General features: G+C 32.5%; 2 protein-coding genes across 3 annotated transcripts; one reads left to right on the top strand and one right to left on the bottom strand.

Annotated features, from left to right (window-relative positions):
* Nucleotides 1–35,888: 35,888 nt before the first annotated feature.
* LOC127724529 (proteasome assembly chaperone 1-like) lies at nt 35,889–48,284 on the bottom strand. The gene is made up of 6 exons (XM_052231505.1): nt 48,125–48,284; nt 42,236–42,342; nt 40,052–40,263; nt 38,438–38,636; nt 36,903–37,039; nt 35,889–35,966 (listed from the first exon to the last, which is right to left on the bottom strand). Exons 1-6 carry the CDS (start codon nt 48,265–48,267, stop codon nt 35,892–35,894), a joined length of 873 nt encoding a protein of 290 aa, XP_052087465.1. The 5' UTR covers nt 48,268–48,284; the 3' UTR covers nt 35,889–35,891.
* Nucleotides 48,285–48,572: 288 nt separating this feature from the next.
* Nucleotides 48,573–63,524, top strand: LOC127724528 (synapse-associated protein 1-like). 2 transcript variants are annotated; one of them, XR_007992548.1, is made up of 9 exons: nt 48,573–48,908; nt 53,449–53,531; nt 55,393–55,539; nt 56,377–56,516; nt 57,125–57,216; nt 59,115–59,183; nt 59,664–59,834; nt 60,361–61,571; nt 61,615–63,524. XR_007992548.1 is itself a non-coding variant. In XM_052231504.1 (8 exons), the coding sequence occupies exons 1-8, from the start codon at nt 48,647–48,649 to the stop codon at nt 60,495–60,497; spliced, it is 1,101 nt and encodes a 366-aa protein (XP_052087464.1). In that variant the 5' UTR covers nt 48,573–48,646; the 3' UTR covers nt 60,498–63,524. The 2 variants fall into 2 exon arrangements, 1 of the variants encoding a protein (XP_052087464.1); XM_052231504.1 differs by having other exon boundaries at nt 60,361–63,524.
* The last annotated feature ends 8,565 nt before the right edge of the window (nt 63,525–72,089 follow it).

The raw sequence follows: 72,089 nt of genomic DNA, 5'->3' as shown, positions 1-72,089 counted from the left end.
TAGGTCAATGTTTGGTGTATGGAAATATTTTACGATGACCATGTCAGTCTGACAGGTTTTATTTAACCTTGACCTCATTTTCACGGTTCATTGCTCAATGTTAAGTTTTTTTGTGTTGGTCAGTTTTTCTTAAACTTTAAGCAATAGGTCAACTATATTTTGTGTATGGAATGATTGTGAGGTGTATATGTCAGTCTGGCAGGTATCATCCGACCTTCACCTCATTTTCATGGTTCGTCGGTCAATGTTCAGTGTTCCTTGTTGACTTTGTTTCTTAGATACTATAAGCAATAGGTCAACTATATTTGACGCATGGAATGATTTTAAGGTGTACATGTCTGTCTGGCAGGGTTCATCTGACCTTGACCTCATTTTCATGGTTCATTGGTCAATATAGAATTTCCATGGTTTGGTCTGTTTCTTTTTATACTATAAGCAATAGGTCATCTATATTCTGTGTATGGAATGATTGTATTAAAGATGTACATGTATTTCCGCTTTGGTTTATCTGACCTTGACCTCATTTTCTTGGATCATAATTATAAATGTTAATGTGATATTTGTAGTAAAACTTTATATGTAGGACTATCAACATAAAATCAATGATCAGTACAGTAGGCGAGACATTTCAGCGTGTGCACTCTTGTGGTAAATAATTATCATTACATACATGTTCTCTCTCTGAATATGGAATAAAACAATTACTATCATCTGTTTTGGTATATATGTGGTTTAATTGACTTTTGAAAAACTGACCTCAGTGAATATCAGTTTTCAAAAGTCAATAAAACCACATATTTACCTCATCAAAAGACAGTAATTGTATAATATTGCAACAAACATCAGCATGGTGACTTTTAGGGTAACAGATATTCATATGACATGTATCGCCCTTCAATATTTTCAGTACTTGAAAAAAAAAACAGCTTAAGGATGAGAAAATTGATTGTGAATGAATAAGTAACTGTGGTCAAGCATTGCTAATTATTGGATCGTGAAATATCTGATATGGGATGGTGAAAGCAATTAAATACAATTCAACTGCAAAATCAAATAAAGTATCCATTGAATTACCAACAGTAGGAAAAAAACAGAAAAAAAAATACATGTATGTCTGTCAAAATGGTTCAACTTACTTAATAATACTGTGTGCTAAGGTTAACAAAAATTGCAGTACTTTGAAGAAAACTCAAAAGGAGACACACAACCTAAATGCGAATCATTTAAGAAAAACCAGTTTTTGGATCTACAATGGTCACATTCCACTAAATCATGATAGACTTGAAGGTAAAACTTTGTTTGTCAGATAGTACAGTAAAACGGAAGTCTTTGAAAAAGGCAAAGATTATTTTTTAAAAGAAGTATTTTGTTGATTTTTATAATCTCATTTGATCGTGAAAGATCAGGCAATGCACTATTTTGATCGTGAAAACACTGTGTGCTCATTGGTGAAGGCATTAGGTGACCTATATATGCTTACATCTACGTCATTTGGTCTCTGGTAGATAATTGTTCCATTGGCAATCCTACAAATCATATGCAGCTCTAGCTATAACAACTAATACTGCCAAACTCTAATTCAAAATCATATGTTCGGATGTACATGATGTAGTGATCCTACAACTGTTAACACTTTTTGCAGCTTGATCGTAAATAGTTAAGATGTGTGCATTGTTTTCTATTCGTTTGATGTGTTTGAGCTTTTGATTTTGCCTTTTGATAAGGGACATTCTGTTTTGAATATTCCTTTGAGTTCTGTAATTTTGTTATTTTACTTTCTAATACAATAAAGGTAGGACTTTCTTTTATCGTATTATTCATTGATTCCACTGTCACTATTTGGACATTGCGTGGCACTGAAACTTTTAAATACAACAGATTCAAACGAGGAATTATTTCGGGATATAGATATAAGAAGATGTGGTATGAGTGCCAATGAGACAACTCTTCATTCAAGTCACGATTTGTAAAAGGAAACCATTATAGGTCAAAGTATGGCCTTCAACACGGAGCCTTGGCTCACACCAAACAGCAAGCTATATATGTTCTATTTATATCTTCTATGAAATTGTTCATACATTTTGACAATCATTTCAAAAATAGCAGGCAACAATTAATCTATGACATTGAGAACTAATTCAGAATGGCATACAAATTCTAACACAAACCAAAGTTTCTCAAATTTTGTGATTTATTTTTTTAGAAAAGCTCAGTTTTTACTGCAATTTGGACACAAAATAATCAATTTGAAATGGCAGAATACAATGAATTTTATTTCATTCAATTCCTAGAACACTTTTTCCGACTTTCAAATAATTTTTTTTTTCAAAACTATTTGAAAATTAAACTCTTTGAATCAATCCATGACTCTGGAATTCCATCGTATACCTATACATAAAATGTTGTATTTTCACATGCTGCAAACTTGAAATCCCCCGTCCGTCGTCGTCCGTCGTCGTCGTTAACTTTTTACATTTTGAACTTCTTCTAGAGAACCACTGACTGGAATGAAACCAAACATTGCAGGAATATTCCTTATGAGGTGCTGACCAAGTGTTGCTACTTTGTAGCTGATTCATCATCCAAGATGGCCGCCAGCGGGGGACTTCGTTTAACATAGGACCTTATGGACAATACATACAAATGTCTTCTTTTAGAGAACCACTAAATGGAATAAAACCAAACATGGCATGAATGTTCCTTATGAGGTGTTGACCAAGTGTTGTTACTTTGAAGCCGATTCATCATCCAAGATGGCCGCCAGAGAGCGACTTAGTTTAACATATGACCCTATTGGAAATACATACAAATGTTTTCTTTTAGAGAACCACTAAATGGAATGAAATAAAACACAGCATGAATGTTCCTTATGAGGTGCTCACCAAGTGTTGTAACTTTGTAGGCGATCAATCATCCAAGATGGCCGCCAGCGGGGACTTAGTTTAACATAGGACCCTAATATTGGGAAATACATACAAATGTTTTCTTTTAGAGAACCAATGAATGGAATGAAACCAAACATGGCATGAATGTTTCTAATGAAGTGCTGAACAAGTGTTGTTTCTTGGTAGCGAATCAATCACCCAAGATGGCTGCCAGCGGGGAACTTAGTTTAACAAAGGACGCCTATGTGAAATCGAACAAACATCTTCTTTTGAAGAACCACTGAATGGAATGAAACCAAACATTGCATGAATGTTCCTTATGAGGTGCTGACCAAGTGTTGTTAATTTGTAGCAAATCCATCAACCAAGAAGGGTGCCAACGGGGGACTTAGTTTAACAAAGGACCCTAAGGGAAATATATACAAATGTCTTCTTCTAGAAAACCGCTTAATGGATTGAAACCAAACATGGTATAAATGTTTCTTTTGAGGTGCTGACCAAGTGTTGTTACTTTGTAGCTGATTTTTTTTTATCCAAGATGGCTGCCAGCAGGGGGAGTAAGTTTGATATAGGACCCTATCAGAAATACATACATATTATGTGATTACTTGGCCGTTTTTATAGTGATTATTTGATAACCAGACCAAATATTTCATGATTATTTGATAATCAAGGACTGTATGTTTGATTATTTGATTATCTTGTTTAAAAAAATAATTAATGAATATGTGATAATGTAGTATATTGGAACACCCCCATGAGGGGCCTCATTAAAGGAGTACTCAAAATCAATTGTATCACGTTCATAGTTTTAAGACTATTCTATTTAAATGAGTAATTAATTAATTAAATTTTGAAGCATATACTATTTGGATTATAGTATATTTCCTTGTCCAATTTCAGTGTATTTATTGGACTTTTTTTTTTTGTGGTATTAAGATAAAGCGGAACTCTTCATTGGTAAAGATTACTTTGTCATTTTTGGATTGCTTCCTGAGGTAAGAACATGTGATTTTAACCTGTTAACCCTATTAAATATATATGGGAACATAAACAAAGTGTTTATCTGAGAAATATGTGTGTTCCTGATATAAATATGCAAAAAATAAATGTTATCCTGTATTCAGGTATAATACAGTGACAAATAAAATAACATAAGACTTGTCGGTTCAAAAGCTCTTGTTTGTGTTACTTGTCTTGCCGACTAAATAAAGCTTAGGGGACGACCATTTTATATTCTGGAGGGGGGTGAGATGGGAAGGAGAATTTTGAAAATCAATAAATGTCCCCCCTCCAGAATATCAAATGGTCGTGTAAATTGAGATTCTCGTGAAAGATTGTAAGCCTATAAATGGAGATATCTGTCGATCATATTGAGTTGTAATGTAGCGCAGCCACTTCCTGTTTGCCAATAGTTTGAATAATACTACTCATTGTTAAAGGATTTTTTTCATCAGTGTTTATTCGGCTTCTATGAAAGGGACTGATTTGATATTTATTCCAGAGCTTTATCATGTTGAGTTGTATCGTGTATGCTATTTTTTTCTCGCCTAGCAAGACTTATGAGTAGTGATCTGGCGACGGCATTAGCTCTTGACTTAAAATCTTTATATTTCAGAAGGTAGAAGACTTGGATGCTTCATACTTTGTATATAGATGCCTTATGTTACGAACTTTCCGACTGTCATATGACCATTGTCTTTGACCTCATTTTCATGGTTCAGTGACTTCTTGAAAAAAAAAGTTAATATTTTTTGCAATGTTAATTTTTCACTTATTAAAAGTAATGGGATAACTGTATTTGGTATGTGCATACCTTGCAAGGTCCTCATGCCTGTCAGACAGTTTTCCCTTGACCTCGACCTTGTTTCATGGATCAGTGAACAAGGTTAAAGTCATATAAAACAAGCTGTTGAAAAAAAGTTGAACATGTTTTTCATTTAACTTAAAATGGTTAGTTTATAGTATTAAACTTTTATACATATTCTTGTTATAGTGAAAACTATCATGTTTCAATGTAAAATTTGTGAAATGTAGGGCTTCTGAATTATTATCTTCCATCGTGTATTTGTTCCGAGATTCACCGACCACTTTTCCGTATGCATGATATCCGTCATTAACAATAAGACGGCCGCCATTGCGCAAGTAAAAAGAAAGGAAAAGTAAACAAACGAAGCCTACGTATAGAAAAGAGATATTGATTGATCGTAATAAAAGGAAACTTTTTATACACAAAATCGTTTTCAGACTGTTATAAGGTTTAATTAACAAACAGAAACGCACTGAAAATATTTTAGAAATAGGTTTATAAACACAGACGAAATTTCACACTTACAATATACGTGCTGGACAAGCATGCTTTTGTTGATTGTTTATCAATGAAACGTGTTGAAAAAAATCGGAAGTTCACCTCAGAAAATAATGAGCAGACAAAGTTATTTTTGTGTCATCTGTACTATTATTTGTCTTATTATTATAGATTTATTAAAAAAGGTTAAAACTTGCACAAATGGTCTTAGTTTAGTATATGTGCATATACTAGATGAATAATTTAATGAAAATATAATTTTTACCAGCAACTCGTTTCATATGACTTTAAGTTTACAGGGTAATGTCCATATTGCAGAAACTATAAGTAGTAGATCTTCTATATTTGGTGTATGAAATGATTGTAAGGTGTACATGTCTATCTGCCAGGTGTCATCTGACCTTGAACTCATTTTTATTGTTCAGTGGTCAAAGTTAAGTGTTTGTGTTTTGATCTATTTCTCAGATCATCCAGATACTATAAGAATCCAATCAATTATATTTGGTGTATGGAATGTTTGTTAGGTGTACATGTCTGTCTGGCAAAAATTATCTGACCATGACCTCACTTTCATGTTTCATTGGTCAAAGTTTATTTTTTTGTGTTTTGGTCTATTTCTCAGATACTATAAGCATTTAGTCAACTATATTTGGTGTATTGAATGTTTGTAAGGTGTACATGTCTGTCTTGCAGGTTTCATCTGACCTTGACATTATTTCATGGTTCATTGTTCAAGGTTAATTCAGAGATATTTTTTCCAATAGGTTAATTATATATGTTGTATGGAATGATTGTATGGCCTACATGTCTGTCTGAAAGGGTTTATATCACCTTGACCTCATGTATATTGATCATTTAAATGTTAATTTAATACAATGCTTGTGGTATAAATTTCTTTTTTATACTTTCAACATAAATTATATTATGAACACTAGAACAGGCGAGACATTTCAGTATGTCCACTTTTGTTAGATGTGGTGCAAACACTTCCTGAAGTCTTTGTCCTTCCATTAAGTGCATATTTTTTTACAATATGCCAAATAAATTTTGCTTAATATTTGTGATAATGACTATCATTCATTCTAACTTGAACTATCATATTTTGAAATGCTTCTGAAGTGTTTCAACATATATTTCAGTTTGAAAAGCTATGCCACGTAGGAGATTTGGCGAAGAGGGCTCACAAAGAAGGGGATGAGCAACCATGATAACAAAAGCTCAACGACGGAGAATGACATGGGTACGCCCCCTATAAAAAAGGCACCTGATAACGACATGGGTACGCCCCCTAGCAAAAAGGCACCAGATAATGACATGGGTACGCCCCCCTACATAAAAAGGCACCAGATAATGACATGGGTACGTCCCCTAAAAAAAAGGCACCAGATAAAGACATGGGTACGCCCCCTAGCAAAAAGGCACCAGATGATGACATGGGTACGCCCCCTATAAAAAAGGAACCAGATGAAGACATAGGTACGCCCCCTATAAAAAGGCACAAGATGACAACATGGGTACGCCCCCTACTAAAAAGGCACTAAACTGTTCACAATTAGCAAACGCACATACAAACTCAATAGCAAAGTCAACTAGCAAACCTTTAGCACACTCATCTAGCAAGTCATTAGCAATATTTAGCAATTCATTGGCAAAGTCATTTAGCAACCCACTTTCAGAGCTCTATAGCAAGCTATTACAAACAACTTCTGGCAAAATTAAAAAGCTGACCTACAGAACAACTCATTAGCACATTCTAATCAGTGGTTTTAATGTACAATTTCTTAAATTGGGAACATTTGACCAGTATGACATAAAATTTTCTGACTTAAGCAGAGGAAACCAATGTACTTGTAACTTCTTAGTCTTCTTATCACTGACTTCCTTAAATTTTGATCCCAACACACTGAACTGGATTACATTTTAAATACCGGAGACAAAATTTACAGAAAGCATGTTCAAGAATTAAAATGTCAGGGATTATTTCAAAATATGCTTTTTAATTTTGATGAAATTCCAGTTATGATAGAAATTCCTGAAGGGTATTTTACAATTAGTAAACACGATATTCTTTTGGGTATAGCTTTACAGTGCAAGCAGTTAACTGGATTTCTTACCTTACAAGAAGCAATTCAAAGTTGTATAAAAAAATCAGACAAATTTCTCATTATGATTGGAGCTATTTGTTCTGCAATTAATTATTATGATGGGTATACTATTTCTTTGACACTCATTCCCATTCCAAATCTACACTGAATAATGCATATGAAATCTCAGGCCAAAGTATCTTAATTGGATTTGCAGACTTGCATGACCTTCTTAGTTACTTGTATGCATATTACACAAGTTTACACATTGATATAGACTCACATTTTGAAATTCTACCTGTATTCATCAGTAGTAAAGATACAGAGACAGTTCTAAACAACCAGATCAAGAATTATTTTAAAGATCAGAAACTAAGGAACACAAATCAAAGTAAAATTGCTTACCAGTATATAAAATCTTGTGGCAAGGAACATACTGTTAGAAATGAAAAAGATGATCAAACAGTTCTGTCAAAGAGTCAAGTTGTTGCAAAGGTACCCAAATTTGTATACATGAAAAACTACATGCAAAATAGAAGAAAAAATAAAACATTCAGGGAAAAAGAATTAAAAGCTAAAAGATATTCAAGACAAGATAAAGATTTCAAAAAAAGAGAACTTGCTGCTAAAAGAGAAGTTAGAAAGGATAGAAATTATAGAAAAACTGAAGCAGAAAGTAAGAAGTTTCAAAGAAATAATTCAGATTTAAGACAAATAGAAAGACAAAGAGAACTTTTTTTCTAAAAGAGAGTCTAGAAAGAACAAAGATTTCCAAAAAAAAAAGAACTTGCTGCTAAAAGAGAGGTTAGAAAGCATAGAAATTATAGAAAAACTAAAGCAGTAAGTAAGAAGTTTCAAAGAAATAATTCAGATTTAAGACAAATAGAAAGACAAAGAGAACTTTTTTTCTAAAAGAGAGTCTAGAAAGAACAAAGATTTCCAAAAAAAAAAGAACTTGCTGCTAAAAGAGAGGTTAGAAAGCATAGAAATTATAGAAAAACTAAAGCAGTAAGTAAGAAGTTTCAAAGAAATAATTCTGATTTTAAGACAAATAGAAAGACGAAGAGAACTTTTTTCTAAAAGAGAGGCTAGAAAGAATAAAGATTTCACAAAAAAAGAACTTGCTGCTAAAAGAGAGTTTAGAAAGGATGAAGATTTCAAAAAATGAGAACTTACTGCTAAAAGAGAGGCAAGAAAAAATGATGTTGTCAAAGGAAATGAAGCAGAAAAGAAAAAATAGAAGGACAAGATGAAAATTACAGAAAACAAGAATCCGAACGAGACTTTCAAAGGAAACAAGAACATAGGTCAAATCCAGAAAATTTAGAAACTGAGCGTTTGGCAAAACAGATTTCTAGACAGAAAAACCTAGACAAAGATAGAATTTATAATCAGTCAGTCAAAAGTACTAAAAGAAAAAACATTTATTTTACAGATCATGAAAAAGAACTAAAAAAAAACAGAATTCAAGGTATAACCCTTGATGCTTGCATAAGAGAAATTTTGAAAAAAAAATAATGAAGGTCCTACACATATATGTACTTCATGTCATCAAACTTGGTTCTGTTATTCTGTAGTTAATGCTAAAACTGTTAAAATGAATGTTGTTAATGTGCCTGTTGAAGTTCAACCTACTATAAATTCACTTCCACATAAATAAGAGAAATCGGGCACAATATCAGTTTAACTGAAAAATAAACTAGTATTCAAAAAGTGTGATTTTAGTGAAAATGTCGGACCATTTGCTGTTATTTGTATATTACATTATTTGATGAGAACAAGTGACTTGTACAAGTCTTCTGAAATAGAAATAAATAAGGATTGGATTATAGAAATAGCAAAATTGAATGATGGAGAAACACAAAATCAAAACAATAATACAGAACAAGAGGATATTCAAGATCAAAATGATACAGACGATGACTCAGATCATTTCAGTGAAGAAGATGAAAATGAAACACATGTTGAAAATACAGATACACTGTTAGATTACATTCCAGATGACAATCCACCATGTGATACAGGTTTAATTTTTGCTCCTGGTGAAGGCCAGCGACCAATAAGTCTCTACAGTGATCCGGATGCAGAGTATTTATCTTTTACAACTATATTTTGTGGAAAAAAAGGCCAGATAACAAAGAGAGGTCTGTTTCTGTTCACTCTACTGATATTGTTAAATGGGAACTAAGATCCACGGATAGGAGCGTAGCACAGTCTGTATCAAACATATTTTTCAAGTTAAAGAAAATGCAGTTAAAAAGTATAAGTGATAAGGTAAATTTTGCTCCCAGAAGGTGTAAAACAGATGGAAATACATGGACAGCAAAAGATGTACTGAATTCTTATACTGTAAATGATATTGTAAGATTGGATGAAGGTTATTATATCTTTAGAAGTTTTAGAAACTCTCCAGTATACCTTGAAAAGAGGAAGAAAGATTTGTTTGCAATGATCAGGCAGTTGGGTTTTCCAACATGGTTTGGCTCTCTTTCATCTGCAGACACTAACTGGAAAGATTTGTTACGAATTCTAGGCAAGTTAAATGATGACAAAGAGTATACTGACAGTGAATTGGAAGAAATGAATTGGAATCAGAAATCAAAACTTGTTCAGAAAGACCCTGTGACATGATCTAGATATTTGATTATCGTGTCCAACAGTTTATCAACTTGGTGTTGAAAAGTGACCATAATCCTATTGGGAAATTAACAGAGTTTTTTTATTAAAGGGTTGAATTTCAACAGAGATGTTCACCAAATATTCATATCTTGATCTGGATTGAAAGTGCACCAGTATATGGAAGCGATTCAAATGAATATGTAGTAGCATTTATTGATAAATATGTCTCCTGTTCACTTTTGGAAAATAACACTAATTTAGTCAATTTGCAACTTCATAAACATTCAAAAACATGCAGAAAAAAAGGTCACCTAATTTGTCGTTTTGGTTTTCCCCTTCCACCTATGAAAGAAACAGTAGTTTTAGAGCCTTTGAAAGAAAATGATGACATTGAAAAGTACAAGGCTATATATAAAGAAGTACAAAACGAAATTAATTCACTTCACAATTCTGAAGATATAGACCAGATGACATATGACATGTTTTTGGATAATGTGTTACAACTGAATGATGAAAATTACATAAACGCCATTAGAAGCAACTTGAGTGGTCCAAAAGTTTTTTCCAAACGAAAACCATCTGAAGTCCGTGTTAATGGTTACATAAAAAATGTCTTGGTAGCTTGACAAGCAAATCATGATTTACAGTTTGTTTTAGATGCATTTGCATGTGCAGTGTATATTGTTTCATACATAAGCAAGTCACAAAAAGGTATGAGTGCATTACTAGACCAAGCAGCAAAAGAAGCACGACAGGGAAATTTAGACTTGAAGCATCAAGTAAGGCACATTGGGAAGTACTTTTCAAATTCTGTTGAAACAAGTGCACAAGAAGCAACATACTTAACACTACAGATGCCTTTAACAAAAGCTACAAGACAAGTTGTATTCATTAATACATCTCCTCGAGACAAAAGAACTTTCCTCCTAAAGCAATCATCAGCCCTAGAAAAACTAGGCCCAGACTCTACTGAAATAGAATCAGACAATGATATTAAAAGATACTCGCGTAGACCAAAACAGCTCGAGAACTGGTGTCTAGCAGACTATGTATCTCAGCTTGAATTGCAGTATTCTTAAACTTCAGAGTCCTCAGATCATGAAACAGAACAGCAGGAAAATGAATCTGAAAGTGAAAATGAAGAGGCAAATGCAGATGTTATAGAAGAAAACAATAACAAAATCAGCATTACCCTCAAGAATGGTATAAGAATATACCAAAGAAAAACACACAAGGTGATAAGATATGTTAAATACAATTATAAGCCTGACTCTGAAAACTTCTACAGAGAACGCTTAATGTTATTTTATCCCTGGAGAAATGATCTTTCAGATTTGCAATGTGGACATGAAACATATGAAAAAATGTACTTGACTGTTTCAAGACTGTTAGAAAAGAAAGCTAAGCATTAAGAAGGAAAAGTAATAGATCTAGAGACAGCTATAGAAGAGGCAGAAAACGATTGTAATGAGAATGATCAAATAGCACCTGGCACTCAGCAAGTAGAAATGGAAGATGCTGAAATAGGCCCAACAGAATCTGATCAGTATGTTCATTTTAATCCAGATAGACCAACAGAACATGCATTGTATCATAGGTCAAATTTATTTGTTCAGTGTTTGTTCACTGGTGTTAATATGTCCTTTGATTGAGTTAAGCTATTTCAGTTGATATTTTAGAGTGTGTCTTTCTATGTAGTGATGTTACACTATTGTTTCAGAAAAAGGTTTGGTACCATTAAAACGTTTAAACCCGCTGCATTTGTTTGCACCTGTCCTAAGTCAGGAATCTGATGTTCAGTAGTTGTCGTTTGTTGATGTGGTTTATAAGTGTTTCTCGTTTCTCGTTTTTTTATATAGATTAGACCGTTGGTTTCCCCGTTTGAATGGTTTTACACTAGTAATTTTTGGAGCCCTTTATAGCTTACTGTTCGGTGTGAGCCAAGGCTCCGTGTTGAAGACCGTACTGTGACCTATAATAATTTACATTTATAAATTTTGACTTGGATAGAGATTTGTCTCATTGGCACTCATACCACATCTTCTTATATCTATAGACTGTATGATATGTCCCGTGAAGTTTGAATAGAAGCAAGAACAGTAGAAGTGACAAATCATGCCACCAGAATAAGTGAAAGTGATTATTTTGCATTGATTAGATCCTTGAATAAGAAACAGTGGGAATTTTTCCACCATGTTGTCACATGGGTTAAAACAAAACATGAACCATTTTATACATTTTTGACAGGTGGAGCAGGCTGTGGAAAATCTGTTGTTGTCAAAGCAATTTTTCAAGCTTTACACAGACACTTATGTTCTACTGAAGGTGAGGACCCTGACGATATTAGAATTCTTCTTTGTGCTCCTACTGGAAAGGCAGCTTACAATATAAATGGTCTGACCATTCACAATGCTTTTAAGATACAACCAAATAAAGGACTTGACCAGTCACTGTCATGTGATGTCCTCAATACACTCCGAATGAACAAAATGTTCTCTTTGCTTGAGACAAGGCTGAAAAAAATCAAGGGTAGCAACTGTTCATTTGGTGGCGTGAGTATCATAGCTATTGGTGACTTTTTCCAACTCCAACCTGTATTTGACAGTTGGATTTTCAATGATCTTAGCAACGGATTAACAGCAATAGCACCAAATTACTGGAAAACATTGTTTTCTTTTCATGAACTTACTTAATTAATGAGACAAAATGATGACTTAGAATTTGCTCAATTACTAAATAGGTTGAGACAAAATCAGCTGACTGAAAATGATTTTGCAGTTTTAAGTACCAGAACTGTTTCAGTCAATGATCCAACATACAAAACTAATGCTACTCATTTGTTTGTTGAAAATGCTTTAGTGGATAATTTTAATTTGCAATACATGTCTAAATTATGCTCACAAAAAGTTAAAGTTAAAGCAGTTGACACAGTTTGTGGGGATTTACCAGCATCTGTAAAAACAAAATTACTTAGTTCTTTACCAGAAAAACAGTCTGATACAGCCAATCTTGCAAAAGAAGTAGTATTAGCAATTAGGATGAAATATGATCTTACAGCTAATATTGAAGTCACTGATGGTCTCACAAATGGTTCAACATGTGAACTAAAATTGATTGAGAGTAAAACTAAATCTGTAAGACCAAGTATCATATGGGTTAAGTTTGAGGATGCCAGAATTGGTGCTAACAATAGAAGAAAATGTTCACACTTGTATGGAAAAGATGTTGATAAAACATGGACTCCAATGTTTGACATTAAAAGGTCATTTACTTATAAATATAAGACCTTTGAAAGAATTCAGTTTCCTCTTCGTCCAGCAGCCGAAAAAACAATTTATAAATCGCAAGGAGATACATTACAGGAAGTTGTTGTTAGTCTGAAATCAAAACGTAAAGGGAAAATACCACATATTCACTATGTTGCGCTAAGCAGAGTTACATCTTTAACTGGATTACAAATATTAGATCTCAATCAAGAAGCAATAGCTGTAGCAGAGTGTGTTCGACAAGAATTACACAGGCTAAGGACAGATGCAACTCTACAGTTGTGCTTTAAGCCATTGTATAACTTATCATGTAAATATTTTAAAGTAGTTTTTAACAACTCAAGGTCATTGCATGTTCATTTTAATGATCTAAAATCAGACCCATACATCTTGGATGCTGATGTTATTGGTATTGCTGAATCGAGTCTTATTTCAACAGATGAAAATGATGATTTTTATGTACCTGGTTTTGAACCACCAGTTCGCTTAGACCAAAAGCAAACAAACTTTAATACAAGACCACCTCATGGATTGGTATTATATTATCGAACTGATTGTATTCTTCACAATACATTCACTTACTCAACTCCAAATTTAGAGTTTGTAATAGCAGACATAATATCATCCAGCAAAGGTCTTTTTCGGGTTGTCGTTGTTTACAAAGCACCAAACTGCAAATTGCAACAACTGAAAGATACTTTCCTTGCAGACCTTCTTCCTGATGTGTATTTAAGATATCCAAAAATTATCATAATGGGAGACTTTAATTTTGATTTAAACACTGTAAACACTTCTTTTTTAAAGTTTATGAGAGATACATTTTGCTGTTCACAAATTGTGTCTAAAATTAAAGGATTAACAGCATTAGCACCAAATTACTGGAAAACATTGTTTTCTTTTCATGAACTTACTTAATTAATGAGACAAAATGATGACTTAGAATTTGCTCAATTACTAAATAGGTTGAGACAAAATCAGCTGACTGAAAATGATTTTGCAGTTTTAAGTACCAGAACTGTTTCAGTCAATGATCCAACATACAAAACTAATGCTACTCATTTGTTTGTTGAAAATGCTTTAGTGGATAATTTTAATTTGCAATACATGTCTAAATTATGCTCACAAAAAGTTAAAGTTAAAGCAGTTGACACAGTTTGTGGGGATTTACCAGCATCTGTAAAAACAAAATTACTTAGTTCTTTACCAGAAAAACAGTCTGATACAGCCAATCTTGCAAAAGAAGTAGTATTAGCAATTAGGATGAAATATGATCTTACAGCTAATATTGAAGTCACTGATGGTCTCACAAATGGTTCAACATGTGAACTAAAATTGATTGAGAGTAAAACTAAATCTGTAAGACCAAGTATCATATGGGTTAAGTTTGAGGATGCCAGAATTGGTGCTAACAATAGAAGAAAATGTTCACACTTGTATGGAAAAGATGTTGATAAAACATGGACTCCAATGTTTGACATTAAAAGGTCATTTACTTATAAATATAAGACCTTTGAAAGAATTCAGTTTCCTCTTCGTCCAGCAGCCGAAAAAACAATTCATAAATCGCAAGGAGATACATTACAGGAAGTTGTTGTTAGTCTGAAATCAAAACGTAAAGGGAAAATACCACATATTCACTATGTTGCGCTAAGCAGAGTTACATCTTTAACTGGATTACAAATATTAGATCTCAATCAAGAAGCAATAGCTGTAGCAGAGTGTGTTCGACAAGAATTACACAGGCTAAGGACAGATGCAACTCTACAGTTGTGCTTTAAGCCATTGTATAACTTATCATGTAAATATTTAAAAGTAGTTTTTAACAACTCAAGGTCATTGCATGTTCATTTTAATGATCTAAAATCAGACCCATACATCTTGGATGCTGATGATATTGGTATTGCTGAATCGAGACTTATTTCAACAGATGAAAATGATGATTTTTATGTACCTGGTTTTGAACCACCAGTTCGCTTAGACCAAAAGCAAACAAACTTTAATACAAGACCACCTCATGGATTGGTATTATATTATCGAACTGATTGTATTCTTCACAATACATTCACTTACTCAACTCCAAATTTAGAGTTTGTAATAGCAGACATAATATCATCCAGCAAAGGTCTTTTTCGGGTTGTCGTTGTTTACAAAGCACCAAACTGCAAATTGCAACAACTGAAAGATACTTTCCTTGCAGACCTTCTTCCTGATGTGTATTTAAGATATCCAAAAATTATCATAATGGGAGACTTTAATTTTGATTTAAACACTGTAAACACTTCTTTTTTAAAGTTTATGAGAGATACATTTTGCTGTTCACAAATTGTGTCTAAAATTAAAGGATTAACAGCATTAGCACCAAATTACTGGAAAACATTGTTTTCTTTTCATGAACTTACTTAATTAATGAGACAAAATGATGACTTAGAATTTGCTCAATTACTAAATAGGTTGAGACAAAATCAGCTGACTGAAAATGATTTTGCAGTTTTAAGTACCAGAACTGTTTCAGTCAATGATCCAACATACAAAACTAATGCTACTCATTTGTTTGTTGAAAATGCTTTAGTGGATAATTTTAATTTGCAATACATGTCTAAATTATGCTCACAAAAAGTTAAAGTTAAAGCAGTTGACACAGTTTGTGGGGATTTACCAGCATCTGTAAAAACAAAATTACTTAGTTCTTTACCAGAAAAACAGTCTGATACAGCCAATCTTGCAAAAGAAGTAGTATTAGCAATTAGGATGAAATATGATCTTACAGCTAATATTGAAGTCACTGATGGTCTCACAAATGGTTCAACATGTGAACTAAAATTGATTGAGAGTAAAACTAAATCTGTAAGACCAAGTATCATATGGGTTAATTTTGAGGATGCCAGAATTGGTGCTAACAATAGAAGAAAATATTCACACTTGTATGGAAAAGATGTTGATAAAACATGGACTCCAATGTTTGACATTAAAAGGTCATTTACTTATAAATATAAGACCTTTGAAAGAATTCAGTTTCCTCTTCGTCCAGCAGCCGAAAAAAACAATTCATAAATTGCAAGGAGATACATTACAGGAAGTTGTTGTTAGTCTGAAATCAAAACGTAAAGGGAAAATACCACATATTCACTATGTTGCGCTAAGCAGAGTTACATCTTTAACTGGATTACAAATATTAGATCTCAATCAAGAAGCAATAGCTGTAGCAGAGTGTGTTCGACAAGAGTTACACATGCTGAGGACAGATGCAACTCTACAGTTGTGCTTTAAGCCATTGTATAACTTATCGTGTAAATATTTTAAAGTAGTTTTTAACAACTCAAGGTCATTGCATGCTCATTTTAATGATCTAAAATCAGACCCATACATCTTGGATGCTGATGTTATTGGTATTGCTGAATCGAGACTTATTTCAACAGATGAAAATGATGATTTTTATGTACCTGGTTTTGAACCACCAGTTCGCTTAGACCAAAAGCAAACAAACTTTAATACAAGACCACCTCATGGATTGGTATTATATCATCGAACTGATTGTATTCTTCACAATACATTCACTTACTCAACTCCAAATTTAGAGTTTGTAATAGCAGACATAATATCATCCAGCAAAGGTCTTTTTCAGGTTGTCTTTGTTTACAAAGTACCAAACTGCAAATTGCAACAACTGAAAGATACTTTCCTTGCAGACCTTCTTCCTGATGTGTATTTAAGACATCCAAAAATTATCATAATGGGAGACTTTAATTTTGATTTAAACACTGGAAACACTTCTTTTTTAAAGTTCATGAGGGATACATTTTGCTGTTCACAAATTGTGTCTAAAGCTACAACATCTTATGGCATATTGTTGGACTTAATTTTCCTAAATTTTGATAGTAAGGTAAATTTTCAAACAGATGTTCTTGATTCCTTTTTGTCAGATCATACAGTTATATATGTGGCCATTAAAACACAATGATTCAGTGTAATGATTATTTTATGTACCAAAATCAGCTTTGTTTGAAACGATGAAAATTAAACCTGCTGAAAAAATATGGCACATTTAAGGTTGCTGAAAATGCAACCTCAAATGTGCATGGAGTGGTTTTAAAGGAAAAATGGGTTTCCACTCCACCAGATTTGCCTTTTTATAAGTAGGAATAGAAATGATTCCTTTAAAATATTGGTCTTCAAGACTCCTGATATCCAGTATTACCTGTATATGAGAAAGCTTCTTCACAAAGCTTTCTTCTGTATAGGTACACTGGATTAAGGGTAGCAGAGGTAAAGAAATTTGAAAGTGTGTTACTTTGACTTCCATAAAGCAGTAAGACCCTTGCTTATTGGTCAACCATTTTGCTATGGAAGAGTAGTAAGAATCCATTCATTTCAAGTCAGTAATGATTGGAGGCATTAAATTTTAGCACCTCTACTACCTGAATGCGCAATGTATCAGCGGAGAATGATGTGTACTTTGCATGTGAACACTCCTGATATTAACTACAATTATTGTTTATATATATATATATATATATGCTTGGAATATTTATTTTTTGAACACAATAAAAAACATCTCTTTAATATAGATGTAAAATAAAGGAGTTTTGAAGGCCACAAGTTGCATGTCACATTTCACTTCCTACAAAATTAATAATTTTATTTTGCTGTTTGATGAACTATGATTAAATCATCAAAATGTTTATGAATGTTAAAATCCTTGCTGTCACTTCTATCAATTGTATAATACACACTAATTGTGTGCATATATTCATTGTAACTTTTTATATAGATTACTTGATACTTATTTCAATACTTTTGTTCACTATATATATATATATATATATATATATATATATATATATATTTTTTACTAAACATTTATCATGTTTATGTACAATTTACTTTTTGTAATGCCAAATTTATCTGTATATTTATCTTATCCAATATTCATTGACATTTCTCTTTAAGAAATGCTCTCATGTTCATGTATCATCAGACATAGTAAATCAGTTTCTGTACAATAACCACATATTTTACTTTAATATAATTACTTGAAGTTCTTCAAATTGAAAAAAAAATGCATTAGTGTGACATTTTTGGTTTCTTAGAATTTCAGTTGTTTGTTATACTATTATTATACAAGTTTACAAGTACAAGTTTATCAAAATGTGTAAATCATTAATTTATGGAAAAAGCTGAATGTTGAAAAAAAAATAAAATATCGCATTAATGTTGTTCTACTCAACTATGTGTTTGCTTACATTGGATAAATGTGTAGTAGACATTTATAAAACACTAATTAATGAACAATTCATGTAAACATTGCTTTATAGAGTAGAAATTTGTGAACATTGATGATACTGTATTATGATACGCCAATGTAAAGTAAATTCAGTAAACTAACTGTCGAAGAAAGTCATAATTATACAGTTGTTTCAGTGGTGGTTATATTAGCATACACCAATAACGTATAGAGTAAACACTTGAATCTTACAGTAAAGAAAATCCACTAGAATAGATATGAAAGAAATTTAAAACAGAGATACTATGGTATAACTCAGTATACGATGAATAGAAAGGAAACAAAAATGACAAATACTTTGACATAATATTTGTTAAATGCCTAAGAGGAAATGAAATATAGAATCTAGACTTTTAAGTTGAAAAAAACTGATGAAAATTCTCAACAAGTGTTTCCCTACAAATTAACTTCAAGGCATTTTAAAGGTCCAGTTATGGAAACCATTCTCATATCATAATGTATTCAGTGTGTTGCTTTTCATATATACTGTCTTTTAGTGTCTTATTTTGACTTTGTAAAATGTGTTGTTATAAAATGTAAAATTGTTCTATAAGTGAACTGTTTAAATGCACATTTTGTACAAATAAAACATGTATAAGACAATGAATATTTTAATGCATCATTTGAAGTATTTGATGAGTTCACATTGTTCGTAATAAACTCAATTAAATTTGATATCTTTTATTGTTTTTCTCAATCCATTCATTTTTGGAAAAGATAAGAACAAAACATGCAGTCAAGAAATAAGGAGAAAAAAATGAGTCAAGAGACAAACATGAACACAACTTAAAAATGACAAACAAATGGCAGCTTCACACATGTTAGAACTACTATAAAGGTTGTCTCTATTTAGCGAAAACATAGTTCTCTGTTGCTCTCTTCTTGTTCGATTCAAGTAATACCTTTGCATTTTGAATCTTAATTCAAAGGTCAGGTCACCACTCATAAAAGATGCTAATCTTGGCTCCAGGAAAATAATCTACAAAAAGATTGACACAGTTCTGTTGTCAGTCTCCATAATGATCTGTAACTTTGCTGTGACAACCAATAAAAAAACTTATAATAAACATTGCAAAATCAATTAAAGTTTCCTTGATGATCCTTTACCAGTGATGATATACAAAAAATAGGTGAAAATGTATGTCCATGAGACAGCAGTACGGCATACTTGAAAACTTAAAATGATAAATGGGTTGAAAGCAGTTAAATCATTAGAAAGATTAGATTATGGTCTACACAGTTTCCTTTAAAAAAAGTATTATTATTGCATTATTTTATGCATCAATTGTAAACAAAAATATCAGGTGAGCGACACAGGCTACTTTTTTCTACTTATGATAACGACATAAACATGTTGACGGACCAACAGACATAAATTATTTACTTGAGGACACCACAGACCAGTCAAAGTGGTCTTGGTAAAAAAAAACAGACCAAAAGGTATTGAACCATCATAGCCTAACAGATTATTCAATAACAAAGAGAGAACCAGAAAGTCATGGAAATTTGGTCTTTCGCACTACAATGCTCCAATTATAAAACAAATGTTCATGTTATTACACATTGATTTGAACACTTTCAAAAATATTTGCAATGACAAATAAGTGACACTGGATCTTTCATGATCCTTTTCACAATTTAAAAAAAAATTGATACTGATCTTTCACAATCATAAATATCAAATTAATCAAATTTTCCAATTTTGACACGCTTTTCTGATTAAGCTACTTTTAAATTAAATGAATTTAAGGAGTTACTTGAAACATTAATTAAGAACAAAATTGTTCACAGAATAGTAATTAAGTCATTCATATAAGGAAAAAAATGCCGGTATGTTTGTTTACATTTTTATGTCATTGAAATGTTGAATTTTGTGAAAACAGCAATACTTTAAACACCAAATTTACAAAGATACTGACCATAATGATGAACCAAATTGACAGGCAGTTTTACTTTTTTCAAAATTTGTCTTTAAAATTCAATAAATTAGTTTATCTATTGACCTCGCATGTGTCTTCTGGATAAGATTTCCCTCATGATCCCTTACCAGAACTATCACGATCAATTTTCTCAATATAAGGAATGACAGCCGTGGTTTTATCCATTTAGACATAGTGCCATGAAAACTTTACTTGCTCAGGCACTAACCTCAAATTTTCTTTTCATAATTTTATTTCATATACATATAGAATATAGCTATATAATTTAAAAATCCATTTTGAAAATCTTATAAAATCCTGTTAATTTAAAATTGCCAATGTTAAATGTATGAAAAACCTACAGTGAATCATTTCCTGTCAACTTTTCATTGGCTTATATCTCGTTTTTTTCTGCATTTTTAGTCCCATTATTTATATACTACCAATTTATAACCATCTTTTAAAAAGCTTGCTATTTAATGAAACAGAGCAGAAAACATTCTTTTCAGGATTTATAGTTGTATAGGAAGAATTATAAGTTATGCCACCTTAACAAATTCTTTGTTTGATGTTGGCCAACCATTCCTTGTGGAGTTGTGTAGGTTTGTAGGAATTTTGTTTTTGGCCAACAACATTAGTTACATGTTTTAGACAAGAAGACAACCAAAGAGCATGAACAAAACCAATTTAAAACGATTTATGTCATAAATTTTTTGGGGTAGGCTGCTTTTTAGGTAGGTATGTAGGCAACTTCAAACAATCTTGATTTTATTGTTGGCCTTAATATAGTAATAAGCATTAACACATTATATATTATGTATATATTTCTGTTGCAATTTCTACAATAAATTTCAGTGATGGTATTAAAAAAGAACTAATAATAGAGGGATGTCCTTTCGCTGCATATCCCGATTTGGAATTCCAAGCAATAAAAATTCCATTTGGTTCTGTACAGGGCTATGTCACTGTTTTTACTGCAGAGGTAGGTTTCATATCTCATATTTTGTACATTGGTGTTTCATGTAAATACTTGAATTTCGGACTATTGTTATTAGGGTCACATTTAATTTTCTTCGCTTGATCATGTGTTAATCAACTTTCCATCTGTATATATGTCCATAATCTGTCCCGGGGAGGGGGAGCAAGTACTATGTAATGTTTGATAGGGATGAGCCGCTGGAATAGTTCACTATTTTCAACTGCATAATATATGATAATAGAAAAACAAAGGATATAGGGAATACATCCATGACACAAAATCAATACATGCACAGCAAAAAAACAACAACAAAAAAACAACACACAAAAAGCAAAGGAACAGTGTTTTTATTGCTGTTCTGCATCTCAGAGTCAAAGCGAGGCCTTCTACACAGAGCAAAGAAAACTCTAACATCACTGCAAGTTTACGACGGCCCCTAGCACTGCTTGAGCAGAATTCTTTACAAAATTAATTTGGATAAGGTCTTTTAAAGAATTTAGGATGAAATATACGACAAGGTTGCTGATTACACCATAAGTATCTGATACTAATCAATTTAATTTTTTTACGGTTGAATCAATTATTCATTCCATGTTTGTCTTGCATGTGAAGAAAGTTGCAGCCCAGACGTAGGGATTACAATGCGGCGCTGTGGATATGGGGTTTACTGTTTGTATAAAGCTTTATATTGTAGAAGGTAGAAGACCTGGGTGTATGCAGAAACCTTATGTCTGTCAATATCCATTGTCTTTGATCTCAGTTGCATGGTTCATTGACTGTTTGCAAAAAAAATTATAGATTATTTGTCATCTCGCAACCTATGCCGTTTTGTTTGACGTATTATATGGACTTGTCAAAATTGTAAACAATCAGATTTTTTTTTAAATTTAAGATATTGGCGCCAACGAAGACCATCATGATATTTTGTAAAATGAAAGATACATAAGAGTAGAGTTGATAGTTGAAAAATTCAGGATGGTCTACGTTGGCGCTGGTGTTTGAATTTCGTCTCCAAACATTACTGAATTGTAGATTTTTGACACTTTTCGTCGTTCCTACACTTTTCAAGGTCTTGGTTTGCACAGATATGAGCACATAATACTACAAAATAAGGTGCCTCGTGGACGAGCAGATACTACAGATCATTTAATATGCTAGATGGGTTTAAGCTTCAATGATTCAAAAATCGGGAAAAAGGGGGGCCAAACGTACATGGCCCTTATCATACCTTGTCCTTTGTTATGAGTAATAGGATAACTATATTTGGTATATGGGGTCTTTGCAACGTCTACATGTCTGTCACACAGAGTTCATCTGACCTCGACTTCATATCATGGATCACTGATCGAGGTTAAAGTTACATGATTAGGTCCGTTTCTCAGATACTATAAGCAGTAGCTATACATAGGCAACTGTATGCAGTGTATGGAATGATTTTAAGGGGTACATGACAGTTTGGCAGGTGTCATCTGACCTTGACCTCATTTTCATGATTCATTGTTCAATATTAAGTGTTTGTGTTTGGATATGTTTTAGCTCACCTGGCCCAAAGGGCCAAGTGAGCTTATGCCATCACTTGACGTCCGTTGTCGTCTGTCGTCGTCGTAGTAAACTATTTCAAGAATCTTCTCCTCTGAAAACTACTGAGCAAAATACCTTCAAACTTTAAATGAATGTTCCTTAGAGTATCTAGTTTATAAAGTGTATCTGAAGTTTTGATTTACCAACAAACATGGCCGCTGATGCTAAATTTAGAACATAGTGGTCAAATGCAGTTTTTGGCTTATATCTCAAAAACTATAGCAGTTAGAGCAAAAGTGAAAGGAGTTAAAGTGATGAATAGGTCAATATCTCTTTGCTAAGGAATTTTCAGGCAAATTGGAGAACCCATTGTTGGGTTACTGTCCGAAGTAGTTTGTTTTTAGGAAATTTTAGTTTTTGGTTATTATCTTTAAAATTATAGTAGATAGAAAGAAAGTGTAAATGAGAAAAATGTTCAGCTAAGTAAGATCTACAAATAAGTTAGCATGATCAAATTATCAATTGATCCCTTAAGGAGTTATTGCCCTTGAAACACAATTTTTTACATTTTTTGTGCGTCTATTACTTTTTCAAAAATCTTCTCCTCTGAAGAATTGGCCAAATACTTCCAAACTTTAACCGAATGTTCCTTAGGGTATCTTGTTTGATAATCGGGTCAAACAGTTCATAAAAATTGTCTTGAAAAGAGAACATAATCCAATCGGTAAAGTCATCGACTATTTCTATAGAGTAGAATTTCAGCAGAGGAGTTCTCCACACATTCACATATTGATTTGGATTGAAGGTGCACCACAAACAACAAAGATTTAAATGAAGATACTATCGCCAATAAATTTTGTACTTCTAGCTAATGTGGAATAAATAAACACACTGATACATACAGGAAGTCTATTTAAAAAAAAATAAATGTTTGTTCTTATGTTGTGCTGTAACACCACAGTCCCATGTTAAAGACAGGGTTTGGATACAGTACATAAATTTTATCCCTCCTTGCACAACTCAAAATTCAATAATTTTAGTGATTGTCATTTGTTGATGTGTTTCATATTTGCTTTTCGTTTATTGTTTTTAACTCACCTTTCCTAATTGCCATGCAATGCTATCAGAATGCTGGATACTAGCCACACCAAATGGTCAAAGTTAAGTTTTTGTGTTTTGGTCTGTTTTTCAATTACCATAAGCAATAGGTCAACTATACTTGGTATATTGAATAATTGTTGTTTGACAGAACTTATTTGACCTTGATCTCATTGCCATTGATATTTAACAATGTTATATGTATGTGATACTTGTATTAAAACCTGTATCTTTAAGACTTTCAACATAAATCAATGGTCAGTAATGCAGGCGAGACATTTCAGCGTTTGCACTCTTGTTTTGTATATTTGTTTTCTTTGACTAAAATTGATAAGTATCTAATAAGATGTTTTTTATTCTGTTTTACAGATTATAATGACATGTCTTGAAGTCAGTCCATATTATTTAAATCATATAGGAGAGCAATTGAGAGTAGAGGACAAAGGAAAACTATACTACTCAGTCATGTTTGATATTTTTAAGGCTGATGATCGAAAGGTTTTGGTCAATGCCTTCCTCCGATTGGCACAAGCTCAGTCAGTAATGACTTAAATGATACTGATAATGAGTTGTATTGATATAGAAAAAGGACATCTATTGTGCTGGCATTATGAACAACAGAAATGGGGAAGGTTGAACATAGAAATCTGTTTTTAATGGAGAAGAAGTGAAAATATTTCCCTGCCATGTGGTTGTAGAATATGAACACACATAAAGCTCTGACAAATGTCCAATTTATTTATTTTCCAAATGCTCTAATAGCCACTACTGGACACTATAAAAACTATATACAAATGTGTATACTCTAAACTTGGATTGGATAAACTTAATATCATTACAAAAAAAGTAAGTCCATATCAAATGGCAAATCAAAAGCTCATACAGATCGTACGAATGGAAAACAATTGTCATATTCCTGACTTGTTTCAGGCATTTCCTTATGTAGAAAATGATGGATTAAACATGGTGTTATAGCTAGCTAAACATCTCACTTGTATGACAGTCGCATAAAATTCCATTATACTGACAACAATTTGTGAGCAAAACAAATAAAAATAATGGGTAAAACTGTTGAAATTGGGGAACAGCAGTCAACATTATGTTATAATCTTATTCAATACGAAAACAAACAAATCACCATGTCAACAAAGAAAAAAATAATTGCATGTAGACATTCTATAGACAAAGCACATATGCAAAAAGGAAAGACAAGAATACAAAAAATGACCATAGCACAATCACTCAATGTGGGAATGTATAAATACTTAGCCACACCAAAAGGATATTACCAAAAATGTACTAAACAGTAAAGGTAAAACTTATATATAGACAAATAAGATGATAAACAACGCCAGTACCTAGATTCTTTACTTCGAGACCATCGTGTTTTAGTTGTGAAGTTAATACAGAATAGTTATCAATAAGGTCTTGGTATCTTTAGGAAGAAGTTTTTTAGAAAAATGATGAGATATTTTTTGACATACGTTTATCATCCTTCTGTTCAGACACTGGTGACATTTTATAAAGTCTTAGTAGCATGCAGCTGCCAGCTCTTGAATACTGAATTAGTTGGGAAATGTATATCCAATATTCAAGTGAAGTTGGTATATTGCTACTAAGGTAGGGGAAATTGATTATTTCAAAATTATAATCAATTCGATTTTCATAGATTCTGGTACTCAGATGACCGCTTATGTAAAATTCGATGTATAAGTCTAAATCTGAGACTGAGGAAGCCGTGTCTCTTGTTTATTTAGTTTCTAGATTTGGAGAATATATATTAATGGAATTCAATCAGATCAGTTTGGATTGTTAACGGAAAGAACATCATGAATATATCTGAATATGAAAATAATTATCTAGCTTCTTTGATTCCCCTCTTTTTTTGACAAGTGTCTAAAAGAACTTCGTCTCATATGAAAATAAGAAAAGGTCGGCAAGGAGAGGCGCACAGTTCGTTCCAATAGGAATTCTGACAATTTGTTGAAAACGTCTACCTTCAATTTCAACAAATGTGTCGTCAATAAGAAACTCCAGCATACTGATCAGTTGTTCCTCTGTGTGTATAAACATAAGAACATATGGTAAGATTACCAATGACACAACTATTCACCCAGGTTCAAATGAAGTGAATATAAGCAATTATAGGCAACCGTATGGCCTACAACAATGAGAAAATCCATACCGTATATTCGGATATAAAAGGTCCCGACAGGAAAAATATTAAACAATTTAATGGAGAAAACTAACGGCCTAATTTATAACAAAACAATTTACGAAAAACAAATATGACAGACATGAACCAACGATAACCACTGAACTGCAGGCTCCTGACTTGGGGTACATATAGAATGTGGCGTGGTTAAACATGTGAATGAGCGCTCAACCCTCCCCTAACCTGGGACGGTGGTGTAAAAGGACAATATAAGAACAAACTATAAAAATCAGTTGAAAAGGCTTAACTGGTCAGATCGATACAATGTTTTACCTTGTTCACTATTAACAAAATAAGTCATATGGTATCCCAAAGCAATGGATTTATAGCGTATGGTACCATTTTTATATTGAAAAGCATTGTGATTTATTTCTTTTAGGCGATTTTCAATTTGACATGGGAAAAGGTTGTATAAAGCGTTGAACAATCAAAGGTTTTGATATAATTCATTTCAGAGAAAGATCGAGACTTGAGAATTATGTAGACGTTCTTTAGAGTTTTTTAAAATCCACATATGGTTGCACAGTATTTTTGAAGACCTTTCACTGCGGACAGAATTTTTGTCAATGAGGCCCCTCATGGGGGTGTCCAAGTAATCACATAATTCAAAATAGTTTGCCAATATAATCTCATTATCATTAATGATTTTTTTAAACAAGATAACCAAATTATCAAAAATACAGTCCTAGATTATCAAATAATTATGAAATATTTGGTCTGGTAACCAAAGAAACACTATAAAAACGGCCAAGTTATCACATAATCAAAAACCCCGTGAGGAGGCTCGTCAATTTAATGGAAAATTCCTTTGTAGTACATGCAGATTAGTCGTAAATGTACCGTTGTTTGTACGGAATTTTGTGAAACTTGGGTATTCAATAAAAACAATGTGAGAGCAGATTTTCTGGTCATTATATTAGTACGATCCACATACAAAAGCAATTTAATTTGAAGGTTTGTCCACAGGAGCAACACCATGTTTATCGGGAAAAGTGGTAGACATTTCAAAGCTTCTTTGTCTCTTAATATGGACTTTGGTCGATCAATTACTAGTACACAGTTTTTCAACTTTTGGATTCGACGTTTTATCAGAGACTTGATGGCTTAAACCCATTCTGACAAAGTGTCCAGTTCAACTTCTCGTTTAGCCCATGCTCTGGAATAGTCATCAATGGAATCCATAATTATTTTGAAGTTATGGGGTTCCAATTGATTTGGTGGGTTCTCTGACCTTAGGACCACGAGAAATCACCTTTCAGAGATGTCCATGTTGAATTATGTTTAGATCCCTAGTAATGATATAGCCAGAGAGGCTATAAATATAAGGCGAGTGGGAACAGTCACACGTCAGAGGTTTTGTTTTTGGCATTCTCATGCAGTGCTTGCTTGTAGTTGGATACAATAGGAAATTTTGAAAATAAAAGTAGAATTTTAGATGTTACCTATTGTGATGAAGAACGTTGTTACCTCTTTGTGATAAGTTGCTAACATCATAGGTTTTTTAAGTCAATCTATCAATCTCCAAATCAGAGTGCAGCCATCATGATATCGTGCATGAATACTTACCTATCGTTCGAGTGTATGTTTTTCGTGCCCAAATTGCACCCATCAAGGGTAAACTGAAACTATTTAAATCACTATTGGTGGCTTTTCTGTCCAGATTGACATGTAAGGAAGGACAGAAAATGTCAGTATGTCCATAATAGAATTCTTTGGATTGTCGACATAGCATGTCTCACAAATTGCCGTTATGTAATCACCGTATAGATTAGTTGAAAGAAAAATAATAAACTTGAAAGTTGCAACTGTCAACAATGAGTGGTAACCGATAATACAAGACATACGATATGTGTTCTCATTTCTAATATATACCCTCTTTACATTAAATAAAACTTAAATTTCGAAATGTGTTGAATCAATAGACAATTACAGACCACTAAAGTTCTTACGCATTCTATAGCTGACTATGCGGTATAATTTGTGTTATCTTCTATATCATTTAGTCTCTAGTGGACAGTTGCTTCATTGGCAATCATACCACATCTTCTTTTTTTATATGCAAAGCTGTCAACATAATGTTCTATAACATCTAAAAATGAAAAAAAAAAAAGTAGATTTTATTCATAGATAGCACAGATAGTTCATCGAAAAAAAGATAGGAATGTGTGCTGACCCTCTCCGTAAACATGTCAAATGAAGGAATTTAAAAATGACAATCCTAAAAGAAAATGTAAATCAAATTGTTTATTTTTTTTTTGTCAATGAAAAAATTAATAAGCTAAAAATACTTAAAAAGTTTTTGGCTGATCTGTAGTTTTTTTCAGTAGTTGATCTTTCATTCAAGGCGAGTAAATAAAAAGTCATTGAACACTGAGGTAGATCTGTTTGCTTGTCGTCCCCATTTCTTCTTCTCTGTCTTTTTTAATCAGTTTTTATTTATTTTTCCATGGAATAGATGCACTTAAATGAAGTTACAATTTTGAATTATTTATAGTTAGGTTACACCGATAAATGTATAAAACTATTACAAAGAAACTTTTAGAATTTGATAGATCATGGCTTCTTAATTAATACCAATAGAAAGATCTCATCAAAGATACCAGGAATATTATTTTGTACGCCAGATAAAATTTATTTGAGCCCTTTACTATGTCAAGTCATAGTCAAATAATATATACTTTCTTAAATTAGAAATAATTGCATGATACAAACAATCTTATGCAAGATAAACAAAAATAGGGGGGGGGGGGGGGGGTGATACAAAGACAAATTATATGTCGAGAGAAAGAAATACCAGTACGTTATACATCAATTTGATAATAAAAAAGGAAAATGACAAAAACAAATACAGAGAAGTATGAACTGTACTGCACAAATTAACAAAAAACCGTAGATACACAAAGAGGGATTTTTTAAAGTTTGATGCATTAGCATTTGAACTAATAATACTTTATATAAAAGTACACTAAAACAAACTAAGCCCATCTATCACTAGTTGTTAGATGATTGTTTGTTTCGTGGTCGTTTTGCTTTTTTTTTTTTTTTTTTTTTTTTGCATTAGCATTGTCAGTTTCTTTTTGTCTCTATGTCTCTATGTCTGTCCCATTTTCTTTAAATTCATTGAAGATTTGACAACAAAATTGAATATGATTGTATACAAAATTTACCTATACTACGAAGCATCGATTGGACAATAGAAAGAATGAATTCACCTGCGTATATTTCATTTGCATTCATTATGGTATTCCTATTATACACTAGACAATAATTTAACTCAAGTGTATACATAAAAGGATAATCTTAACTGTTCCTCTCCAATGATCACGATGTGATATACATAGTATCTTAAAGTTGAATGTGAGAGGTTTAGCTAGCTATAAAACCAGGTTTAATCCACCATTTTCTACATAAGAAAATGCCTGTACCAAGTCAGGATTAAGACAGTTGTTATCCACTCGTTTGATGTGTTTGAGCTTTTGATTTTGCTATTTGATTAGGGAGTTCTCGATTTGAATTTTCTTCGGAGTTCGGTATTTTTGTTATAATATTTCACTTTTTGAATGGCCACATTGTTTTATCTGATAGATTGCAGACAGTAGAATTTGTTCACCATTTTTTAATTAAGGAATTATGTCATCCAACGTGTAACATGGTTTGACTATCCACGCCAAGATAGATTGAAGATTGATTGTTGCTCTTTTTAAAAACTATATATAAGTACATATACGCACGCGTGGGTCTGATAATTTTTCACTTCAAGTAAAATTTCAAATAATTGATCATGTTAATATCTCGAAATGCTGAAAGTGGAAATGAAATTGATAGTTATGTTACTCTCTTTCTGTCTTAAAACAATTCTTTTGCAAGTGACTGAGGCGATTGATGGAGTGCAAGCGATTGAACTGACTAGAACGATTGAAGGTAAGACTGCTGATGAAACCTTTCAGTTTGGTAATTGAATGAAGATCCCCATATCTGTTCATTAAGTCATATGAAACTTCAAATTAAAAAAAAATTGATGCATATGTTTTTTAACTAAATGGCTAGTTTTTATTATGAAACTTATGTACATATACTTTTTTTCTGAAGAAAATTCTTTAATTTGTCCAAATTATAGGAAGAAATTTACTTTTTTTAATTGTTGGCTTCCCAGACAATAATTCGCCGACTTGTTTTCCGTATGCAGTTACCTCAGCGTGACCTTTCTCGTAAAAATCCGGTGATCGGAATACGCAAGTGCAAAGGGGAAAACCAAATTGGCAGAGAGTCAACAAACGTAAATATCGCTCCGTCATCGAAACAAACTATATCTTATTGTACATGTTATACACGTGCTTACCTCAATATCCATGCTTATTTGTTGATTGTTTACAAAGGTGACAATCGGTAAACTTCGGCTTCAAAACACGACCATCAATTAGCTGCCATATTTTCACATCAACACTGACCGAGTGAAATATGTTTTTGACGATTATACGATATGGATGCGTAAAAAATGATAAAATCGTGCACAGAAGACTAAGTTTATGATATAAGCATGCATTGGTTCAAGAATTTGATTAACATAATTTTTCACCAGTCACTCGTTTCATATGACCTTAAGATACTTACTGTATAATTCAATATTGGTGGTAAAATAAACAGAAAATTAATGACGTCTCATCTTGTATTTAAGGTCCAAGCTGGGGATATTATCAAGACTGGAACATTCACAGACGGAACAAAACGTCATTGGAATGCGACTGCAATACACATTCTGGGGTCACGAAAGTTCATACAACACTCGTCAACAGCAATACACAAAAATAGCCCATTAGTGGGCGGATCTTTAAAGCGATATATGTATACTATACAAATACAGGCTAGTGATATCTGTTGGGCTGTTAATGTTTGATAAGACACCCAATTGCAGGATAAATTTGTTCAACATACTCATCCCACTTTGCAATATTTAGTGAGAGGACATCTTGTATATACCGGAACATTGATTTAAAGGACAATGTTAGCTTCTTTTCATTCTCACTAAAAAGCTCCTTCATATAGTCAGCCTCAAATGAATCAGGGAACAAGTCGGCATGAAGAGGAGCACCAATTGGTTCCCATGGGAGTACCGATTGTTTGTTGAAAAACACGTTCTCAAAATGTAACAAAAAAGTAAAATAACAAAAATCCGAACTCCAATGGAAATTCAAAACGGAAAGACCTATATAAATTGGTAAAATCAAAAGTTCAAACACATCTACCGAATGGATAACAACTGTCATATTCCTGACTTAGTACAGGGATTGCCTTATGTAGAACATGTTGGATTAAACCTGGTTTTATAGCTAGCTAAACCTTTCACTTGACAGTCGCATAGAATTCCATTATATTGACAACTTATATTGACAACAATGTGTGAGCAAAACAAACAGACATCGTGGGGGAAAACGTCAATAAAATGCTTCGCCGAGCACAGCCTGATACGACCGCAGAGGTCGATCCCTGAACAGTTGGGGCAAGTTTGGACACAATATTCAAGCTTGATACTGTCTGAATTTGGATTGTGATCAAATTTTTTACATAACATAGGTTTCTGACACGAATTAAATGAGGTCAATGATCTTAAAAATTTGAAATAGAACATTTAATTTACCAAGTATGGTCTGATATCCAAAATCTAACAACATGGTTAGATTCAGCATATAAAAAAACACCAACAATTTGATTTTAGTTGAAATCAAACAAAGTTTAATTGTGGACCCATCGAACCTTAATATGGACTATATTAAGTCGGCTGTTTTCTGCTCTTTGGTCGGGTTGTTGTCTCTTTGACACATTCCCCATTTCCATTTTCAATTTAATTAATTTGACAACAGGGCCCAAAATAAAAAATCTAAATGCACAATAAGATTCAGCATATCATAGTGCCGCAATAATTCAGTTTTTTGGTGAAATCAAACAAAAGTTAATTCTGGACCCTTTGTACCTCAATGTAGACCAATTTAAAAATGGGGCCAAATATCCAAAATAGTATTACAAGGTTAGAACCCCCAAAAATGTAAGACTTTAAATTAATCCCATTGAAATTGGTAAAAAGATTTGTATTCATTTTCAATTGAAGACTTCTTGTTATTGCGCAATACTGTGCTGTTGCACAATACTTATTTAATCTGTTATATATAATAATTATCACACCCTGTTCGGTGTGTATCTCCTGTCATATCAGTAGTTGTTGCTATTTATATATAAATCAGAAATAATCTATGTAAAAATGGAAAATTTTGGAACCCCCCCCCAAAAAAAAAATTGCGAAAAATTCCCCCTAAAAAAAATGGCAAAAAATTGGAAATTTCAAAAATTTTGAAGAAGATAAATATGAACCCCCCAAAAAAAATTGAAAAAAAAAAATCCCCCTAACTTTTTGAACCCCCCCCCCCCCCATTTTTTTATTTTGAAATTTTGAAGATTTTTTTCTCTTCAGGAAAAATGTACAATTTCAGAGAGTTCCATAAACTTTCACACAATTGTCTAGATACTAGAATAATGCTTGTTTTTGGCCCTTTTATGCCATTTATTTCTAAACGTTAGAGGCAATTACCCCCAAACTCAATCCCAGCCTTCCCTTTGTGATATGAAACCTTGTAGTACAATTTCAGAGAGATCCATACACTTAAACACAAGTTATTGTCTGGAAACTAGAAAAATGCTTGTTTTTGGCCCATTTTTGGCTCCTAATTCCTGAACGTTTATGGCAATTACCACCACTCAATCCCAGCATTCCCTTTGTGATATGGAACCTTGTGGTACAATTTCAGAGAGATCCATACACTAACACATAAGTTATTGTTCGGAAACTACAAACATGCTTGTTTTGGCCCCCTATTCCTAAACTGTTGGTTCCACAACCCCTAAAATCAATCCCAACCTTCCTTTTGTGGTATTGAACCTTCTGGTAAAATTTCAGAGATCCCTTCACTTAAACTAATTAAAGTTATTGTCCGGAAACCAAATGTGTCTTCGGACGCCGCCGCCGCCGACGACGACGACATGAATGCAATATACGAACGCAATTTGTTTGCGGTCGTATAAAAATATAATTTATTCCTAACGCACCCTTGAGTAGGTGGTTAACTTTGAGAACCTGGTTTTGATATCCGATCAAATTGATCAAATTGAGGTTTATAATTTAGAAAGAGGTTTAATCAAGGAATTGGTTTAATGGAGCATTTGAAAGACCCAGCAATATAACGTTGTTTGTAGGGGCACTTACGTAGTTTAGGTATCAAATCCAGTGAAGGAAGATTCAGTTCTTCATCATTGGTTGAAATTCCACAGGAACAATGAAGAGACCGATGATTATTCAGGATTTTCCTCCTTGGTAAATAAATGACGTATCAATACCTAATTCCTTTATCAGACAGTTTATATAATGTGATTAACACACAAAAACGATTTTATATGAATCCGGGTCCGTTCGTTCAAAAAACAGGTTCGCACCCTTTTTATTGGTTTTGTGTTTAATAATCTTATAATCGTGTTTTGGTTGGTGCTTAGTATATAAATATTTGTTTTCATTGTTTCAAAATAAAGTGACATTCTGAAAACGTTTTTTGTGTTGATAAATCTTTAATCATGTCTTGGTAAGTGTATTGCTATACATATTTGTTTTCATTGTTTCTTAATAAAGTGCCTTTCTTTCTTTGTGTTGTCACTTTTAAAACGTTTTTTGTTGAATAATTTTTATATAAATTTTATTCGTAACAACAACAAAAACGTTTGTTGTTTGGGACTTTATCTGCAGGGAAAACAGCATATTTGTCATGGAGTTAAGAAAAGTGTTCAACAAAATTTTTGTCTTTAAAGATCGATGTAGCACGAGTACTCATACCCATTCATTTAATTTTAATTTATGTCAACGACCTCCATTCCAAAAGAGTATCTACGTTGTTTGCAGTTAGCCCATGACGTGGCATTATCCTCAACTGAATCCATCAGTATTATAAAGTTGTGTTTCAAATTGATAAAAAATTAGGCTGACGTTATGTCGGACATTTAGATTACATATTTCACAAAGATGCCTAGACTAATTGGCAATATCCAGGTCGCCAGTGTAAATGTTGCCAGCCAGATGGGGAGCGAGCACAATGTAACGGAACTATGGACAATTGTCATACAAGTGGGAGGTTTAGAGCTAGCTATACAACCAGGTTGAATCCACCGTTCCTTGTACCAAGACAGGACTATGACAGTTATTTTCCATTCGTTCTGTTGGTTAATATAGTCTCACATTTGATTTTGTCAGGTTTTATTGACTTCCTCCATTTTGAATTTACCAGTTTGGTATTTTTCTTAATACTTTTTTCTATTATAGCTTCTGCCAAAAAAAAACGATTATGAAAATACTCATTAAAGGACAATATAAAGAGTAGACTGATGGTTTTAGGGAATTATGATCATGTTGAACCTATAGTTGATCTAGCCTTGATGGTCATTTTTGCTATTTGCACTTTCTTTGTCTAATATCGTGTCTTTCAGGTTAGGTGAGTTGAAAATCCATTTATTTCCAAAAATTTGTCATTTATTTGCAATAGATCCAAAAAGAATGCATGTGATAGTTTCATCCATCTTGCCTTTCTGTAGATCTTGTATTGATAATCACTTTTGCTCTAAACATACCTTTCTACCTATTATTTTCTAGGGCAATAACTTCTGTATTAATGAGTTGTCTGATAATTTCTGTAGAAACTAAAATAGATTCTTCTTGACATTCTGAGTACTGCAGTAACAATTTTGCTATTTGTTATAAAAATTTTTTTTTCAAGATGTAAGACAATGACAATTTATGCAAACACTACAAACTGCTCATAGTCTGAAAAGCCCATATTTTGTGCTCGACCAGTAAAGTTAGATGGGCTGATTCAGACCAGTTGAGACTAAATTTAAAGGTCAAGACTGAGTTGAGACAGGTCCAGACTGGTCAAGACTGAGTCTAGACTGGTCTAGCATTTGTTGAGACCATATTCAGACTATACCAAGATTATCAGGTACTCAATCAGACTTATTAGGTAAAGTCAAGACCAAAGTCAAGTACAGTTAATTACTGTCAATATTATGTCGAGTCTTGTCAAGTAAAATCTGCTTACTGGTTGAGAACAAAATATAGTCGTTTCAGACTCTTAGCAGTTTGTAGTGAAATCTTCTTGTTTTAGGAATGACAGCCAGTCTTGTTGGTTCAATTTACAAATGAACAATTCTTTTTGTCTTTTCTAAGCCAATCAAAATTAAGTAATTGTAAACAAACTTCTATGTAATGTAATTATTCGTAGAAAAAATGGATACTATATACCAAAAGATGCTTCAGCAGAAATTTTGTAAAATATGAGCAATATGTTACAAATCAACAGATAACAATAGACCCAAGTGATGGCAATAGCTCAAATGGACCAAAGATACATGTTGCTAAAATGATTGGTCTGATGGTTATCTAGAACACAAAGAGAGGCAAAAGATACAAAAAAGACATTGAAACTCACAAGTTGAAAAACAAACTGACAAAACCATAGTTAAAAAAAGAAAAACGACCAAAAGACAAACACAGTATACAAAACCAACAACTGAGCAACAGGAACCCCACCAAAAACCAGGGGTAATCTCAGGTGCTCCAGAATGGTACGCAGACCCTGCTCCATAAGTGGCACCTGTATAATTTCTCATGTAAGTACAAACACAACTGTTTATAAATATAATGTATTATGTTTGGTATGTAAATCTACTATAGTCCTCAACATTTCATCTGCCTTTGGATTCTTCTGAAAAAAAGAAAGTAGAATTTGTGTCTGAATAAATGTTTGTATGGTTTTATCAGTATGATACAAAGCTATATAAAAAACAGATCAATTGAAACTAAAGCTCATAACACTTAACTGAATTCAATGAAGCATAAAATAATGGGCAAGAGTGAATTTTTATTATCCAAAAGATGTATCCTTACACAAAGTCTCATGACTGTAGATCAATTAGTATCTGAGATCTGAATTAGACATAAAACTTCAACATCAATATGCCATAAGATGTTGATTGCAGTGACTTACTTTTAATGTAAACTCATGTTGTGCATTTACTGATTTTGTGTCATGGATGGATACCCCATATCTTTTGTTTTTCTATCATATTGTCCTAAATGAACTCTCTTAAAGTTATACTTAAATGTAAAACTTAATGAAATTCAAAAACTTTATTGAAGTCTCTGAATTATGAAATATTGGTCATGTGATTGACATTTGGCACATTGTCAGTCTCTACAACATGCATCTGCACATCAAATAAAAATATGATTACTACTTTCTAAGAAATGGCTGCAGACATGCACACTGTTGTAGATATGCACTCAGGGAGTACTCCAATAATTTTATTGCAATGTGTTCCCTATTAAGACTTTACAGACATTCCTACTATGACATCACAATATCTTAAACCAAAAAGCAAAAGTGAATGTTGTATGTATACTTCACGTGTTACAAGTGTTATACATTTTCGGGTCAAGTGTTGTAGATTTCCATTAGAAATAAAATCTATAATCCCCCTAATCTTCTCCAAAAGTCTAATTTTCATTAAGGCAGCCTAAAAGTTATTCTATACTATGAATAATGGATTGCTTATTGTTGGTAAATAATCATGTACACAAATATATGAATCCACACATAAAACTACTCATATTAACATTTATTCAATACTTATATAATTACCTCAACAATATCTTTGATGGGTGTGGACTGTATCAGGGGTAGAAAACATCTCATGGTAGGAGAATCTACCTGTATACTATCTGTGTAACATACATATAGTACTGCTATTACTTTGTTTACTTGACAATAAGATAAACCTAAAAACAAATAAACATACAGTATATACAAGGTGATATGGTTTAGGAGTTTTGCTGCTGAAAGTAAAATTACCTTTTCATAAGTGTCACATGTTCAATAGATATTGAATAAGGAAAGATAGAGAGCAAAAGTAAGAGAGTGAGAAAAAGTAAGAGAGAGATCAAAAGTAAGAAAGAGAGAGAGGATATATATATAATGAATGAGAACAAGAGTATGACAGAATGACAGAAATAGCTAGAGTGATAGATCTAGAGATGGCAAGATTGAGTGAAGGTAAAAAAGAGAGATTAAGAAAGAGAGTGGAAGTGGAATAGTAGAAAGGGAATGCTATATCAACATAAAATCATTTTCACAAAATCAGTTTCAAGATTTGAAAGAATTGTTATCTTATAATTTTGATTCTAGGCAACCATTTATAAATAGAGTTAAGAAAAAATAAATGGAGAATGTGTCCATGGGACACAGATGATGCCCCAGTTTGCATACAACGTTATAAAGGGACATAATTAGAGAACTATAAAAGTGACACCACCCAAATTTGAACTTGATCTGTTTTATGGTAAATGTGTATAAGTTTTGTAACATTTGGTTGAGGCTAACTAAAGTTAGAAAACAGAAACGAAAAATTCTGCAATTTTCATGTTTATAAAGGAGCATAACCCATGAAAGGTAAAGTGATGACACCCAATATTGAACTTGATCTGTGTTTTGTGGTAATAAGCATTGTGTCTAAGTTTTATAACATTTGGTTGAGGCAAACTAAAGTTAGAGAACGAAAACCAATAGACCACTTTCGAGTTTGTCCGTCACCGGAAAAAACTCGTCAATTATGCGCGCCTTTATGACGTCATTTACCAGATAGAGGGGATAACCTGTATCCCTGCACTATAAACGTTCATCAAGCGTCTTAGTGATCGTCATTGTGCAGGATAAACTAGAAATAATATTCGTTCTGTAGGTACTTAATCACAATTCCCTAATGACAGCAGTGCTTAAAGACAATTATTACAATTCAATTTGCCGAATAATTCGTGCAATATAGCATTATAGTTTTCCAACCACACGCTCAACATTGGAACGGAAGTGATGACGCCCCTAAACGCACGAATGATGTTCACTAAAACCAAAGTTTTTGACGGAAATGCATCGAACTCGAAAGTTGTCTATTTTGGGACATACTCAATGGACAGACAGGATGGACAAGGGTAACACTTAATGCCCCCTTTGCCTAGCAGCAGGGGCATAAAAACTGTATTTCTCTTCAAATGTGAGTGACACATGTACTTAAACAAATATGATAACCAAAAGGTACACTGATCCTTATATAGCTACTTTGTCCATCTTCAACATTGAAATTGAGAAAAGGGGGACCTAACTCAAATACAAAATATACTTACACTGAGCAGGTAGTCCTGTTACTATATTAGGTTGATCAACATAAGGTGCTAATGGAGTTCCTAGATACTTTGTGGACCTCAGAGATCGTAAGAATGGTACCTCCATGTCAGATATAGGTATATCTGCTTTATATTCACTCGTATGAGCTGAACACAATACGGATACATAAGCATCTTCTAAGTTAATCGATGGAAATAACTACAAAAAAATAGAAATATTGAGCACAATCCAATACACCAATCTAAAGCTTTTTAATGAATGAGTTACACCGGTTTATCCTTGGGTCAACCGGTGTAAATGACATAATTGAACAATCCGTTCTTACAGTGATTTTAAAACATGAGCATTGTGACATAGGAAATTAAATGAACAGGAAAATACACGAATTAGAAAGTCTTCTATTTAAAGTTTCATGTTTATCTTGCTTTCTTAATTGCATTATTCAACATTATAGGTACATGTAGTTGCTTATGAAATTTAAACATTTTCATGTTGATTGTACATTATTATTTCAACTTTTTAGTGATGCACACAAGTTCGAATCGAATATGATTATGTTAATATGAAAAACTTTCATTAAATGTCTAAATGTAAAATGTGAATTAAGGAGCTTGTAAGTCAGTGGTTGTGATTTGTTACTGTTTATCATATTTGTTTTTCGTTCATTGTTTTGTAAATAAATCAGACAGTTAGTTTTCTAGTTTGAATTGTTTTATATTTGTCATTTTAGGGCCTTTTATACATGTAGCTGATTATGCGATATGGGTTTTGCTCATTGTTGAAGGCCATACTGTGAACTTACTCTTTCTGTAAATGAGAAGGCTTGTTCTGGTGTAACTGTTATGTTACCTTGACACACTAGTGGGATGACTTACTTGTTCTGTAAATGAGAAGGCTTGTTCTAGGGTAACTATGACAAACTAAAGGAATGACTCACTTGTTCTGTAAATGAGAAGGCTTGTTCTGGTGTAACTGTTATGTTACATTGACACACTAGTGGAATGACTTACTTGCTCTGTAAATGAGAAGGTTTGTTCTGGTGTAACTGTTATGTTACATTGACACACTAGTGGAATGACTTACTTGTTCTGTAAATGAGAAGTTTGTTCTGGTGTAACTGTTATGTTACATTGACACACTAGTGGAATGACTTATTTGTCCTGGTGTAACTGTTATGTTACATTGACACACTAGTGGAATGACTTACTTGTTCTGTGGTAACAGTTATGTAACAGTGACACACTAGTGGAATGACTTACTTGTTCTGTAAATGAGAAGGTTTGTTCTGGTGTAACTGTTATGTTACATTGACACACTAGTGGAATGACTTATTTGTCCTGGTGTAACTGTTATGTTACATTGACACACTAGTGGAATGACTTACTTGTTCTGTGGTAACAGTTATGTAACAGTGACACACTAGTGGAATGACTTACTTGTTCTGTAAATGAGAAGGTTTGTTCTGGTGTAACTGTTATGTTACATTGACACACTAGTGGAATGACTTACTTGTCCTGGTGTAACTGTTATGTTACATTGACACACTAGTGGAATGACTTACTTGTTCTGTGGTAACAGTTATGTAACAGTGACACACTAGTGGAATGACTTACTTGTTCTGTAAATGAGAAGGCTTGTTCTGGTGTAACTGTTATATTACATTGACACACCAGTATTTTTGGACAGTCTTTCTTTCTATATAGGAAGCAGGATTTGTCTGTTGGTGTTTTTTGACTGAGTGTATTAATATCATCTTCATTTAGTCCACTAAATAATCCAGCAATTATTTCATAGTTTTTATGAATAACATATGTCTGTATAAAACCTTCAAAAGAAAAACAATCAAATTAAGATCTCATGTGATACCTTATCCCTGGGTATGTTTTATCAACTGACTACACAATTTTTTCTGTTGAAGGTCTTGGTTTTCTCCATGTACTCTGGCTTACTCCACCAACAAAACTGACACCAATGATGTAGTCAAGTGTGTCCAAAGTAGTCTTAAACAGATAGTTACTCAACAGGTGTCATTAGCTATATATATATATATATATATAGTGGAGCAGTGCAATTTTCCAAGTTATAAAGGGCATAACTCTCAAACGGTTAATTACATACTGCCCAAATTTGAACTCTGCCTGTGTTTTGGCTTTGAGCATTGTGTATGAGTTTCATAAAATTTGGATAGAAAAAACTTTAGAGTGCGGACACAAAAACAAATTGCAATTTTCCAAGTTATAAAGAGGTATTACTCTAGAACGGTAAGTGACATATTGCCAAAATTAAAACTCTGTCTGCAAATTTTGGTTCTTAGCATTGTGTATGAGTTTCATAAAATTTGGATGAGTATAACTTAAGTTAGAGTGCATAAATGAAAATGGGACGAATGGAAGGACAGCCTGTCAAAGGTAACACTAAATGCCCCCTTTGCCTACGGCTCGGGCATAAAAAATATGCACAGAGCAGCTACCACCACTTTTACTTAGAGTTGGCTTTAATGTGTTTTCTGCATTTATTTTCATTCAAAAAAAGTGTTTGTGTTAGATATTTTGTCCTGTGTAAATCATTCACAATTTGTCTTAATTCAGATCTGGAGCTAAAGGATTTTTTTTATTTTGTGTAACTTATAAATGTCTCAAGATGTGCAAATTATTACATATTATTAAAGGAAAATGAAGAAAAAAAATCTTTTCACATTTGCCATCATGCCATGTTTGTTAGACATGTTAGAGGAAACTTGAATGGTATGGAAATACTACAGTGTTCGGTCAGAGCTCAGATATCGATATAAACAAAATTGTTTTTGCCTCTGACTTTGTTTGTAGAAGTCAAACTATGTATGTATAATGATAAAATGTGTTTACAATTTTGGACTTGTCTAAGTCAGAGCATGACAGACTTGAGGTTGATTTGTGTTTCATAAAACAGGATGGAAACACTTTACTTGACGTTATATTCCGCCAATATAAAATTTATTTTACCAAAAACACAACCAAATAAGGATTTCTATATCTAATTTATATATTTAAATACATTAGGTTTTGGCCATCTTACTTTTGACCCCATTAACATAAAATATTATATAAATACTATCCAACAAAGAACCGTTGACCAGGCTTATCAAATTATGAACTGTTCTATCCGTAAATGTGAAAAACTAAATTTCTTTTGTTAGACTCAAAAAATTGGAAAAAGGCCCCAATATATCGATATATGTAAATTTAAAACTGACAGATCAGTTTTCAGTAAATTTAAACTCAGTACCCATTCCCTAGCAATTGAAAGGGGGTGTTATACCAACATTGAAAGAAATCAACGCATTTGCCTATCCTGTAAAAGGCAAGAAATTGAGGATGAATACCATTTCTTCTCAGTATGTCCATGCTATATATCATTGAGGGATGCCTATATACAAAAAATTAATACTAATCTTAATTTCAATTTTATTAAATTGCAATCAGCTATAACACTGAGGCATATGACCACACTTTTGAATAGCAGTTTACCAGTCATTATAAAAATCACCACAAAATATATTAATGATTGTCTTTTATTGCATGTATTGAGGACATCTGTATAATTTTAACCTTTTTATATGCATCCTGTTTTGTTCATGGACATTTAGATGATTAATAATTAGTTAACTGTCAATACACACGTATTTGTAGTCTTCTTTTCGTGTGATTACCACTGTCACTCTAATTCAATTATTGTCAGTTTATTGTCTCAACTGTTTGTATGCCATAACCATTTAATGTAAATGTGTTTGTGCAAATAAATATTGTCTATTGTCTAACCTGTAGCTGCTGGTCCCACTGCTATAATTAGTATTTCACATGGCAATTTTCCTTCTGATTCTGACATACTCTGTTTAGCTGCTCGGGTCCATAAGGCTGTTACTCTACTGAGAAATAAAAGATAAACAATTAATAACTAAAAGATACATATATATATATACAGTACATTTTGAGTCTTGCTATGATGATAGTCGGACATCTGACATGTCCGACATCTCATCTCGGACATATGTCCGACAGTCATAAATTAAATGATTGACAGGTACAGCTACTACATGAACCCTTTCATCCTTAATCGCCACTGAAAGACAGCACGCGTTTATCGGTCTGTTACGGTTGAACGCTTTTTATCTACCTGTGTTGATCAGTAAATGGATTAATACATGATTATTATCTTGTCGGATGCAATTGATGAAAATGATAAAGATGTAACTTTTTACAATAAATTTTAGTTTCTTCGTCATGTTCGTGTTATAATTTGTTTTTGTTTTTTTCTGTTGTTAGCATTATCTTTCAATCTTGAGATTACTTTTTTACAATTCGTACTATCATGACTATATAACTTATCATTTATTCATCAGTCAGGGGACTTACTTAAATGAGTGATTTTCTAAATCACTGATTCAAGTATCATTATGTCCATAAAGGTTGGAAGTAAGAGTTGTCTTTCTTTAATAATCACCTATTTAAGTAGTACAAATTAATCACTAGACTAAGTGATTTAATTTTATTGTAGCTTTAAATATAGAATACTAATGATCCAGGGACTAATTATGTTGCTAAAATTATCAGAACCAACATCTGTGTTGATAGGATGACCCGGTCATGTCAGGTGATGACCTTGTACTAAATCTAGGACAATGACATAAAAATCACTTGTTTAAGTATCATACCTCAATTTCCTTCCAAAAAATCACTTCTTCAAGTATCATTATTTTAATAACCCCCTATAATTTCAACACCCCTGAACAGTGAAATTTTGATCGCGAACAGTAGAATTTTATTACATAATCTATAAGATGAAACCTTGTATTTTACAGGAAAAATACTCCCACTGCTCGGAAAAATCTGTTAAGAAAGTATCAGTTCATTATGTCAAGCCATTTTTATAGCATTTTTTCAACTAAAATAGAATTTGCAGCTAAATGATTGCATCAAAGGCATAAACCTTGCTGCTTAAAAGAAGCAAAAAGTTAATGTTTTTCAATTTTACTAATGAAAAGATATTATCTAAATCTATGTGTTTAAAATTTTTGGTAAAACTACAAAATCACAATTTGCGACAAAACTTCGAATTTGCTACTTAAATGAGTGATTTCAAAATCACTTATTTCAATAAGTCCCCGGACTGTTTATACAAATGAAGATAAATACATTGTTTTCAACCATTTATTTATAAGAATAAGGATCAATACATTATTTTCATCATCACGTAGAGAAACATGCATATACTGTTACATGTATATTGTCTTTTTTTACGTTTTATATATCAATAATATAAATGTTTCCTTTTTGCTCATTCATGTTGGGGAAAGTACACAAAATTGTGTACCTAAAATATTTCATGAAATTCTGCAATAAAACATGTGCTCCAAAAGTTTGTTACAATCTATAAATACTATAACCGTGGGAAAAATTGATATGCATTGCGGCAAAACATATATGTCATGGGTGCCCACAATTAGATAATTCCAAACTGATGGATATTCAAATGAAGTTAAAAGATTTGTTCTGATTTTATTACATTTCTATAGTGGTCAATCAATCAGCTATAGGTATTATATATTTAACATGTTTAAACAATGTGAACAATCAAAGTTTTGTAACTTCGGGATTAAAATATAAATTCACTTGTGCATGTTGTGTAAATAATTGATATGAAAACTTTTTATTAGGTCCGTTTGTATTAATGAAAATAAATCATGCAATTTAAAAATGGATAAATAACTTTTAAATTAAATACTTTATGTACATGTACTTGTTTCTGATCCTTCAATTCTAAAATAGCGTATAATACATGTAGCGATAAAACCAAAGGTGTTAAATTGACACAAGTTGTCAATCCCCATGTAATTTAATTTATGACCTGATGTAGAACACATACATCGTAGTTGTATTGATTTTCGATAGTTAATAGGTGAATTTCATTTCATACAATATGTACCAGTGATTTTTTTTTCCTGTGAAGTGACAAAAAGTCGCTTGGATTTCCAAAATCATAGTTCTATTCATATATCATGTATATTGTATATATATTTATAACTATAATTAAGTTGTCCTGAATATGCAGAATTTGCCACTGGCCGTTAAACAAACACCCATCCATCCAACTACAAAGTCTATACAATGTGTACCAGTGATTTATGTATTAAAAATACAAGAGAAAAACGATACATGATTATAATTATTTATTTTACAGTTAAAAAAATTAAAATATACAATCAACAAAGTTAAACAATTTGACAACTTAATAGGCCTATGATACTAATAACACAATAAGATCTCATCGCCGGTATTATTCTATTTCGAAATATGTATTACCTCTCTCTTGTGTCGCATATTTTATATAGATCATTTTATTGCTGAAAGTGTGATGTAATAAACTAAGTTGGGATACAACTTTGAGATGCTCCCTCTCAGGTAAAAACTGTATTGTATTGTATTGATTGTCCTTGATTGACATGGACAATAGACAGACAATAGGTATCTACACAACTATAGGTGAGTTAAAGGGTTTAACTGAGTGGACAGTATCAAAGCAATTCAGGTGTGTGTTTATTTTTACACCTTCTGCAGAAAGGAAAAAAAATGCCCATCAAAATCCAAAAAAAATTATATCGTTGAAACACAAAATGCATTTAACTTTTATATATCTAGTGGATGCCAGGCCTTAAAACTTTTCCAACTGGACAGGTAAGTCTGTACTCAGAGTAGTTTTTGAGGTGTAAACACAGCCATTTTTGTCCATTTGTTATGATGAACCTTAATACAAGTTAAATCTCAATAGACTGTACAATATCAGATGCAAATCTGTTAAAATGTAATCAACAAACAAAGATCATGCATATATATATATATATATAAATGTTAAGAACAATATGACTATGGCCGAAGCCTCTCGAAAGCGGCTGAACAGTCAAGCTCTTTAGCCATTGCCTGGCAAAGCCAGAATTGTCAGAAATATTATTATTAAACAGGTTGGGGACAAGTCAGGAAATGTGGGGTATTCCCTGTTTTCAGGGAACACCCCAGTTTTCTGGTGTTAAAAAACCCCCGTTTACAGGGACTTCCTTTTTTTATTTCAATTTAAAGCATGAAATCTACAAAAGCGCACATTTTAACTGCGTCAGTAGTATTTGTAAATACTTAAAGTATTTCAGGAACAACAAAACATGAATAAGTGAAGCCATGTTTTTTTATAAAACTCAAAAACATACAAATCTTTTGTTTAGGAGTCAATTGACCAAGTTGCATGCTCCAGGTGTAACTGACCATAACTGAATTATATTCACTTCTATTGAAAATTTCTATTCATTGAATTTAAATGCCCAAGTGATTAACTTATCTTGTTGTCATCTCATAATTGATGATCAAGGTATGAATTGGTGAACAAAGGAATTGTTTTGTTGTGAGTTGAGCATCAAATTAGACTTGAAATAAGCTTGATTTTTGGTTTCATGTCGATCCGGCCCCACGTCGATCCGGCCCAAGTCGATCCGTCCCACGTCGATCCAGCCCAACGTCGATCCGGCCAATATTTAAAGTCGATCCGGCCCAATAAAAAAATATATTTATAAGGAATAAAAATAAAGATATATATTAATTGTAATTCATAAATGTTTATGAATTTTATTATAATGTAAAAGGTGTACGGTAAAAAAAAATTGGCCTTTGACAAATATTTTCTTTAGATGAGTTTAAAACAACTATGTTGATTATGTTTTCATTACAAGTTTTCAAGATTATTGGGTATAATTATAATAAAAACGTATATAACAGAATTTAGTACAATCAACAGACATCAACATTAATCAGCAGTAATTAGCATTTTCTTTCAATTGACTGTGATCTTAACAAGTCTTTCATCCTGTGTAATAACAAATAGTTACATACACAACGGTACAAGCCGATCCCCAAGCTGATACATACAAACTCCACTTCTACAAGATGGTTCCAGCGCTCATCAAGGAAGCCAAAACTGTTTCGAGGCAGGTGCGTCTGGTAGATGAACAGAGTCTTGCCCGTTGTCAATGCACCAATTATCAACGGTCACAGGGTCGCCTCTCTTCACTATGGGAGCAACTTCAAGACGGTACCATCACCACCTTATTCTTCCTTCATGCCGTCGGACACATGTACGACATTCCTGTGCTAGACCCAGAACCAGAAGAAGACACTGACAGCGAGTGATTTAATTGACATTGAGTGAACTGTATGACTTGTATTATGTTAGTGCGGCTACAATCTATATGTTTATATAACATTTATTTATTAAATGCTTCATGAGTATTCTTTATGTTTAGAATAATATATATATAGGGCGTTTGTTCTTGGTGAGCTAATCAAATTGAACAATTATAGTGCTGTTAGTTCTATATATTATATATGTACTGCGTATGATAGTTACTGTATATGTTATTGTAGTGCTGCAAGTGTGACCCCTTTTATATTATGTAAGTGACAGTGTAACTGTTAGTGTGAATGATTTAAGTGTTATATATATTTATGTGAGTGTCAGAGATAGTGTGTTTGTTAGTGTGTATGAATTTATTGTGATGATATTATATTTTAGAGAGTGAAAATGTGCATTCAGTGTAATTATTTTGTTATTATCTTGCAATAAAGAATAATGGATACTCATATAACTTGTTTTTTTTTATCTACACACAACTATTCAAAATATTGTCAACTTTAAAAAAATATATTGACTATATTCGATATTACAAAAAAAAAGAATGTGTTATAGAAGCCTCTGATGTTACCTGAAAAAAAATATACAATTAATTATTATAACACATAACACCAAACAAAAGATCAAACTATAAAGACCTTGTTGATTACGTAACTTTAATCAATCAGGATTTGATTGAATTAAGTGATTACGAGTGGCATTACCTTAGTTCACAATCATCAGACAATTGTTGAATAAACAAACCAATTATAGACTAATGATTTGATTAAACAAGTCATTATGATGAGTTAAAATTTATAGGTTCCATTGGACAGTAAATATTTATTTAGCTATTCTGTGTGTGAATTAAATAAAATAAAAATCGCCATGACATTCAAAGTTATCATGGAAAATAACTTGATATTAATATGTTGAAGCTGCTATACAAACAGACACAATCACACTCATTTTCGTATCGATTTAAAATAATTCTTTGACTGGTACTCCAATACTTCACTTACCTGTTGTCATCCATCATCGATACTTTTTACAAATTCCATTTATACTGTTAAAATTTGTCACAAAATCCTCCAAAGTCAATATAGTTTATTCATATTTTATTATGGGGCCGGATCGACGTAGGGACGGATCGACGTGGGCCGGATCGACTTGGAACGGATCGACTTTGGGCCGGATCGACTTGGGGCCGGATCGGTTTGGGGACGGAACGACCGGATACCTGATTTTTGAACTAATAAAAACACTTGCTATCATGAAGCATTGTTATCACATGTAGAATGTGCGCTTTTGTAGATTTCATACCATAAATTGAATAGGAAAAAAGAAGTCCCAGTATACTGCGGTTTTTAAACACCAGAAAACTGGGGTGTACCCTGAAAACGGGGAATACCCCACTTTTCCTGACTTGAGCCCAACCTGTTAAAGACGACCTGGATAATTAGTAACAGAACTGAATTTTCAACTATCTGAATAAAAACCTTTCAAAAAGTTCGGATTCGCTGTCGTTGTCATCGTCTTCTTCAACTGCTCTAGAAATTACTGGGAGCACTTCTCCAAAAAATGTTGCCATGCTTTGTAATGTTTTTATATAGTGATTTTTTTTTCTTGTCAATATACACATAAACTGGCTTATGAAAAACAAATTAATGATTCAGACTTTTTATTTTCATTTAAGTGTCAAGGTCATTGAAACCTAAGTTAAATACTTTGGCCTGACCTCCCTGCTACTACCTCTATAACTTTTATTTTGTGGCAAAACTTTACTTCTATCAATATATTAAATTGTAATCGAAAAATACAATAAAAAAACACTTTATCTCTATCACATCTGTTTTTAGAGTACGAAATTTAGGGAAGAAATGCGTTGTAAATGCTATTGATTTCAACTCGAAAATTAACAGTACTTATTTTTTCGGATACGGATGACATCATTTCCGTCTTGTTGTAAACATTGAAAATCGATAATTCCGTCAGCTGTGAATGAAATAACAAAAACAAAAATGTTTAGTTCTATGACAAATTGGTTGGGAATGAGCCAAGAGAGAGAAGCTGAATCTGACGAAGAAAACAAAGAAAACCAAGGCGAGAATGAAAACAAAGAAAATAACCCTGAGAAAGAAAAGTTGACATCAGACCCAGATAAAAAAGAACCAGAAAATACAGAAGAAGGAGATGGTGATATCGACTTATCTTTGGATGCAGCTAAACATAAACTAGAGGATGTATCTTCTAAAGCATTGAATGCTGCCAAAGAATGGGGAAGTATGACATTTCATTTTTTGGGGTTTTGTGATTTCAATACACCTTATCGCTATTTGTCCGCCATTACTGGACATCACAAAGGTTCCCGTAAAATTTTGACGTCATAATACAAAATATCTGATGCCACAATGGAAAAGTGATTGTTGTATGACGTCAATAGTTCAAGCAGGACAGATTCTCAGGTCAGCGGGGAATAGCGATAAGGTGTATAGACTATTGCCGCTAAAGTTATATTTGCTTTTGAGCAACAAAAACACATCGATTGCCATGGCACATTTATTTAGAAGAGACAGATTACATCACATGACATATGCATCATTATACAAATGGACACAACTCCTACTACTTAACTTACTCATGTTACTACAAAACACATACCACATACATGTACATATACAGTGTTTTCCCTAGGCTATTCAAGCATTGCGGTACCGCTACGCATAAATTTCGACCGCCATGCTTTCATCATTGCCGCAATGCATCCCGCTATGTGTGAAAATTATAACTGTGTAAAATATTTATTATCGATATTTTGAATGTGAAGTAACAAGCGACAACACTCCACAGGTGTTTTAAACTCATCCGACTAATAATTGGATGCATCACGTCGCGCTTGCCGGGATTTTACAACCTTCTTGATTAGATGGTTATACATCGAGACTTGGGTTACATAATAGAAGTTACCAGTCAGCTAATAAATAAATAAATAGATTTATCTCCAATGCATATCTTTCTGTGCTAAATAAAAAGTTTAACCTTTTCCTGTATAAATTTCACCTTAAAAACGACCGGTTGTTTGACATTGTTATTTTACCGTGATCTTTAAAAAGTAGAAATTTAAAATTTGGTGTAGTCTCTGGTATTATAAAATAAAACTAACGTAATTTCACCGAGAATGGACAAAACATTTTTTTTTAATAAAGTTTCGCAGTTACTTCATCAGCCAAATTTACATCGATGAATTATTTTTTGATTGGTCACAACAATCAGTTATTTTTAGATTAGTCGCGGTTGATTGATTTTATCAAAGAATACACATCACCGCTACCGGGCCGAGAAAAAGACATGTCTTATGAAATATTTAAAAGATTTGATTGAAAACTTTCAAAATATTATACAATTACTGCCTTTTGATGAGGTAAATATACGTAGTTATTTACGGAAATATTGTTTTTAATAAACTTGTGTTGTTCTATTTTTATTTCAATGGGCCACAAGCTTCACGTGTAGCGGATTCATTTGCCGTTTTTTTCACAAGTGGGGCTAAATTTCTTTCACTTCGGCAAGATAGGATTTTTACAATTATGAAGCGTTTTAAATAAATCGGACAGGGATGTATTTAAAAAAAATAGTTAATTGTCATGAAATAAAATGTCAGCTTAGCTTCCAAACAGGTAATTGCCAAATATGTCATGCCTCACTGACGACTTCTGTAATTAACGCAAATAAACTTTTTTTTATTGTTTCCTGTAAAATCTCTGTGAAGCAATGATGACATTCAAAGTTTTAGTTAACAACTTGCTGTTGATGCTGAAACCATTCTATCAGCAAAATTCGAAGAACAATATCATCAGTTTAACAACCATGTCCAAGCAACCATCAAAGAAACATCGCCTTACTGACCCAACTTTTTTGAAAAGTTGGTTAGAGAAGTCTACTCCTTCATCAAATTGTAGTCAGACAGATGAAAATCACCTCGAGAAACAGACTATGCCAAAAAGTGCTCAATTGCTTAATGCATATATCAATTGAAGGACCAAAGGAAGAAGCTTTTGATTTTGAAAAATATGTGGTGACCTTTGGAAAGTTGAAACAGAGGAAGATATCAACAAAATAATGTGTATATAACATTAATTTGTAAATAACTATTGCAGACTGGATTTTTATATGGTCTTTCATTAATTAATACCCTCATCTGTGATAAATACTTTAAAATTCCATGACTTATATGAATTGCTGTACCTATAATAAAACAATTAGATTGGTATATGGCTATAAACATATAAATTATGAAATGTAACTAGTTCTGACAAAAAAGCGTCGCACGCCGCATTGCAAATTCACCATGGACCCACCATGCATGAACAATTTTCTAGGGAAGACACTGCATATACATAACATCCCGTCCCAAAAAAGAAAATTTCCCAAATTTTATTAAAATGGTGTATGTGTTTTTTTCCATATACAATCTCAAGATAAAAGAGAAAATGCACTATAAATTCAAACTATATAATCACTTTCGTGTTAGACTAAAATCTGTTTCAAAATAATCTTTGTAAGTACATGTACGTTTGTATTAACTGAAACATTGGAGGCTGACCAGTTCTCACATCTAGTATCCATTGCCATACACACAGGTATCAACTATGCATTAAAAAATACAAAAATCTGAACGTCTGGCATCTCCATCTCCCCCTTACATGCCTAAGAACCTTATGCACGCATTACGTTTAATAAACTACATCTACAAATGTACTTAAAAAGATATGAAATCTACTAAATGGAAAATACTAGAATATTGTCATAAATGTAGCTGTATACAATAATTTGATAGATAATCATTAGAGACCATTAACTCTTAACAATGGTAAATATTACATCAATGAAACACTTCATAAGTTACATATGCCAGTAAAAGAAAATACGACTAATTCTCCCTCTCTAACATGTCTAATCTCTCAGTTTCACACTTACAAAAAAAAATAAAGAAACATATGAAAAGCTCCAGAAATGACAATATCAACCTAGGTTTTATTTATGACTATTATCACATCGCTACTGACAATCCGCTGTCAAATCAGGCAAATTGTTTACAGAAATTTGGTGTATAAACAATACACAAATACCAGATAATTTATAAAAAAAAATACTTGAGACAAAATTGGATTCATAATCATGAAAATCAAATGTTTGAAAATAGAGTCCGTGTTTTCCTTGTAACTGTGTAGTGTACGAAGAGATAAATCTCACACGTACCATCTGGCGTCTGTGGTGTAGAATTTCTGAATCGTTTAAAACTGTTACCCATTTCCCCTGCTAAATACACATTGCAAATATAATATATAAGTCAAGCTGATTAGTTCCTAAAGATATAAAGTCCAATTACTAAGCAACAATTTTTCGAAGTAAGACGATAGGCTGGGACGTCACATTACAGTTTTCTGCACACATAAACACACACAGCTGTAGGAGTTAAAAGTTTGTTTGTTTGTGTAGAAATTTCAATCGAGTTCAAATGAAACATTAACGATCAGATGACAAAAAAACATTTCCGAAAAACTTTCGATGATATACACGTAGTGTAATAACAGTTCTTCAAATGTGAAAAAAAATGTATAGTTGTCTTTATATTGACGAAAAACTCCCATGGTGACTTTTGAAAATTGGCTAAATCACACTAACATCCAAAATTTACATAAAATCCAAAAATATGATCAGGTGTCAAATGCATGGTACAACTATAATCTACTGAAAGAAAATTCCAAGATTTTATCCTAGTCAAATTTAATAATGGTGCCACCAGCCTCGTGGTCTAAAATGTCAGAAGTTGAATCATCATCTTTGGGGAAAACAACTCACATAAAATACACTTAACGGGATCATTTTGAAGTCCTCCACCATATTACATATGCATGACATGGGGGGACATATACTTGCCTCCCCATGCCGCTAAAGTTATATTTGCTTAAGAGCAACAAAAACACATCTATTGCCATGGCACGTTTATTTAGAAGCAACAGATTACATCACATGACATATGCATCATTATACAAATGGACACAACTCTTACGACTTAACTACAAAACACATACGACATACATATACATTACAAGACCTGATTGCTATTTTGAAATCTGCGCCAGGGCAGTTGACCTAAGAATCTACGCCTGTTGAACTATTGACGTCAAACAACAATCACTTTTCCATTGTGGCATCATACATGTATATCTTCTATTATGACGTTAAAATTTTACAGGAACCTTTGTGATGTCCAGTGATGGTGGAAAAATAGCGAAAAATTGTATCCTTAGGAAAAAATACAAAAATTTCGCAACATAAACACCAATCTTCAGTTGTTTTTCATGAAAAGACCTTATCACTATTTTGGAATCTGCAACACTTGACCTGGTAGACTAGTGACGGCATCATGGTCATACAATAATCGTCTTTTGCTTTGTGGCCACACACATTTTCTATACACCTTATTGCTATTTATTCCAATCTGGAAACGTTCTGAAATTACACAACCTTTTCTTCCTGTTTAACCTATCTGCATTTTGATCTGGAGCCCTGTTCAAACAATGTATTTTGCATAAAAGTCTTCAAAGTGTCCTTTGTTGAATATGCATATAGACCTAGGTGAGCGACACACATGACAGGCTCTTTATAGCCTCTAGTTTCATTAACTGTTACTTTGATTACACTGGACATATTTATCGGCTGTCTTCTTTCTTTCTATGACTACATTGCATTGTTATTGCTTCAAAATTATAGTTACAAGTGTGTGTTCAACAGTGATTCTTGAATTTTTTTTTTATAGGTTACCTGTACAGTTTCAGTAAAGAAGCAGGCAAAACTGTGGCAGATAAAGCCAAACTTATTGGCAAGTCAGTTGAAGATAAGGTATGTATTGTACAATTTTGAAACACTCAGGAGCCTGTAATTCAGTGCACTTGGCTGTTGTTGATTGCAGTTTATAGGGATGGCCACTTTCATCACACCATGGAATGAGTGGTAAGGATGGGGCACTGAACAAGTCACTATTTCAAGCTTCATATATATATATATTAACAAGTCTAAATTGAAAACAACTTTCAAACCTATGATTGTGTTGGATATAAAAACCGCAACTTTTATTCGTGTGCATGCAAAACAAATTTCTTGGTAGAGGGGTCTAAATACAGCACTAACAACATTTTCTAAAAGACCAAAAAAGTGAAAAAGTATATTTTAATTAAAACGCATTTGACTAGCAGGTCGAACAACGGATGTTCTTAAACCGTGCTGACTGCCATGGCGATTGCCAAATAAACGGATCACCAGATGTAACAAAATAGATCTTAATTATTAATGTAATACCAAACAGAAAACAATTAATAAACTTGCGGAAAAGATGGTATGCCGCAAACATGAGGTGCAAAAATTGGTACACCATATCTGGATTTCGACAATTAATGTCTCTTCAGTGATGTAAGGAACCGAAACGGTATATATATATTATATGTATGATATTTGATAAGGTATAGAAATTGAGGTGAAATATGACATTGCTGATTTGAATCATAAGCATGTGATAAGTGTCTGAAACTAATCAAAATTGAAAGTTTTGCAGATACATTTATATTTTAAATCACATGATGTAGGAAGAAAACCTTACATTAATCATTGAAGCATTAAAAACAGTCAAGGTCAGGTCATTCTTGTCAGACATACATGTACACCTTTCAAAAATTGAGGTTCAAGCATTTCCCTTATGATAACTTTTAGTTTCAAAGTGCACGTGTAAAGAATTTAAAAACAAGATTAAAAAAAAGTCAAGCATTGTTAAATTTTCTTTGGAAGCCCTAGTCCTTAATGCATCAGACATTTCATTTGTCAAAATTATTTATCTCTATTCTCTTTGAAATAGAATTGTTTTGACAGCTTTAATAGGTATACTTTTGAAAACAAATATATGATACAGTTTGTATGTTTAATTTTCAAAATATATGAAAAGTGAAGGTACTGGATGTCTCAACTGCACCTGCAGTAAAAGGATTGAAATGGCAATCATACCACATCTACATATTTTATATTCGAAGTTTGAAAATATCATCATTTTGATATATACAATGTACACCGTAAGCTTTAAACCAGGATCATGTGAAAAGATTTATAAATTCACATTATCCTGGTTTGAAGCTTAAAATTGAATTTACATGTTGTACATGTATATCAAAATAATACAATGTACATTGTACATGTTGTATATCAACGTGATCAAAAGGATAATTTTCAAACTTTGAGTGCAAAATAAGGAGATGTGGTATGATTGCCACTTCAATCTCCTCACAGTGCAGTGTTGACAGGCTAGGGATGCAGTAGATGAACTACTTAGACCACTCAGCCTCAAGTTTGAAGACATGACACTATTTTCAGAAACATTTAAATTTTTACATGTAGATGACCAGCATTGCTATGCGCATGCATGCTTGGCAGCAAAGTAGCAAATTAGATACAATGTACCACTTTGAAATCTTAGGTGTGACTTATGTGAAACTTAGTCATGCATTAAACAGATGTCAGATCTCCAACCATTAGACCACAAATGAATGAATTTAATATGTTTTATTCATTTTTAACACTTATACATACAACCATCATGACCATTAGCTATATATAGACCACAAAAGTAATTTTGAGAGAAATTTTTTTAAGAAGACTGCACTAAAACACACGATTCCTTAAATATAATAAACACAAAGATAACTTATATTTCTTTTAGACTATAATGGGAGATTTTGCCAAGGAGCAAAACAAATTTGTGACAGAAAAGAAAGAGAAAGCCAAGAGATCAGAAGCAGCAGTACCACCATGGGTTGGTTATAATGAAGAAGAGACTATGAAATCACAGATCCTGGCCTTGTCAACAGTATGTTTTCCCCTGTTTATACATTCTTTTTTCAATGTGCCTCTCTAGCTATTGTCTGAGGGCACAGGGACTTTGTCAATTAAAAGGGCTTTCTTGTAAGGTTATAAATTAAACAACAGAATTATACATTCACAAATATGAGACAGAGAGCACCTCTGGACCTATTTAGTTGTAGAATTCATCTAAAAGAGATATACTTCAAGTAAATCTCAGGCATATTGACAGTACTGTAAATTCAGAAACTAATGCATGCTTTTACTATTGCACATTACTAGTTACTGGTAAAAATATGAGATTGAATTAATGTGATAGGAAAAATTTTGTGAACATGGTGAAGGAAAATTTCTACTGAAATTATGAATGCAAGTTTTTATTATTGCAAACCTGATTCTGTTACATTTTTCGCATTTATAACAACATGGCAATAATTTCTGAATTTATTGTATATTGACCATTAACTATGAATAAAGGGCAGAAGACACCAAGGGAGCAATCAAAAACCAAATGTCAAAGAAAAACAGACAAAACCACCATGGCCAAAAGAACCAAAAAAAAATAACAGTCCATTAAACACTACAAAAAAAAGCATCAATTAAGCAATACAAATTTAACCCAAACAAAAACAGTGGGGAGGGGGGGACACTGATACACTGGAAGAGTTATTCCTGTTAAAATTGGTCAATGAAGCTTTTCCAATGATAAATTAAGGCATACACAATAGCAAATCAGCAAATCTCTCTTGCCTAAACATAAGACATTTCCATGTATAATAAACTATTGGTTCATGTTAATTTCTCTTGATGTTTACAGAGAATATGAGCATTTTAAATTTTTCAGGACAAGAGAAATTTTGTCAGAAATCCTCCTGCTGGTGTTCAGTTCCAGTTTGACTTTGAAGCATCATACCCTGTTGCCATGGCAACCCTTCAAGAAGATTCTAATTTACAGAAAATGAGATTTGATCTTGTACCAAAACAGTAAGTTCTATAATTATTAAAGATTTAAAAAACCATTTTGTTGAAATTTGTTTTTTTTAAATGCCTGATTCACTGTGAGCCTTTCTTAGCTTTTAAACATGCCTTCTTCCCAGGTCTAGGGCTTCCAAAGAAAATTTGACAATGCTGGACTTTTTATTTTAATCTTGTTTTTAAATTCTTTACACTTTATAATTAAAAGTTATCATAAGGGAAATGCTTAAACCTCAATATTTGAAAGGTGTGCATGTATGTCTGACAAGAATGACTTGATCTTGGCCGTTTTTATGCTTCACTGGTTAATGTTAGGCTTTCTTTCTACATCATGTTATAACCTTATTTCTAAGACTTCCAATACATTTTTAAGTTATATTCCATTAAGAAGACATTTATTTCACTGTGTTCATTTTTGTAAGATCAGTTTTCATTCGATATTTGGACAAGTGATGGCTAATTCCTAGATTTTCTTTTGTTGATTTTCAGACAAAATGGTGGGTGACAGGTAATTAATTATTGACTTAGTTGTTAAGTCAATTTCTACAACTAACATGACAGTCTAAATTCAATTTGTTTCAAAGTATGTTTAAAGGTAAAATTTTACTTTAATTCAGAGTGAAAGAAGATATTTTCTGGAGGAACTACTTTTACAGGGTTTCACTTATCAAACAATCTACACAACTGACATCTCTTGCACAAGAAACAGGTATTTATTTAAAAAAAATACTTACTGTAATAGAGGGATTTGTTTTTACTTAGTTCATGATCAATATAAAATTGTGGAAAATATCCCCAACCATCACAGCATACATTTGATCAGAGTAAAAGTATAAGACAAGTAAAAAACATGAAAATAACAAAACTTTGCTATTGAACAGGTTTGGGCTTTAAATGACAAATTTAAAACTCCTTGAAAATAAACCACTTTACAGTACATAATTCATGGAATATTATTACGGTACCATGATTTATAGAAAATTCATTGGTTGTGATATTCTGAAATTGTAAATTCAATTGCAGACCAAGCATTCAACAACCAATCAAACGTCAGGAAAATAGATTGAAAATTTCAAATTTGATATGAATGAAATGAATCTTTATTGGTCGACTCATTTAGTGTCAATGATTAACTCAATAGGAAAGATACTCATGAATATTAATACCTTCACAGAATGTCAAACCTGCTGGCAAACTAGACTGACAGAATCTGACCCTGGTTGGCATTTTGAAGGTGCGGAAGGTCCTCTTTCAGAATGTCAGGATTGGGCCTTTATTTTTATGGAAATTTATGTGCCTTTATTTTCGTGGGAATTTGGGATTTAGATCTATCAGGACTTGAGAGTTAATGATTAATTTTTCAGGATCCTGGAAAGAAAACTTTATTGTTGTTGGAATTCTGAATGACACTCCCTCCTACAACTCCTCATTGTGATATGAGAATGAGGTCACACATACCCGAAACAGATGATGTAAGCTTTGATGAGCAAGACTTGCTCTATCATCTGCCAAAAATATAAAATTCACCATAATTTTACACTATGATAAAGGCATTTTCATTTAGGTGTCTTACTGTCAATGACTGTTTCTGTTGTCTTAAGGTATGACGGTCTTTGGTTCAATTTCTGTCTGTGTCAAACTAGAGACACTTTTTTTCACGTTTCTCTGCCAAGAAAATAATAGAAGTCAGAGCATAGTAACAGCTTTTTGTTTAATTTACCAAATCTTAAAATACGTTGCATTTTTTCGCCTGTCACAAGTCAGGAGCCTCTGTCCTTTGTTAGTCTTGTATGTTTTTTTAAATTTTAGTTCATTTATATGTTTCGGAGTTTAGTGCAATGTCCATTTTCACTGAACTAGTACACATTTTTGTTTAGGGCCAGCTGAAGCCCGCCTTCGGGTGTGGGATTTTCTTGCTGTTTTCTGCTCTTTGGTCAGGTTGTTGTCTCTTTGACACATTCCACATTTCCATTCTCAGTTTTATTGGTATATATTTATATAAGTTGTATTTGTCATTTATACTTATTATAGTACATAAAAAGAAATGAGAGACCAAGTACAGAAAAATCAAGAAGACATTTAGAGGTCATCTTATAATGAAACAATAGTGTGATTTATAAGTTCAAGTTGAAGTTGTATATCTTATACCCCTAATATCTGATCATCAATATTTATTGAGATTCAATCCAGTTGACCAAGTTTAAGTGCTATCACTACGAAGATTTTTCTTCATAAATGTGAAGATTACTTATGCCTTCAGAAAAAGTCTTTGTACGCTTGTATTTATATCCAACTTTTTAAGTGTTTAAAAATTAGGAACAAAAATACTGAGAACACATATATAAAAATAAGGAGATGTGGTTCATGTATGATTTGTTAATGAGACATCTTTCTACCAGAGTCCAAATGATATTGATGTAAATATATTTAGGTGACAACAATGAGAAAACTCATACTGTTTAGTCAGCTATAAAAGACCCAGACATGACCAAAGGTGAAACTTTAAGCATGGGGATATTTGAGAAGAAGTATTTTTTCCTATCTTTAATATCGTAATTGCTACTATAATTTATAAAACTGAAGAACACATACATGTTTATTTTGCAGGTTCCTCATTGGGAAGTAGATCAAACAGTACAGGGTCCTTTAAGTCTTCAGATGAAAACCAGGAAAAAGGTCAGATGAATTGTATATTTAGACAAATCTTATCATGAAGTGGTACACAGTTTCCAAACTAATACTATAAATTTGAATTTTTCTTATGCTGAACACAGACTTTATAATCTTACTTTTGTCTGACCGTCCATTGTTATATCATTTTTGTGAAGGATCAATTGATTGATTAATTTTGTTGGTGTTTAATGCCACTTCCAGCATACTTGTATCATGGTGGCTTGACGTTGTTGGTTAGGGAAGCTGGAGTACCCAGACAGAATCACATATTTATGTTGAAAAAACTGGCAATCCTTGGGAATTAGGATTGTTATTGAATGCCAACAGAAGCAATTTGATGATGATGGATGGCTTTTTAATGTCCAGCGGCAAATTAATATGCATATTCAGGACGAGAACATGTTAATGTTATATGAATATTAATCCTGCTTTGTACTAGACAGACAGACTGAGTCGGATTTTTATTCTCTTTTTTCATGACAGAATCAACACCTCCCCAGGCAATCCAACAGAAATCTAAAGTAGAAGATGACATTCCTTGCAGTCCTGCCGAGAACGAGTTTGTTAGTGATACATTCCAAGCTGATGCTCTCAATGATGAAGATTTGAAAAAAGAAATGCAACAGCTCCATGTAGAAGATGACAAAAAGGGAGGTAATACATGTCTGCCTTAAAATTAAGAAAAATAGGTTAATTTACACTTGACAACAACAAAAAACAAAACTTTATGACCCGGTCTGTGAAAAGAGAGCTATATCCATTATATCTTTTCCTAATCAAAGTAAAAGGCATTTGGTCAAAAATTGCTGTTATCATAAGATTAAAACAATATATTTGTAGTTTAGATTATATTCTGAAAAGAACAACACCAGGTTTTGGTTGGGAGTGCTCATTATGATAATGATGCTTCTAAAGCAATATATCTGGGGTTTTTTTCAGTAGTATATACATATCCAAACTGATTTCTTTTGAGTTTGATAATAAATTTGCATGGAGTCAGCAATTTCTGAAATTACACAACAATTGACAATTTTACCAGCAATGTAATAGAACATGAATTTGTAATCAGTGGAATTATTATAGCAATCCTCATACTGACTCATTTTTCACATTAATAAAAACATTGCAATAATTTCTGAATTTACAGTAATACATTCTGTGACAAATTTATTTTGTTTAGATGACAATGAATGGGAAAATGAACTACAGGCTGAATTGAAAGAATATGAAATGGTGGGCCAGGAAGGAGAAATCTTAGACGATGAATTAGAAAATGAAATCCTGCAAGAAATTGAAAATGAAACCAACAACATGTAAAACATAGATTGAATCTTGATTTCATATCTAGGAGCTTATTTTCATCACGTGGAAATTTGTATCTTCATAATGGGGCAATTCATGTTCATGCTCATCCATATGTTGTGATAAAGGAATATGTGAGATGTTTAAAAAAAAAGACCAGAAAATGAATAGACAAATTGCACTGAACAATAATTTTCCTCTAAATCCAACATTTACTTCCGATTGATTGGTCACTCTTTTGGGCAAGGAATTTATTAGATTATATATTTTCTGATTTCCAACAATTGGTTAGGGCCCATGTTTAGAAATTAAAAATTTTCAATGTGCAATTGGTCATCAAATTAATTTGGTGTCTTATAATTTTGTATCTCGCTCTAACATTAACCTGATTAAATAAAAGCATATGATTTCATCTCATGGTGGAGAAATTTAACTACTTTTAAAAGATATATATGTATATGTATGTGCTGTATATGTTAATTGGTAATGCTAGTAGTTTGTTTAATTAAGGTAATATATTTTGAACATATCATATCTTATTTTTTATAATTTGAAAGAAGCATTAATGGACTGTGGTTTTTCTATAGATTCATGCATCTTGATTTATTTTTAACTTATCTTCTAGAAATATGGGATTGATAGTAAATGAAAGTTTTAGTTGGAAAATCGGAGGATTGTAGTTTATTTTTTCTTGATTTTCCATGATTTTATAATGTGTATAAGAGAGTTATACAATTGGGCTGGATATTTGTTGTAAATTGATAACAACTGGTAACTGAAACCTGTTGGAGCTATTTTGTTTAAAGTCATCTTTATGTTAATTTTATCTCTCAATATTTTTTTAAGAAAAGTTAATTAAAAAAACTGATAAATCTTATTAATGTATGGTAGGTGCTATCTGGTGAGTTGTTTGTTATACTTGTCAGCCTCAGTGTGACATTGACAATGTCACATGCTCAGTAATGAGATCTCCTCCTAGGTCAATCCAATTTTTTATATTCCTTTGAATTATTTAGATTTTTATGTATCAAAAATTTTGCAATGGATTTCCTATAAACTCGTCTAATTTACTGTTTCAGAATTTGGTAAGTTCCTATAAATTCGTCTAATTTACTGTTTCAGAATTTGGTAGGTTCCTATAAATTCATCTAATTTACTGTTTCAGAATTTGGTAAGTTCCTATAAATTCATCTAATTAACTGTTTCAGAATTTGGTAAGTTCCTATAAATTCATCTAATTAACTGTTTCAGAATTTGGTAAGTTCCTATAAATTCATCTAATTAACTGTTTCAGAATTTGGTAAGTTCCTATAAATTCATCTAATTAACTGTTTCAGAATTTGCAAAGATTGTGTGTCATTTCATTCTTAGTACAGGAAAGTGAAAATAACTTTTATATCCATTGGTCGTACATCCATTATTTAGGACAGTGTAAACCAATCAAAATGGTTCAGTCTATGCATTTGAAAATATTACCCAGAATGCATTACATTTTGATTTGATGTTGTCTTCCTATTCATCTGATTTTATTAGGTTTTTACTGATATTGACTTCAATTTTGCTGTCAGTTGTCTCTTGGGCTTTTTACAGTATGTCTTTCTGTAAGGTCCTTGCTCAACATTAACATAGTTGTTACTTTTCTTGTTTGTTGGTCTGTGTTGGGAATATTCTCATTATTGGCAGTCAAACCACAACTTCTTATTTTTATATTTTGTAATTTATGGATAGCTGCTAACAAGCATTTATTTTTGTTTTGTTTAGTTGTCATTGATTTCCAAAAAATTGAATTGACTCCAAGTCCAGTTATTTCATTTGTCTATAAAGTCAACTTGTTAGAAAACATCAAGAAATTGGCTGACAGGACAAATGTAATTTTGAATGAGTATCTTAACCATTACCAGTGTTCTTGATTTTTTGATTTTAGTGATCATAGAAAAAAAATCATTATTTTGTACTGCCTTTATTTACTGTTCTGATTTAGATAGTGCTGTTCTGTTTGGTATTTTGGTAGATGTGATATGAAACATTTAATGATTATGTAGAAAATTACGTTATGCAATTGTTTGTTGAATTTTGTTGTAGAGTTAGTTATTGATATTATATCTTGTTGAATTTTGTATAATCAGGTTTGATTTATTATTTTTATACACCTACAGTGCATCTTGATGCATATATTAGATATACTGTTGTCTTTTTTTTTTTTGTGGGGGGGAGGGGGGTCAAATCCAGAAAGACCCTATTGGCAAAACAATTTTGTGTTTTTTGTGCATTTTCCTGACTTTTGACTGCTGATCCCTCTTTATTTTTTCAGAGAGACTTGATACATTTCTCAAGTAGTGGCAATAAATCTTACCTTTATTAAGCAACCACTTCTTTTTGGGAGGGTTCAGGGATAATGATAGCTATAGTGTATGTACTGTTTTGTCAATTTCACTTACTGTTTGTGATGTGTAGTTAATGAAATTTTTCATAAAGTTTTATACTAACAATAAACAGAAAAATGTTGAATGTGACTTTAACTCACTCCAAATGGTATATATTGATCCATGTTCTGGCTGAAAATAGCTTATTATGATATTTAAAGACAGCTTTAAATATGCCAGTGTAAATGTTGTGGACTTGACACATTAACATTTTTACCAATCATACCACATCTAATTAGTTTATTGTTTTTAAAAATCAAAGGTTTGTGCTTCTTTGGTACTATGATTATTAAGCCCATTCTTACTTTTCTCTTTTTCTTTCATTCAAAATAATTTTTATATTTTTGGACACAGATAGTTTCTTTGGCTCTATAATTTGTTTGGCATACAAACAACAAAAATATAACATACAAATGTATTAAAGGGTACATATGATGTCTCATAATGAAATAATGTCGAGTCTTATATATAAGAATGGTTTAATTATATATACAATATATATATTGATATTATTTAAACACGAAATGTGAAAGCTCTGAAATATTCACAAATATCCTTATAATGTAGTTAAATGAATTGAATTATGTGTAAATATGTAAATAAAGGATACAACAAAGTCTATGATTTTAGTTTTACAGTCCCTGCTATAAGATAGATTAGAATGAAAATGGAGAATCCTGCATCAACATCATTTTTAGACAAACTAGATTTACTTATCTAAGGTAAACACCTTGTTATATTTCAGCTAAAATAACAAATTGACACCAGAAAATATGGAGAAACCAATAATAAAATTTGAGGAAAAATTGACAATACCACAGCCAAAATAAGAAAAGACCCCAAAAAGAACCGTCTACAAAATCATTACAAAGGTTTTGTTTTTAAATTGAGCAACACTAATTCCTCTTCAAGGAAGGGTAATAAGTGTCAGTCCTCCAGTGGCATCTGTCATTAAATTTGATATTGATTAAAGTTGACATTCTAGTAACTTGCCACAAATTTGAATGATTTGATGTTTGTATATATTAATTGGTTGCAGGTTTTTGTCTCGCCTGCGACGAAAGTCGCAGAAAGTGAAACATAGGTATTACTATCCGGCGGCGGCGGCGGCGTCGTAAACTATTTGTATAAAGCTTTATATTTCAGAAGGTAAAAGACCTGGATGCTTCATACTTTGTATGCAGATACCTTATGTTACGAACTTTCCGTCTGTCATATGTCCAATGTCCTTGACCTTATTTTCATGGTTCAGCAACTGATTGAAAAAAAAGTTTAGTTTTTTTGTTATGTAAATTTCTCACTTATTATGAGTAATAGGATAACTATATTTGGTATATGGGTTCCTTGCAACGTCTACATGTCCATCAGACAGGGTTCACCTGACCTCAGCCTCATTTTATGGATCAGTGATCAAGGTTAAAGTTACGTGATTAGGTCCGTTTCTCAGATACTACAAGCAGTAGGTCAGCTATATGTGGTGTATGGAATGATTATAAGGGATACATGTCAGTCTGGCAGGTTTCATCTGACCTTGACCTCATTTTCACGGTTCATTGGTCAATGTTAAGTTTTTGTGTTTTGGTCTGTTTTTCTAATACTATAAGCCATTGGTCAACTATATTTGGTGTATGGAATGATTGTAAGGTGTACATGTCTGTCTGGCAGGTGTCATTTGTCCTTGACCTATTTTCATGGTTCATTGGTCAATGTTAAGTTTTTGTGTTTTGGTCTGTTTTTCTAATACTATAAGCAATAGGTCAACTATATTTGGTGTATGGAATGATTGTAAGGTGTACATGTCTGACTGGCAGGTGTCATTTGTCCTTGACCTCATTTTCATGGTTCATTGGTCAATGTTAAGTTTTTGTGTTTTGGTATGTTTTTCTAATACTATGAGCAATAGGTCAACTATATTTGGTGTATGGAATGATTGTAAGGTGTACATGTCTGTCTGGCAGGTGTCATTTGTCCTTGACCTCATTTTCATGGTTCATTGGTCAATGTTAAGTTGCTCTTGTTTGGTCATCTTCTCAGATACTATAAGTTATAGGTCAACTATATGTGGTGTATGGAATGATTGTAAGGTGTGCACGTCTGTCTGACAGGTTTCATCTGACCTTGAGCTTATTTTCATGGTTCATTGGTCAATGTTAAGTTTCTGTTGTTTGGTCTTCTTCTCAGATGCTATAAGTAATAGGTCAACTATATTTGGTGCATGGAATGTATTTTATTATTTAACTGCTGATTACTTACATTGAAATAGATTATTTTTTAAAAATCTTTAAATAACATTAATAATGATAATAAATAATAAAAACTTTTAAGGGATCATTACTAAACCGTGATTAACAAAAACATTGGAAGGAGTGAAAATGTTAAAATAAGGTCACTCATGCATGAATGTTTAACATAGAATACAGTTCACTCCAGTCCCTTCATAAAGATTAATTGGCTGAATATGTACAGATTGAAGAACTTTTGAAATTTTGTTTGCACAACAGAATCACATTTACTGATTTTTGATACATATGAAATAAGATAAGTATCTGTCAGACATATTTCATTTGACCTTGACATCGTTTAATGGATCAGTGAACAAGATTTAGTTTTCATGATAAAGTCCATATCTCAAATTCTATCACCAATAGGTCTTCTATATTTGGTGTATAGAATGATCGTAAGGTTCACATTTCCAACTGGCAGATAAGTGATAAGTTCATAAAATTTTGATATTGGTCAAAACTGTATTCAATTTTCACCACAAACATAAACATTTAATTGTATGAGTGTACATTCAGGATATTAATGAAATCAATATTTTTAATCGAGAATTTTGCGATAGTGTATTAATTAAGCTAACGAGTATAGGAATAGTTCTTTAAATCTTTCTTTTTGGTTTGTCTTCCCTGTTACGAAAGTCGCAGAATGCTAGACATATAAAGGCTTATCCGGCGGCGGCGACGGTGTAAAATACTACTAATATGTGTATGAAGATTTATATATCAGACGGTGAAAGACCTGAAAAAACTCATACCTGGCTTCCCTTATATTATGATGTTTATGTCTGTCATGTGTCAATAATTGTTATTCGACCTCATTGTCATGGTTCGGCCACTACTTACAAACTTAATAGTTTATTTTTCATGTGAATTTCTCACGTACTAGGAGTAATATAATAACTTTATTTAGTAAATGGGATTCTTGCAAGGTCTACATGTCCATCATTCTGGGTTCATCTTACCTCGACCTCACTTTATGGATGAGTGACCAAGGTTAATATGGTTAAGGTTTCATGGTCAAGTCTGTTTTTGATATTCTATAAGCAAAATGTCAACTATGTATGATGTATGAAATTGTAAAGTGTACATGTTGGACTGCATGGCAGGTTTCATTTTCATGGTTCATGGGTAAATGTTAAGTCTTGTGGATTGGTTTGTTTCTTCGATAAGCAAAAGATAAACTATGTTTGGTGTATGGAATGATGTCTATCTGACAGGTTTCATTTGATCTTGATCTCATGTTCATGGTTTTTTGGTCAATATTAAGCTTTCGTGGTTAAGTCCATTTATCAGATAATGTACACAATCGCAGACTATATTTGGTGTATGTTATGATTGACCTCATTTACATGGATAATTGATAATGTTAATGCATGCAAAAAGAATAGTAAAACCTTTATTTTAAAGACATTCAATCATTTGAAGTAAAACAGGCGAGACATATTCGCGTGTAAGAGGTAGAGCAAACGGCCCCTATTTTTTTCACAATCTGGACCCATCTTTATTGATATTCACATTATCACAGCTCCATTTGTGTACTCTGTCATGTTTGTTGTTCTAACAATATTATTAATTATAAACAGAAGATCAAGTTATCAATGTTTGAAGATAACTCAAAACAGCAATTTTGACAATTTTATAGCATTTATAATTTTAAATATATAAGAACATTATTAATTAGAACAAAGATTCTGTCAGAGGTAAAGCTGTATATAGTTTTCTTCTGATATAAATTATTCATTTTGGTTAATGGCTTCCACAGACATGCAACATTTGCAATTTTGCATCAAAATACCATCAACTGAAACATATATATTCCGGAATTACATTTTGATTTTGTGAACATATTTATGTTAAACTGTTGAAAATTTTTAAAATAATTATATGAAATAGACTCTTTACTATTTTTTTTTGTTTGGATGTAACCATTTTTTTTAATTTGACCCTGTGCACTGTGTCTAAACTACCCCGGCAAAAACTGTTTGGACTCAATAGTATCTAATATCCGGTACGGTGACGGATCATCAACAGACAGAGAAAAGGTAGGATTTCTGTTTATTTATTTGTTACTTTTATGATACTGAAGAATATAAATACGCAGATTACTATTTTCGATTGTGAGATGTAATATTTTCTACAACCGTTCTAGACAAATGGACGAATAAGTAAAAAGGCACATCAAAATGGTGAATTGAGTGAACCTTGCCTCGAATTTGTTTAATTTCTCTTTAAATTGTGGACATTGTACGGAAAGTGAGGTACGGACAGAAAGATATTAGCACGGAGATTGCAAGACTTGTCACTATGAGCACCTCAATATTTGTATTTCTGTGCATGGAAAGAAAGAAATGGGTCATGTTAAAAATGAAGGACCCGGTTTTGTCAATGTGTACGACCCGGTTTCGTCCTAAAATTTTACAAAGCAGACCCGGCTTTGTCATAGAAAGTAATGCATAATCGCATGACGTAAATTAAAATCTGCCGTTCAACAGGAGTTTGGGGGCTCGTTGGAAAACAATTTTTCAGAGGATAACTTATAATCTATTTGAATCCGTAAACACTTAAATTCCTGCTTTATTGGAACAAAAACAATTTTAGTTTTGCTTTGTATAAAAACGAATGCTTTAACGGAGAAATACAAAGGAATGAAGGTTTTTGTAACACAATTTAATTTTTTTTAATATCAATTATGTAAATTTAAGTGTTCAAACTTGGATAGTGTACGGCCTTGAAAATTGAAGGACGCATGTTTGATATTGGTCAAAACTGTATTCAATTTTCACCACAAACATAAAAATTTAATTGTATGAGTGTACATTCAGGATATTAATGAAATCAATATTTTCAATCGAGAATTTTGCGATAGTGTATTAATTAAGCTAACGAGTATAGGAATAGTTCTTTAAATCTTTCTTTTTGGTTTGTCTTCCCTGTTACGAAAGTCGCAGAATGCTAGACATATAAAGGCTTATCCGGCGGCGGCGACCGTGTAAAATACTACTAATATGTTTATGAAGATTTATATATCAGACGGTGAAAGACCTGAAAAAACTCATACCTGGCTTCCCTTATATTATGAAGTTTATGTCTGTCATGTGTCAATAATTGTTATTCGACCTCATTGTCATGGTTCGGCTTCTACTTAAAAACTTAATAAGTTATATTTCATGTGAATTTCTCACGTACTAGGAGTAATATAATAACTTTATGTAGTAAATGGGATTCTTGCAAGGTCTACATGTCCATCATTCTGGGTTCATCTTACCTCGACCTCACTTTATGGATGAGTGACCAAGGTTAATATGGTTAAGGTTTCATGGTCAAGTCTGTTTTTGATATTCTATAAGCAAAATGTCAACTATATATGATGTATGAAATTGTAAAGTGTACATGTTGGACTGCATGGCAGGTTTCATTTTCATGGTTCATGGGTAAATGTTAAGTCTTGTGGATTGGTTTGTTTCTTCGATAAGCAAAAGATAAACTATGTTTGGTATATGGAATGATGTCTATCTGACAGGTTTCATTTGATCTTGATCTCATGTTCATGGTTTTTTGGTCAATATTAAGCTTTCGTGGTTAAGTCCATTTATCAGATACTGTACACAATCGCAGACTATATTTGGTGTATGTTATGATTGACCTCATTTACATGGATTATTGATAATGTTAATGCATGCAAAAAGAATAGTAAAACCTTTATTTTAAAGACATTCAATCATTTGAAGTAAAACAGGCGAGACATATTCGCGTGTAAGAGGTAGAGCAAACGGCCCCTATTTTTTTCACAATCTGGACCCATCTTTATTGATATTCACATTATCACAGCTCCATTTGTGTACTCTGTCATGTTTGTTGTTCTAACAATATTATTAATTATAAACAGAAGATCAAGTTATCAATGTTTGAAGATAACTCAAAACAGCAATTTTGACAATTTTATAGCATTTATAATTTTAAATATATAAGAACATTATTAATTAGAACAAAGATTCTGTCAGAGGTAAAGCTGTATATAGTTTTCTTCTGATATAAATTATTCATTTTGGTTAATGGCTTCCACAGACATGTAACATTTGCAATTTTGCATCAAAATACCATCAACTGAAACATATATATTCCGGAATTACATTTTGATTTTGTGAACATATTTATGTTAAACTGTTGAAAATTTTTTAAATAATTATATGAAATAGACTCTATACTATTTTTTTTGTTTGGATGTAACCATTTTTTTTTAATTTGACCCTGTGCACTGTGTCTAAACTACCCCGGCAAAAACTGTTTGGACTCAATAGTATCTAATATCCGGTACGGTGACGGACCATCAACAGACAGAGAAAAGGTAGGATTTCTGTTTATTTATTTGTTACTTTTATGATACCGAAGAATATAAGTACGCAGATTACTATTTTCGATTGTGAGATGTAAAATTTTCTACAACCGTTCTAGATAAATGGAGGAATAAGTAAAAAGGCACATCAAAATGGTGAATTGAGTGAACCTTGCCTCGAATTTGTTTAATTTCTCTTTAAATTGTGGACATTGTACGGAAAGTGAGGTACGGACAGAAAGATATTAGCACGGAGATTGCAAGACTTGTCACTATGAGCACCTCAATATTTGTATTTCTGTGCATGGAAAGAAAGAAATGGGTCATGTTAAAATTGAAGGACCCGGTTTTGTCAATGTGAACGACCCGGTTTCGTCCTAAAATTTTACAAAGCAGACCCGGTTTTGTCATAGAAAGTAATGCATAATCGCATGACGTAAATTAAAATCTGCCGTTCAACAGGAGTTTGGGGGCTCGTTGGAAAACAATTTTTCAGAGGATAACTTATAATCTATTTGAATCCGTAAACACTTGAATTCCTGCTTATTTGGAAGAAAAATAATCTTTATTTTGCTTTGTATAAAAACGCGCGCTTTAACGGGGAAATACAAAGAAATGAAGGTTTTTGTAACACAATTTAATCATTTTTTTTTATATCAATTTTGTAAATTTTAGTGTTCAAACTTGGATAGTGTACGGCCTTGAAAATTGAAGGACGCATATTTAAATATTGGTCAAAACTGTATTCAATTTTCACCACAAACATAAAAATTTAATTGTTGAAGTATGAGCGTACTTTCAGGATATTAATGAAATCAATATTTTTAATCGAGAATTTTGCGATAGTGTAATAATTAAGCTAACGAGTATAGGAATTGTTCTTTAAATCTTTCTCTTTGGTTTGTCTTGCCTGTGACGAAAGTCGCAGAATGCTATACATATAAAGGCTTATCCGGCGGCGGCGACGGTGTAAAAGACTACTAATATGTTTATGAAGATTTATATTTCAGAAGGTGAAAGACCTGGAAAACTCATACCCTTATATTATGAAGTTTATATCTGTCATGTGTCAATAATCGTTATTCGACCTCATTGTCATGGTTCGGCCACTTCTTAAAAACTGTATAGCTTATTATTCATGTGAATTTCTCACGTACTAGGAGTAATATAATAACTTTATTTGGTATGTGGAATTCTTTCAAGGTCTACATGTCCATCATTCAGGGTTCATCTTACCTCGACCTCACTTTATGGATGAGTGACCAAGGTTAACATGGTTAAGGTTTCATGGTCAAATCTGTTTCTTATATTCTATAAGCAAAATGTCAACTATATATGATGTATGAAATTGTAAAGTGTACATGTTGGACTGCATGGCAGGTTTCATTTTCATAGTTCATGGGTAAATGTTAAGTCTTGTGGATTGGTTTGTTTCTTCGATAAGCAAAAGATAAACTATGTTTGGTGTATGGAATAATTTCTGTTTGACAGGTTTCATTTGATCTTGATCTCATGTTCATGGTTTATTGGTCAATATTAAGCTTTCGTGGTTAATTCCATTTATCAGATACTGTAAACAATCGCAGACTACATTTGGTGTATGTTATGATTGTAAGGTATGCATTTCGGTCTTACAGGGTTCATCTGAACTTGACCTCATTTACATGGATTATTGATAATTTTAATGCAAGCAAAAAGAAAAGTAAAACCTTTATTTTAAAAACATTCAATTATTAGAAGTAAAACAGGCGAGACATATTCTCTCCCCCCCCCCCCCCCCCCCCCCCCCCCCATCTGGACCCATTTTTATTGATATTCACATTATCACAGCTCCATTTGTGTACTCTGTTATGTCTGTGGTTCTAACAATATTATTAATTATAAACAGACGATCAAGTTATCAATGCTTGAAGATAGCTCAAAACAGCAATTTTGACAATTTTATAGCATTTATAATTATTAATTAGAACCAAGTTTCTGTCGGAAGTAAAGCTGTATATAGTTTTCTTCTGATATAAATTATTTCATTTTGGTTAATGGCTTCCACAAACATGTAACATTTGCAATTTTGCATCAAAATACCATCAACTGAAACATATATTCTTGAATTACATTTTGATTTTATGGACATATTTATGTTAAACTGCTGAAAAATGTTAAAATATATGAAATAGACTCTATAATATTCATTTTTTTTAGGATGCTACCCTTTTTTTTAAATTTGACCCTGTGCGTGAAACCAATACAGAGTGAATTGATCATACCTAATTTTTTGGGTACTTCATTAAGATATGTCTTCCCGTACTGTTAATGACGTAGCTTTATCAAATCAAACTCTGAAGTACATGCCACTGATATTAGAATATGATTTCCAGTTGGCAAGTTTAGTACTTTGTGCATGTTTTCGTTAACTTCATGGAGCCCCTGAGATCACCCCTGGTTATAACTGAGGTTCGTGTTGCTCAGTCTTTAGTTTTTATGTTGTGTTTTGTAGACTGTTGTTTGTCGTTTGATCGTTATTGTTTTGTTTTTTGCCTTGGCATTGCCTGTTCTTTTTCGACTTACGAGTTTG

The sequence above is a fragment of the Mytilus californianus genome, unplaced genomic scaffold (assembly GCF_021869535.1).
Source record: "Mytilus californianus isolate M0D057914Y unplaced genomic scaffold, xbMytCali1.0.p SCAF_14, whole genome shotgun sequence".
In the NCBI taxonomy this organism is placed as follows: Eukaryota; Metazoa; Mollusca; class Bivalvia; order Mytilida; family Mytilidae; genus Mytilus; species Mytilus californianus.
Note: the sequence above shows the minus strand (reverse complement) of the source record. Positions and strands in the feature narration are given on the sequence as shown.

Excerpts from the sequence above, each read along its gene's own strand:
- LOC127724528 (XM_052231504.1), top strand. The coding sequence starts at position 48,647 with ATGTTTAGTTCTATGACAAATTGGTTGGGAATGAGCCAAGAGAGAGAA. Across the intron at positions 55,540-56,376 it reads AGATCCTGGCCTTGTCAACA|GACAAGAGAAATTTTGTCAG; the intron begins GTATGTTTTCCC and ends TAAATTTTTCAG. Across the intron at positions 59,184-59,663 it reads AGATGAAAACCAGGAAAAAG|AATCAACACCTCCCCAGGCA; the intron begins GTCAGATGAATT and ends TTTTCATGACAG.
- LOC127724529 (XM_052231505.1), bottom strand. The coding sequence starts at position 48,267 with ATGTGTATATTGACAAGAAAAAAAAATCACTATATAAAAACATTACAA. Across the intron at positions 40,264-42,235 it reads AGTGGGACCAGCAGCTACAG|GTTTTATACAGACATATGTT; the intron begins GTTAGACAATAG and ends TTTCTTTTGAAG. Across the intron at positions 37,040-38,437 it reads AACAGGACTACCTGCTCAGT|GTTTATCTTATTGTCAAGTA; the intron begins GTAAGTATATTT and ends ATTTGTTTTTAG.